Source organism: Eleutherodactylus coqui, chromosome 6, assembly GCF_035609145.1.
Source record: "Eleutherodactylus coqui strain aEleCoq1 chromosome 6, aEleCoq1.hap1, whole genome shotgun sequence".
Taxonomy (NCBI): Eukaryota; Metazoa; Chordata; class Amphibia; order Anura; family Eleutherodactylidae; genus Eleutherodactylus; species Eleutherodactylus coqui.
In genome coordinates, this window is record NC_089842.1 from 79187912 (window position 1) to 79260000 (window position 72089).

Here is a 72089-nt window from a genome sequence, read left to right on the forward strand (position 1 = left end):
AAGAGCTCTGTTTTACTGCAAATATCCGGTGAGCGGTTTGTGTATGCAGTCCACATGTACTTATACTATTGCTCTTGGAGAAAAGTAGAATTTAAGAGGCTCTCGGAACTTGGGACTATGAACCATACAGCCCCCCCGCCATCATATTCATGATAGTTGTTTGAAACTTCACATCTCCCCGCTGGAAGTTTCCTGGAGGTCACAGAAAAGTCATTGCTGAGATAAATCCTAATCCATTATGATGGGCAAAGAATCCCTTCTGTAGAAACTCCCGGTACTTCATCCTTTCTTCCCCTGATCCTACACTTCAGCCAGAATCCAAGTGTCAGTACTGCCATGATGTGTCACCCGGGGTCGTGCTTAGAGCTTTCTCTCAATGTCTTCTCTGCTTCGATCCCCGCAGCAGCTGTTTTTTTTGTCTGTGTCTTGTTTATTTTTGATGTCACCCTTCGTGTGTTCTGAGTCGTGCTGTTATTCTGAGACTTGGTGGGTGCCGGTATGATGAGACGTATTAGCACACAATGTGCCGTATATGAAATCACGTCCAAACTCCCCCGCATCGTCCTGCAGAATAACATCCAGCTATACCATTTCTTTTGTCTGCAAGAGTTAAGCATTTCGATAATGAGATTCTGTATATTTTTATGTATTAAAATAGCACTGTAGAGAATTAGGATTAACCGTTAAACAGACCAAAATCTTTGGTTTCAACTTAAAGTTCAGTCAAGGGATTCTGGTAGAATAAAATAGTGCATCATGCAGTGCTATTTTTACAATACAACAGAAACGCGATCGAACCCATTATAGTCAATGGGGCCCATTGAGTATTGTTGGTGTCTGTCATATGACACCTGCACTGCACTATTTTCATTGTTCTGTTACTATAGAGTGTCATGGAAACGAGACCAACATCACCAACTTGTGACATATGGACTGATTGCCTACAAGAAGGTGTTTGCCCTAACCATCCAATCAGCATAAAGGAATGTTATTTATTTCGGGCCCGCCTCTAAATTGGTGCCAGTTATTGTCCTGCCTGGAGTGTTTGGTGAGGCAGCGGACTCCTGTCAGCTTAGTACTTGTGGTTATGTATTCTGTATGGGGCTGACTCACTTTTACCTTATTCTGTGTGCTATACATTGCTCTTTCCATCTGCAGTAACCATCTTCTTTATCCCCCATCTAGTGACAGATTAGGCACCCTAGATTCCTGACACGAGGCTGCCCCTATCAGGGCAATTGCCCTACTTCTAGGCACGTTCTGCCACACCAAAGTTGGTTAGAGACAGAGTTCCCATCCCTGTATTTCTGTTACCATTATTTGCCCTGTTTTGCTTTCTCTGTGTTTTTTTTATATAATCTATGTATATATTTGTCAATTGTATACCTTAATTACGTCTTGATTTGACATGTTGCTGACGTTTGTGAGAGGTACCATACTTGCACCTTGCACAAATGTACAAGTTCCCAATTTGTATTATAGCATTATAGATATGATAAAACCCCATTTTCACCCCTTAAAGGGATATTCCCTCCACAGCGAGTTATTCAATATCGACAGGTCTGACCCCCACCGATTCTAAGAATTCAGCCTAGAGCTACCTGAAGTATGGGTGGTGGAGGATGAGCATGTGCACCTCCACTCCATTAACTTCAATGGGACCGCTGCAGATAGCTGAGCCCCTAAATTCTCAGGATCAGTGGGAGTCTCAAAGGCCGGACCCACAAATATCAGCAAGTAAATATACATCCTGATTTTTGTGCCATTTTGCAGAACTGCCACGTATTTGCGTACATTCTCCTGCTGATTTGTCCCCCACACCACTATCTTACTAACAACCTCTGGTCCCATCATCGGGAATACATTGGCTCTTGTCCCAATCTAGTGATCAACATGCCAACCAATCTTGGAACATACAGCTAAATTATGTTGTAACCACTAATTTGGGTATTGTGCCATCAGACACATGAAGGCGGGACGGGATATTTCACAACAGCATTGCAGAATAGGCCGTCCTGGAATTCAGCACCAAAATCCACACGGTTAACTGTGAATTGCTGGATGGAGAATTGCAGAATTGCTGGCAGTGTAGTGGCCCAGTGGGTCCTACAGACCACTCATGTTACACTTGCCCTGTCTCACCTGTCTGGATACCGTCCTTGGATCCAGAAGGTGCCGTCTGTAGGAGAGACCCTGTGTCTCACCTTCTGCTCTGATCAATAAAGCTCAACCCTGATGTCAGCTGGTCTCTCATTGGCTGACAGTCAGGTTTAATCTTACTGGTTCAGAGCCCAAGGGCGGGAAGCAAAGATACAGGCCCCTATGTAAGAGTGCGGGAGAGAGAGATTCTATATAAGGAAGAAACGCAGAGCAGTTAGGCAAACTCAGCCAAGAGTGAGTGAAGAGAGGTTGCAGTTCCGTAGTCAACGAGGAGGAGTATTTCAGCAGTTATCGTTTCCCAAGGTAGAGTGTGGTGATCAACCTGCTCCCTTGGCATCCTACAGCAGAGAACACAGAAGATCCTTTTAGAGGTCCATCTTCATCTAACAGTGAGTTATAGCTACCCGGTGAAGTTAAAGCCAGGATTAGCCATACAGCCACTTGTCCCTCTGCTTCATAACATCCTACAACTAAATCTAACTAAATTGTTTCATCTGGTGGGGAAATTGTCTAGTAGACCAATCTTCAGTAAAATAAGAGAGAGAGAGAGCGTTGAAGTTAAAGTTTCATCAATTCAACATTACTATATCTTACTTGTCTATTACTGCATTCTTGAATACCTACTCTAAATACAGAATTTTAAAGTGTAATCTGTTGTTGGCAAATACCAAAGTTAGTAAATCTGCTCACTCTCAGATTACTAAACTAACTGGACTGGTCTCCGTTGCAAGAGTCAGTAAAAAGTCTGTGCCTCTGATTTTACTAAAGCTCGGTGGTCTGGACTCCTTATTTCACTGTTGCACCATACTCAGAGGCACTGGCGTCACATTGAACATGTACCATTTGCTGTCACCAATCACCCTTGTGAAAATCCGCCTACCACACAAGTCATCGTTCCACGCAGAGTAGCTGCCACAGTGACTAGGCCTGAGTTAGAACACTCACTCGTTATTTCTGCGTCATCATACGGAGGGTCCAATTAGAGTGTGGCATCACCGTGACAAAGTTTAGGCCTCCGGCCATCCCTACAGTAAGTTCATTGGGGCGTTACAGCAGGATTCTGCTATTTTCAATTTCACATCAGGATCTGCACATTTTGATGCCGAATATTCTGCGAGAGGGCATATTCTGTAAAGCTTTTCCGGAATATTCCATCCCATGTGAAAGTTCCTTTACACAGCATACATATTCATTTGAGTGAAATTAATTAGTCTTTAACCCTTTCTGCCTGCCTCACATAAATGAATGGGATAATCACCCACAGTACCATCAGCTGCTTTGGGAAGTCATGACAGATCAATCCTGTACTGTGAAATTTCCTCGTCTGCAAAACTCCCGGAGAAAGGACTCATCAACTAAAATGCAGGCCTTGTGCTTGTAGGGCTATATTGGCAACATATGTTAGAATTAGGGGATTGATTTTTTGGGTTAAATCTTACAGATTGAACCAATTACATTAGAAAAGAACATGAAGATAATGAGAAAAAAGTATTATTCCCTGCTTCTGCCTATTTATCACTACACAAGACCTACCAAACACAATGTCCACTCCAATTTGTAAGCATTAGAAAGCTCTATGTTCTGCAATAAAATCTCCAAAAATATTTAGTTACACAAAGAAACAAACTTAGGAATTGTCTTTAAAATGAATTTCCTTCCAAACTACCTTGGTCATGAAAGGCTTAAACCACTCTTCACCATGGAGGATGCAGTGAGGGGGAAAGGGGAACCCCGTTTTCATGACCGTCAGCTTCAGTTTCACATCACCATGTTCTCCTTGCTCTTCGGAAGTTTCTGTAGCGAGTGCAGATGATGTACATACTGATGGAGACCCCTCAGCAGAAACCGTTTCTTCTACTGTCACATAACTTCTTTCTATCTCCAGCAGCAGTCACAGATAAGTCCTGCATGGATGTCTGGAACAAAAGACATTATGCTAGGCGAGAATAAAAGGGAGATTGAAGAAGCAACAGGAAGGTAGAAACATAAGCAAGAGTTAGTGGAAAGACTGAAAATGACTTGAACAAGAGAAAAGAACACAACCACCTCAACCATCTGATGATCACCAGACTCCAACTGTTCGAATGAAACAGGAAATTGTCCAAGTTAAAGGTATGCAACGAGCTGAAGTGAGCAGAAGTAACTCAAGTGGGTGTTCTAACTAAGGCCTAGTCACGGTGGTTGCTACTCTGCGTGGAACGATGACTCGCGCGGTAAGCGGATTTTCACAAGGGTGATTTAGTGATAGCAAATGGTACAAGTTGAATGTGACGCCAGTGCCTCTGAGTATGGTGCCACGGTGAAATAAAGAGTCCAGACCAACGAGCTTTAGTAAAACCGGAGGCACAGAATTTTTACTGACTCTTGCAAGATGACAGATTAGGAATAGAGATGAGCGAACGTACTCGTTAAGGGCAATTTCGCAATCGAGCATCGCTTTTTTCAAGTAACTGCCTACTCGGGCGAAAAGATTCGGGGGTCGCCGAGGGGCGGCTAGGTGGAGCGGGGGGTAGCAGTGGGGAACAGGGGGGAGCTCTCTCTCTCTCCCCCCCGCTCACGCCCGGCGCCCCCTGAATCTTTTCACCCAAAAAAAGCGATGTTCAATTGCAAAATTGCCCTTAACAAGTACGTTCGCTCATCACTAGTTAGGAATCATTTAACAGTTCCAGCAGGCAGTAGAAACTTTAACAGTTCTTCTCTCACACATGAAACTACAGATTATGTGTCTTGAACGCTCTCTTGGATGATAAAACTGCCAGACTAAGTTATAAGGTTGCTGTGTTGAGCGGTTATTCGTGGAGGAATAGAGGGATTAGCATGACTTCCACTCACGGCTTGAATTACACTCACAGCTGAGCTGACCACTCTCTGGACTCCGCTCCTGTGCCGGGTGCTATCGGCTTAGGGTGCTGCGCTCCTGCACTACTCAATGCTCTCCAGCTCCTCTCTCAGCTTTCTCTTCTCTTGCTCTCCATCCTCTAACTCCCCACTTCCTCTAGTTTCCCACACTTTCTCCTCTCCTCCTGACTCACTTCTGCCCCTCCTAGCTCACTTTCCCAGGCTTCATTCAACTTCTCCCTGCCACCAAACAAAAAATTAGCTGCCAGCAGCCAATCAGATAATTAGCTGTTACTATTCAGACTAGTGTTAATCTGTGGCTCAGGGAGAGGCAGTGTCTTTCTCCAGCAGGGTGCCTCCTATGTCCCCCTAAGGGCCCATAGCGAGGTCCCGAGGACTTATTAACCTTTTGACCACCCTGTTGGACCCTCCGGGTCACTACAGTTATTATACACCAGGCGCCTACTGGAAACGGCAAATTCAGGTGATAGTCATCTCATGAACATGCTCCCGCCAATAGGTGAGCGATTTCTCGCTAAGTGCCTTCAGAGTTAAAAACCAAGTGACTATCGGGCCATGTAAACTGGAGCCGCTCAATATTTCAGTGACTCCTCTTTACAGTGAATGGAGGCAGGTGGGCTGGAACGATCCCCGGCCCACTCTGTCTCCATTCGCTTGAATGACTATGGCTGCAGTATAAGCAGAATTGCAATAGTCTGGTGGCAGTCCGTGGGACAGCTATCAGCGGCTTATGTGCCCAATAGTCATCCCATGTGCGAAGACCTTTACTTATGATTTCAGCAGAGGTACAGAAACCTTAAATAGAAGTGCCATAGTAAAGCAAGAAGGTATTTTAGAATGCACACTTCCTCAAGGCTAATGGAATGAAAATGAATGGCGCACCTGAAGCTCAGTTGTTTTTTTTTTTGCAATCAACAGACTGAGCATGCAGAAGACAATACATCAGCCATAGTGCACTTACCAACAACCATCGGGTACCCAGCAGGATCTTTGAGGGACACTTATTGGAGGGCTCTTTCTACAATGCAAGAAGCTTCCTCGGCCAGTGCACAGGGCTGCTCCTTGCCAAGCCTTCATCATTGAGCTCAAGATCAGCTATTCAACTAAAGCAATGTAATATTTTATCTATAGTCATATTTCCCAATATGGAAGCATTTCCAGATATGAAGCAGTCGGACTTCAGAGAGGAGGAACCTTTGAGAGGCTCTCAGATTTTTTTATACACAATTTAGATTGTCAGGATCAGCTGATGTGGGTCCACTGAGCCACAGTCTGATTTGGTCGATACTTGACATACCCCAGTCTTCACCCTTTATCCCCACAAATCAGGATGTGGGCTTTGCTGTGGGGCCTCTAGACCGTAACTCAGGGTCTCTATTACTATATAGATTCGCAGGGGGGCTCTATTACTATAAAGGGGTTATCTGAGTTAAATTTAAAAAATGGCACTCCCTATATACAAAAATATTAATCCTGTACCCCCCTTTCCCGCCTCCTCCGTAGCTCCAGCACCGCATCCTCCGGTCTGTCCTATGACACTGTATTGACAACTTGCAGCAGCCTATATACAGAATGCCACAGATCCCAGTGTTCGAGCACTGACATCTGTGATTGGCAGCAACAGGTAACTGTGAGCTGTCAAAACAAACCCGCTGCAGAGAAAGCTACGAAGAGCCGGGAGAGAGGAGTATATTATTATTATTTTTATACAGGGAAAACAGGAATTTAAAAAAAAATTACTACATGATCCCTTTTAGGGGCCACTAAGGGACCACTATTACTGTGTGAGCATTGAAGGTATTATTACTTTTCTAGAGTACAAAGTGGGCATTATTACTTTGTTAAGGCACAGAGGGGAACTATTACTATGTGGGGGCACAAAGTAGGCCCTACTTCTTGTAGTGGTTACTACTCAGGAATTATTATGTGTGGAAACAGTATACTTTTTGGGTACAAGAGGAAGCACTTTTACTGTGACAAGCACTGAGGGCATTGGGGGTAGTGCCAGGATGAGGGTACAGAGAGGAGTTGTAGCTTTAAGAAATCTTTATGAAAAGAGAAAGTGGATAACGCCAGTCAGAGAAGATGTCACTTGTGATCACTGGAGGTAACTGCACTGTAATTACTATTACTGTGTAGAGCTAATAGCTATTATATGGTTATGGTGACTGCAGTATACAGAGGTTACTAGAGCTGGGCCACTATATCTAAGCTATTGTGTTATACAAAAAATCACCGCTGAAGCCTGTGAGTGGTCCCCGCTGCCTCTTCTGGGCTCTGTGCGGCGGGCACGGGGCTACAGCATCGAACCAGGAGTGCTAGGATAGGTGATAGGTGAGTATTCATTTTTAAGACCTTTTAACTTGTTTTATGTCCTGGAAAATCCATTTTGGATTACAAACCGCACTTTTCAGCATTTTTACTGCCAAAAACTTGTCAGTTCAGTAGACTGCATCAAAAAGACAGTAGTAAAAGGTGTTAAGACTGCTGGAATAAACGGCTGCCAAATTAGAGACCAATCCACCCCAAAGCAGAATAACATTTAGTAGAATGTGAATGGTGTCGCATACTGAGTGTCCTAAAGAATTCTTTATTTATCATCATGTGAGACATTAGAGGTTTTTAGCAGTGAGTTGACCAAGAGGACAAGCATATTTTACCATCTTTATTTAGTTATGTAAATAGTCTGAAAGATAAGGAAATCTTGTAAAAATAAAGAATGAACTCATTTTACCCATAAAAATAGGATTTAATGAATATTATAAACCATGTATTTCGCAATTCTGTGAACTCTACTACTAGAGGATAAAGTTAAAATGTTATTAAGGGCTTATTCACACGGGCGTATATCGACCAGGTTTTCACGCCCGCCCGATATACGCTGCCCCTCTGATACATTGGCTTACAATGCATCAGTGCACAGGGGCGTATTTCCATGGTGTAAAAGCGCCCGACTCGGGCGCTCGCGCGGCGGCTGCTGCATAGATTCCTTAGGAAGCCTATGCTAGCTTCCGGAGAAGGGGAGCGGGAGGGTGTAGTGGCCCAGCGGGTCCTACAGAACACTAGCAGCACACGTTTCCTATCAAACCTGTCCGCATGCCATCCATGGATGTAGAAGGTGACATCTGTTGGAGAGACCCTGTGTCTCCCCTTCTGCTCTTAAACATTGAGCTCAACACTGGTCTCTCATTGGCTGACAATCAGGTTTAATCTCACTGGTGCAGAGCCCCAAGGGCGGGAAGCAAACATACAAGTCCCTATGCAAAAGTGGAAGGAGTCCAGTGAGTGCAGGAAGTAAAGGGAGATAATAAAAGGGAGTGAGAGTGAGCAGTTGGTCAGACTCAGCCAGGTGTGAGTAAGGAGAGGTTGCAGTTCAGTTGTCAGACAGGAGGAATCAGTTTCAACATGTTTGTCACCCAAGGTAGAGTGAGGTGAAAAACCTACTCCCTTGAAACACCTTGCAGCAGAGTAAAAGAAGAACCTTTCTGAGGTCCATCTTCAACAAACAGTGAGTTATAGCTACCCGGTGAAATCAAAGCCAGGATTAGCATACAACCACTTGTCCCTCTGCTTCACAAATCCTTCAGTCAAAACCAACTCAATTATTCATCTAAATCCACTAGTGGGGAAATTGTCTAATTAAGCAATATTCAGTAAAAAGTGAGAGAGCGTTAAAGTTAAAGTATCTTCAGTTCAATACTGCTGCATCTTCGTGTTGTATTCAAATTGCCTGCTTGCTGTTGCATCTTAGTGTAGTCATTTCCAATACGTTTTACAGAGAACTGTGTACTCAATTTGTTGCTGCAACTTTTAAAGTTAGTAAATGTGCACACTCTCAGATTACTAAACTACCACTGGACTCGTCTCTGTTATTTCTGCGGCATATCATCCTGAGTGTCCAGTTAGAGTGTTGGCGTCACGTGACAAGGACTAGGCCTTCGGCAATATGGACAGTAAGTTCATTGGAGTGTTACAAGGGAGGGTGACTGCTAAACTCCCTCCCCCTTCTCTTTTCCTCCCCACCCCTAGCCGTTGTTTGCAGTGGGAGGGGCAGAGCTAAGCTGGAGTCAGTGCCTGCTTCTAAAAAAAAAAATCATTACTCACCTCCCCCGGCGTTCTGCGGCGCTGCTGCAGGCTGTCGCTCCCTCCTGGTCCCCGGCAGAGCATTGCTTTTTGAATGCGGGGATTGAAATCCCCGCCTCCAGAAAGCTAATACTGTGATTGGCTAACACACGCCGTCAGCCAATCATTGAATGGCTGTGATTGGCTGAAGGCGCACGAGTGTTAGTCAATCACAGCCATTCAATGATGTCATTGAATGGCTGTGATTGGCTGAAGGCACGTGTGTTTTAGCCAATCACAGCCATTCAATGATGTCATTGAATGGCTGTGATTGGCTGACGGCGTGTGTTAGCTAATCACAGTATTAGCTTTCTGGAGGCGGGGATTTCAAGCCCCGCGTCCAGAAAGCAATGCTCTGCCGGGGACCAGGAGGGAGCGACATCCTGCAGCAGCGCCGCAGAACGCCGGGGGAGGTGAGTAATGATGTTTTTTTTTGCTCCGCTGTATTCCCGGCGTATAAGGTGACAGTTCGGGGGTCGTCTTATACGCCCCGTCGCCTTATACGCCGGAATATACGGTATGTAAATTACACGTTATGCGGTTGCAGTGCTCTTTTTTCAAGCTTCCTTAGAAAATAATGAGAATCACCCAGAAATAGGACATGCAGCAACTTTTCAAACTCAGAAAATTGTTCAGAGAGAAAAATTGCTTGTGTGAATTAACCCATTCAAATTAATGGATTCCTTCCTGCATGAATTCTACCCATCGTGAACAGAACTTGGGTGGAAAATTCATTTGTGTGAATGTACCCATACTTGACCCTCAATCCATCTTTAATGCTTAGGGCTCAAGCACAAGTGGAGTATTGCATATGTAATGCATGGTGAGAAAAGCCCATTGATTTCTATTGGGCCACTCACTTTGCATTTTTTTTCCCACATGCATGTTAGGTATCTGAAAATAAAAACACAACATTGTCAGGAATTAACCCTTTCCAATCCACTGTCTGACCTCTGAAGACATTATGATTTAAGGCTGTACAGCTCCGATGTTGGAGGATGTTTGTCGGGGTTCTCTTACTGTATATTGCCAGCCTCTCTGCTGTTGGAGCCTATCCATCGTGTCACCTCATGCAGTACTGGCTTTAGCCAGCATATAGCGCTGTTGTATAACGGCAGAAAAATAGTAAGCCCCCTAGGAAAACCAGGATACTAATTGGATTGCAAAGGGTTAAGCTACACACCAAATCTGCTCATGTGAGTGAACCCTTAGAGCTCCTTCATACAGACGTATGGGGGTGGTGTATCGCATGCGTAATACATGTTACACAGTTAAATACACATGCTAGGGCTTATTCCCACAAGCATGGGCGCAACCACATTCAGCGGCACGGAGCGTAGTTGTGGCTGAACAAGGGGAATCCCTCTTCCTTCGTCGACTTTTCAAACTCTGTGCCAGAGCTCAAAAGTTTGAAAATAACCGTGGGAAGGCAGGTGCCGCCCGATCTCCCCTGTACGCAGTATTCACAACGCGTGGGAAACATAGGGCAAGTCCTATCTGTTCTCATCCGTACCATTAACAGGCGAGAATCCAGATAGTGAAAACGAAACCACTGAAATCCATTTATATCAGTGGTTTCGTTTTGTCCCGTCACATAGCCATGATTATAACGACCACATAAAGGGGGAAAAAAAACTACGCTCGCCTGAATTGCCCTAAGGCACGCGCAAATAAGCTTACGCTCGTGTAATGCCAGCCTAAGGGCTCACTCATAGTTGCGTATGGATACCATATTTCCTGGGCAATTCTGCAATGTTTCAAGCATCTCCTTGAATATTGCATGTACAGGACTCGAACGTGTCAAAAAGTCATGCGTGCGTATATACGCTGCGTACGGGAGAACATAAAAACGCATGCGGATGTGCGAAGGAGCCCTCAGGGTGGTCTCATACGGGCGAGAAAATCGCGTGATTTTCGCCTGCTGCAATAGTCAGTAAACAGCTGATTATGAAACCAATGATTTTCAATAGTTTCCTTCCCATCAGTGATGTTTTCACTCATGTGATGTTAAGAGAACAAAAAAATCGCGGCATGCTCTATTTTTCAGCGATGTGCGATTTTCTGTTTAATCTCCCATGCTTCCCTATGACACGTGTTGCGATGCAATTTTAGCATTTGAAAGTCCCATGGACTTTTGCAATAAAACATTTTGCAGCAAAATCGCGATCGCCATGTGAAACTAGCTTTAGGGTGACGTCACTTTCTTTCCCATGTATTACGGCTCAGTGTAGACTGGACCCATTCCCAGCCTTAGGCTCCCCCTTGTGGAGGAAGTGAGTACTCCGCTTGGCAGCAGAACAGTTTCTCTGGTAACAGAGTGACATCTGACTGTGGCCCCTTATAGAAGCTACGATGAGCCTCAGCAACATCTGTAGACAGAACTATACATTGTCTCTATGGTTACAGAGGTGATCGCACTGATACAAGGGCAGCCCTGCATTCAACACTAGATCTGATTTCACAAATAAGGTTTTATAGCATCGAATGAAGATTCAGAAGCAGCGTGAAGTCTCGGCTCGAGGACCAGCCTGCTCTTCACATTGCAGATTGGAAAAACTACCTTGACCGAATGTATGAGCGCAGAATAACAAGCGCCTGTTCCCGTGAGTCATGTGCATACATCATGACTGTACCCATCCCACAGTCACAGAAGTAGAAGAGCGACAGATGACGCGGCTCATGACAAACGAGCTGATACATTGTAGCCCCCTCCGTCCTACATATTAATGTCACGAACAGCAGATGTCCAGCTGTGGCGAGCGCGTCACCTCTCCTCCGCTGCCTCTACAGTCTGGAGAGGAAAGAGTTACAGCGCTCTAATAAGGTCAGTTCCCACATGCAGCAGCAGTGACGTCATTTAAAGGGGTATTCTGGCAATGGGACTTTTTTCCATTTTTCACCCACTGGATGGGTGAGAACTGATAGATCAGGGAAGATCCAACGGCTTGGACCACCCCAATCCCGTATCCCCCGATTTTGCAGTTCCCATGTCTGTAGTGTAGTGGGGAATGCAGGTGTTGGTCGCAGTTGTACAGCAGCGGCTCCATTTCAGATAGATGAGCGTTGTACTCGGCGATCCATCTGCCCCACTGAGAGGTGCCGCTCCATCTCCACGGAGATATCCACAAACACAGGACCCCCGTTCTTGGGGTTAGTGGGGTTCCTAGAGGTTGGCCTTAGGGCAATGTCAGCTTTCATTTAGTTGATATGTGAAAACTGAAAAGAAATGTCCCATCGCCGGAATATCCCTTTAAGCTTGGCTAACTTAGGGCCCTTTCAGACAGAACGATTATTCGTTCTAATTAGCAAAAGTGAACGACAATCATTCAGTATAAACGCAGCCAACAGCCGACCGATGAATGATAATCTTCGCTTTTGTCCGTCTTCCATTTTCTGCAGGCATAAAGATCACCGTTGGCTCATTCACTTTCGGTTGGATCATTCGGTTTAATCAGCGCTCGTTCCGTCGTTCTCAGTCACTTATGTAGCCTATATAATCGACTGAACGATTTCTCGTTTGAACGACCAACAATGTATCTGCTGTATAAACAGGCCGCCGGAGCGAACTCTGATATCATTCTATAGTTCAAACGATAAATCTGCTCGTCTAAACGGATCCTTATTCACTTCGATTGCCCCAATTCACCACACCTACCTTCCGAGAAACCCGCCACCCAATACATCGCTGTCATTACCTTCCACTCTTTTTTTTTAAATTGCATATTGTAAATGTGTGTAAATCCAGAACAAGCAGTAAGCAACCCAATTTTTCAATCCCTTTTTTAAAAAATGTGTATGGAACAAATAGTACTAAATTCCCCAGTTGAACCCCCTTCATCTCCATGGGACTTCCCTTCACTGGAGAGAGATGAAGGGAAGCCCAACAGTTGGGGGTTCCCCTCTATCCCCACTGCAGGGGAACCCCTCCATCCCTGCTGTAGGTAAATCTTTTTACCTCCCTTTACCGGACCCTTTGCATAGTCTCCCATAGGAGTCTTCTGCGATTTTCTGCCAAAAGATAAGTCAAGACCTATTTTTTCACGCAGCAGGGAATTTCAGTCATGTGTTAATATGACGTGTGATAAAGCTTCCTGCTTTTTTTTTATTACCCGCATGCAATAGCATGAAATTTGAACAGTAAAAAAAAATTTTTTGAGTGGTTCATGCGCTAACACGCTCCATAGCAGCGAGCGTATTTACGCATGTGCCCATATGTTTAAGCCTTCAGGGCTTATTCAGACGACCGCATATCGGCCGGGTATTTACGGCCGGACGATATACGGCGTCCCTCTCTGCAGGGGGAGGAGGCGGGCCGGGAGCAGTGCTCTGAGCTCATTCACATGAGTGTATTTGTATGGCATATATTTCCGCAAATTTTGCACGTGCAGTATGCAGTGAGTAGAGCTCATTAATTTCAACTAGATCCTTTGTATGAGCGTAAACCTTCACGTGATGTGCGTGAAAAAAAATGCAGCATGACCTATGTTTGTGCGCCAGACAAGAGCCCATTAAAATCAATGGATGTGCGTAAACGCATAAAACCTGCATAGTTGCTACACATGTATGCGCAAAATCAATGTGATTTCGTACATATTTCATGCATACACAAATACGCGGTGCGAAATATGCAGGCGTAAGTACATTTTGGTTGCGCAGACACACGTCGTATTTGCGAGGCCAAAATGTGCTTACGCCCATGGGAACAAGCCCTGAGAGTGTGTAAAAAAATACGCATCTATGTTCACTGCGGTTTTTGCACATCCCATCTTCTGTGAGTGTGACAAAACTATAGCACTTGGCGTTCTTGTGTTTTTGGTTTTTTTGCATGCGTGAATAACAGATTAAACACAAATGTAAAAAAGCACACATGCGCCAAATATGAACATAAATGTGCGTTGAAAACGGTGCGTTTTTCATTGACCAAAATGGCATACAGCCGTGTGAATAAGCCATTCGTGTGAGACGAACACTAATATATGGAGAACTGCATAGATAAGCACCCTCTGTCAATGGAAACAGGTACACCAAGCGGGTACACACAATAACCAGTAGGAGGACAGCGATGATTGACAGGACCCTCCAATGGCAGCGCCACTGCGTAAATGAGTACACCCCTTCCAAATTGTTACAGTGGAGTGAAAAAATACTTTGTTTAACAAATAACTAAAAACTGAAACATTGTGACTGCATACATTGTGGATTCACACACTCTTGCTATAAAATCCCTAAATAAGGTCTGGCACAGCCAATTAACTCAGAAGTCATGTAATTAGTTGATTAAGTCACATGATGTCAGTATAAATATACCTGCTCTGAAAGACCCCTGAAACTGCAAAACCACTAAGCAAGCAATATGAAGAGCACGGAGCTCTCCAAGCTACTCCAGAGACAAAGATGTGTCAAAGTGTAGATCAGGGTTGGGTTTATAAAGAAATGGAACATCCCGCAGCGCAGCATTACAGCATGAAGGTAAGAATATGGCACAACTACAAACTGGCGAGAAGACCGTGCACTAAAACTCACAGACCAGGCAAGGAGGGCATTAAAAAGACTCAGCAAGGACACCAACGATGACTCTTAAGGAGCTCCAAAGATCTACAGAGGAGATGGACGTAGAGAAGCCGTACGCTCCACGGAGTGGAAGAACACCCAGAAAACCCATTGCCTAAAGAAAAACAAGGTAATACATTCGGAGTTCGCTGGACAGCATGGGGCTGACTACCTGACACCTGTGATGGCTGTGATTGGCTCTCGAGTGCCGCGCTCAGCCAATCAGGGCCAGCGCTCAATGAACCAATTAGATCAATCTCTTGCTGGAGGCGGGGTTTTCAACCCGGTTACCAGCAAGAGATGGTCTGTCGAAGGCTGACAACTTCCACGAAGTCTGCAGGAAAACCAGAAAATAGACCCGGACGGCGCATGCTAGGTGAGTATTCCTTTTCTTTTAATTTCAGGTAGTGTAGCTAGGGCATTTAGTGCTGTCCAAAATGCAGCACCAAGTTGTGCCGCGTTTTCAGCAGCGCTGCCTACTGACTTCAATGGGCGATGAACAGCGTTTAAAAATGTTGAAACGCCCAAAAATAGAACATGCACCACTCGAAAATCATGGCGCCGCGCTGCGATCAAGCAGCTGTCTGCGCCTGTGTGAGTGGTCTCATTGAAAACAATGGGAGTGTTGTACCGCGATTAGCGCAGTGAGGTAAGGGCTGCTCTAATTGCGGTAAAAAGCGCCGGTGTGAGCGATGCCTCATGCTCATGAAAATACTCCACTTTCTTCTTTACTATTGCTTGTGTCACAGTTAAAAATATCTTGCACTTTCAAAGTGGTCGGCATGTTGTGTAAATCAAATGGTACAAACCTCCCCAAAGGTCAATTTCAATTGCAGGTTGTCACGTTACAAAAACCAGCAAGGAGTGGGGGTGAATATTTTTGAAAAGCGCCGTCCTAAACCTCATCCTAGACTAGTGGCAGGATTTATGTGAGGCGCTGCACAGGTGAATGGGAGGATGTGGGTGAAGCCTCCGCAGCTCTGGACAGTCTCTATGTAGTGCAAAAAAGGCATTAGACAGCACATCCAAACAGAAATAAATCCATGCAGGTGGCTGCAACGCTGAAAGCAGACATACCAACGGTGTAACCGGACACTATAAGCGCCAAGAAGTATGCCAGCATTGAATATATGAATTTTGTATTACAATGCCGTTATATTTACTATGTATAGAAATTTCAGGTTCTCTGCATACATTTTTGTGAGAGCCCATCGGCAAGCGATTTCTTCAGATGGCACCCTATACTTTCGTAAATCACAGAAAGGACTCACAGTTAAAACATAACCTTTAATAATCCCTTTAAAAAAAACTGCCATCAGGGCAGATCCTCAGGGGAGGTCCTAAGGAGTCTGGGGATGTGCTTTGTTCTCAGTCCTAAAACTCCAAAGCGGGAAAATGATGTATCCAAATGTCTAAATAAAATCAGCCTTGGACAAATAGGTGTCAGGTTGTGCTGCTGGGATCTGTTGTTCTATATGTGTTTCCAGCAGTACAGCTCCATAGGTGAGGGTTAAATGAGCTGGGTGGGTGTGGATTTCTCCAGCGATGCCAATCCCCTAGGTCTGATGCTCATATATGCCAGCCCCTCTGCCAGAGGAGGCTGGTTTTCCCTTCACCATAGGGTTTTGCTCGCATGTTTGTGTTGTGTGTGAACAGTGATGTGTTCATTGGGTCTGTGCAAGTGCCAGACGTGTATGAACAGTTCTGATCTGTCTTGCATGCAAATTCCTGGCGTGTTGGTGTGAGCTACATGCTGTGGATCATTTGCCATGTAGGGTGAGGTAGGTCCCAAGGTTCCAGTGTGGGGCCATCCCTGTTGGATTGATCGCCCTGCATGCAGGCAGGTTTCATTGATCATAGCATTTGATTAATCGCCCTGCATGCAGGAGCCGCCGCCGGGGAGCAGGAGCCAGCTGACAGATCTCCGCAGTGAGCCTATCTGACAGATAGGCAGGAGCCAGCTGACGGATCTCCGCTGTGAGCCTATCTGTCAGATAGGTAGGAGCCAGCTGACGGATCTCCGCTGTGAGCCTATCTGTCAGATAGGTAGGAGCCAGCTGACGGATCTCCGCAGTGAGCCTATCTGACAGATAGGCAGGAGCCAGCTGACGGATCTCCGCTGTGAGCCTATCTGTCAGATAGGTAGGAGCCAGCTGACGGATCTCCGCAGTGAGCCTATCTGACAGATAGGCAGGAGCCAGCTGACGGTTCTCCGCTGTGAGCCTATCTGTCAGATAGGTAGGAGCCAGCTGACGGATCTCCGCTGTGAGCCTATCTGTCAGATAGGTAGGAGCCAGCTGACGGATCTCCGCTGTGAGCCTATCTGTCAGATAGGTAGGAGCCAGCTGACGGATCTCCTCGGTGAGCCTATCTGACAGATAGGTAGGAGCCAGCTGACTGATCTCCGCGGTGAGCCTATCTGACAGATAGGTAGGAGCCAGCTGACTGATCTCCGCGGTGAGCCTATCTGACAGATAGGTAGGAGCCAGCTGACTGATCTCCGCGGTGAGCCTATCTGACAGATAGGTAGGAGCCAGCTGACTGATCTCCGCGGTGAGCCTATCTGACAGATAGGTAGGAGCCAGCTGACTAATCTCCGCGGTGAGCCTATCTGACAGATAGGTAAGAGCCAGCTGTCTGATCTCCGCGGTGAGCCTATCTGACAGATAGGTAGGAGCCAGCTGACTAATCTCCGTGGTGAGCCTATCTGACAGATAGGTAGGAGCCAGCTGACTGATCTCCGCGGTGAGCCTATCTGACAGATAGGCTCACCGTGGAGAATCATGGCAATTCGCGGCATGCTGCGATTATGGCTCTAGGAATGTGATGATGAAAAAAAACAGAAGAATGGGCTGTTTAGATACAAGGTAACATTAACAGAATAATAAAGCTACCTGAAAATAGTCCTTTACCACAATGGGGAAGTGTGAGGCTTACCTCCGCCGTCCGCACCATAACCACCAGCATTCTCAGCACATCACCACTGGCTTCCTCCTCCCGCCACATCCTCATTATCACCACAATCCAGGGTCGTACACATGAATTTTTCATTTTTCTGGACAACTTATTCAAAAATTACGGGCAGCGACTATTTTTCACCGACACATTGGAAAACCACCATGAATTATAAAGAATACAAGAGCTAGGTGTCTACAGAACCTGCTATTATCTCATTACCAGCATATCCTCTGAGCTGTAATTACAGCCTTAGGGCTTATTCACAGCCACCATCTGAGCTGTCTTCCCCCTTCCCCTCCCGGCTCTCTGCCTCTCTTCTCCCCTCATGCTGTTTGCAACGGGAGGGGGTGGAGCTAAGCTCTGCTCCCATTGTTGGCTGAGGACAAGGGGAGGGGACAGGAGCTTACCTCCACCCTGCCCCGCCCCTTCCATTGCAAACAGCCAGAGGGGAGAAGAGAGGCAGAGAGACAGTGAGGGGGAGGTAAGGGGGAAGAGAGCTCGGATGGTAGTGTATATCGGACGTCCGTGAAAATAGCGAGCAATATACATTCCTATGAATAAGCCCTCCATAACCTGCCTGAAGTACCTCCAGCTTCAGAAAAATTATGGATGCATTTCGTTTTTTCACGGACACTGGAAAGTACCGCTATATTTTTTAGCACCCCACCACATCGTGGTCAGGAGGTACATTGACACATAAGTGGTTTCCTTACTCCGGCAACACGAGGAGAAGTCCCAGTGGAAACCAGAGAGCCCCCCACTATTGTAAGGATCAGAAGAGAAGAACTGGGTGGAGCTACTTCTGCGAGGTTTTTTCTTCTCCGTACAGAGAAGAAAAGGGAAGGGAGGTGCTGCCTGCCAGCTCTTTGCCAACCATGTAAACGGGGTGTGGTAGTTCAGTCTGTGAGGAGGTAAACCACGTGGGCACATTTAGTCGATAAATGATCTGTGACTCTTCTTCACATGGTGGCGGTAGACTCCTCTGCATACGCCTCCCGCACTCTTACAGCCATTTCTGAGTTTACGTCCTGGTCATGGGGTACTTATTGCAACAGGACGTAAACATACATCCTGTGGATGGCGCGGGGTCAGAAGTGAGCCCACACCATCCCGCAGCGGGAGCCAGCTATTACTAATAGCCAGCCTCTTGCTGCAACAGCGGGGAGAGATGAGAACAGAGATCCCCGTTGTTAACTCCTACATGCCGCAATCTATGTAGATTGTGGCATGTGAAGGGTTCACAGAGGAAGCGCATCATCGGCCCTGCCGGCCCCCCGCCGGCCCCTGAATCTTTAGAGGCGAGTGGGGAGATACTCGGCTAAGGCACTACTTGCTCGAGTAATGTGCCTTAGCGAGTATACTCGCTCATCTCTTGTAAAAACTTAAAAAAATAATAATTTTGGAGTCGTCGTAATCATACCGACTTGCAGAAAAAAAATGTATCATGTCATTTAGGGCTTATTCACACGAGTGCATATTGGCCGGCTGATATACGATACCATGTGATGCATTGGATTCCAATGCATCAGCTCACACAGGCATATTCCCACGGCGTAAAAGCTTTTATGCCGGACAGGAAAGATAGTCCTGGAACTATCTTCCTGGCCGGATTATGGCCGCTGCCATAGACTCCTATGGGAGCCAATGGCAGTGGCTGGAGAAGGGAGGTGGGAGGGAGTTTAGCAGCGTGTTTGCAATGGGAGGGGGCGGAGCAGACAAGGCGTGGGACCTTAGATTAGCTCTGGTCACACCCCCTCCCATTGCAAACAGCCAGAGGGGAGGCAGGAGAAGGCGAGCCGGTGAGGGGGAGGAAAGAGGGAGACAGCTTAGCAAAGTTAAACTGTCTCCCGGCCGATATACGGTCGTCTGAATAAGCCCTTATGCTGTATTATTAATGCTGTAAAAAAAACAAAAAAAACCACCAAATTAATGTTTTCAGCTTTAAAAAAATATATAAAAGTTTTACAATACATTATATGTACCCAAAAATGGTACCAATAAAAACTACAGCTCGAGGTGCAAAAAACAAGCCCCCATACGGCCACGTGGAGGGAAAAATAAAAAGTGATGGCTTTTATAAAGTGGAGGTGAAAGTCATAGCTTTGCCCTTTGGGCCAAAATAGGCCATGTCCTTAAGGGGTTAATGAAGAAGAAGCGGGTAATCCCCTCGCCCTTCATCTATGAGCCAGAAGCCCACTCTCCACTTTTGTACGCCGCCAGTCCGGGACACACAGGGAGCAGCTCCACAGCGGCCGCACAAGCCGAGTGCAGTACATACAAACGTTGGGCAGGTGGCGCTGTGGGACACTCAGCAGCGTGAGAAGATTTGCGTGGGGCGTGGCTAGACGGGGACCGTTATGCGGGCGGATCAATCAGGAGGAGGGGGCGGGGCGGAGAGCGGCGGTGAGCCTGGCGGGGCTCCGGTCCTCACATCCCTGTTCCCGAGGTAACAAGATGGCGGCGCCGAAGCGGACGGTACCGGGACTACTCATCCTCCTGTACGGTGAGTGACGGGCAGCAGGGCGCTGAGAGCCTAACGTATACACCGCGTGCACAGAGGGACGTACCGTGTGTACAGCGGCCACCAACTACAGGACCTCCCCTGTAGGACTCCATGTAAACAACGTAACCTATAGACCTCAGTGTGTGTAGAGTAGTCCCTGTAGGATATACAATGTAAACAACGCCCCCTGTAGACCACAGCGTGTATAACACCCCCTATAGGACACCATGTAAACAATGATCTGTGTATAGAGCAGTCACTATAAGATATACAGTGTAAACAGCGCCCCCTATAGACCTCTGTATAGCCTATAGGGGCTGCTCTATACACAGAAGTCTATAGGGGACATTGTTTGCATTGTATATACTATAGGAACTGCTCTATTCCCAATGTAAACAGCGCCCCCCATAGACTTCACAGCATGTGTAGAAGAGCTCCTATAGGACACATCATGTAAACAGTGCCTCCTATAGACCTCTGTGTATAGAGCAGCCCATATAGGATATACAATGTAAACAGTGCCCCTATAGACTTCACAGCGTGTGTATAACACCCCCTATAGGACACACCATGTAAACAATGCCCCCTGTAGACCTCAGTGTGTGTATAGAGTATTCTCTATAGGACACCATGTAAACAACATCCCCTATAGACCGAACAGCGCATATAGAGCAACATCTATAAAACACACTATGTAAATAGCACCCCTATAGACCACACAGAATGTATAGAGTAGTCCCTATAGGTCAAACCATGTAAACGGCACCCCCTGTAGACCAGTGTGTATAGAGTAGTCCCTATAGGACCCACCATGTAAACAATGTCCCCTATAGATCTGTGAATAGAGCAGTCACTATAAGATATACAATGTAAACAGCGACCTCCATAGACCTCTGTATATCCTATAGGGGCTGCTCTATACACAGAAGTCTATGGGGGGTGGGGCGCATTGTATATTCTATAGGGGCTGCTCTATACACAGAAGTCTATAGGGGGCATTGTTAACCCTATAGGGATTGCTCTATTCACAATGTAATCAATGTCCCCTATAGACTTCACAGCTTGTGTAGAACAGCCCCCTGTAGGGCACATCACGTAAACAGTCCCTCCTATAGACCTCTGTGTATAGAACAGTCGCCATAGGATATACAATGTAAACAGTGCCCCTATAGACTTCATAGCATGTGTATAACAGTGCGTCCTATAGGGGCTATGTAAACAATGTCCCCTGTAGACCTCAGTGTGTACAGAGCAGTCCCTATAGGATATACACTGTAAACAATGCCCCCTGTAGACCTCAGTGTGTACAGAGCAGTCCCTATAGGATATACAATGTAAACAATGCCCCCTGTAGACCTCAGTGTGTGTATAGAGCATTCCCTATAGGACACCATGTAAACAACATCCCCTAAAGACCGAACAGCGCGTACAGAGCAATATATATAAAACACGCCATGTAAACAGCGCCCCCTATAGACCACACAGTGTGTATAGAGCAGTCCCTATAGGACACACCATGTAAATAATGCCCACCCTATAGAACTAATTGAGTATAGAGCAGTCCCTACAGGACACATTATGTAAATGCCCCCCTATACCCCTACCTGTAGGGGGGCCTAAAAAACAACCCCTTTAGGACACATCTAAAAATGCCCCTATAGGGTGCACATCATATATAAAACTTCCTGGTATAGAGCAGACAATGTGTTTAGAATGGCCCCTATAGATCATACATTGTGTATAGAACAACCCCTATAGAACACGCAGACATGTTTAAAGTGCCCCCTGGTGGACACATTCTTTAAACAACGGCTACCATAGTACACACATCAAGGGTGTATAGAACGGTCCCATATGGGGCGCACATTGTGCATAGAGTAGTCTTGCTGTATACAACAGTCCCTATAGAGTGCACAGCGTGTAGGGCCGCCCCGTGGACAGTATGTTCTCCTATAGAACATCCTGGAAGGAGGCCGCCCTCAAACTAGAACAAAACATAAGGGTCTTTATACATAGTGTGATGGGTCCGGCTCTCGCTGCCGGTGGCTGAACCGCCAGAGATAATGTGTCCGCTGATCAGTCCAGTGCGGGCGGGAGAATCGGGCGACGATCGCCCCGTGTAAACAGGTAAGGGTTCTTCTATGGACGATGGCCTGAGTGTGGCTGGACGCGGTCGCCAACAGGCTCCGCCTCCATCCACTGAGCCACCACATGGGTGGTAAGCGCGCCGTGTCACCTGCCACCCCTGTGTCCCACAGCGGAGGGGACTGTCAAGCAATCTGTAATGTTCTGATCCTGGCGCTTCGCCTTCCTCTCCGCTGTTGGCCGTTCTGTGACGGACCCGTGTTATATACGTGCCGACCCATGGTAGTACATCCGAGACCTGCATGGAGGTGTCTTATGGCACGGAGGCCTACATGTTCTCATCGATGGCGTAGAAGTAATAGGACGGTCTTGCGGTCTCTGCCCGGCGTCTACAAGACCTGGAGGTCAGACACCTTCTCGTCTGCAGACTCTTCTGCTGCCGTTGCCATGACATCCGCTTCTTTCCTCCCTGTGAGCCATTACACCGGTGTCTGATGGGTATTTAGATCCCAGGGCCATCCGTGGGCACAAGTAGAGCGCCCCCCGGGGATGGACAGAATGCTGGGTTTGCTTTGTGCTCCGTCATGCTTGGGATTACATAGAGGAAGCCGTCCTTCTCCGGTGATACGAGGGAGCGGCTGTATCTCTGCTCCGCAGGCACTTCCTGCCCGTCATCCGGTGGCCACTGCTAGTAAATCCTCCCGACACATATTTATATCACTCGTGTAGTGCCATGACCGGGATGGGAACACTGCCGTCGTCCGTGTCCCCAAGAGCTGTCACTCTAACCTTCCTGCCATACACACAACGTCTCGCTCTCCTCATCCTTGTCCCGGGGCTTACAATCCAATCCCCGTCTCGCACAATGTAAAGACATTGCATCTCACAGGGCTGCAAGGGATTCTCACACACGTCACAAATCACATTGTGCTCGAGTGACGCTCGCATGAATTATGGCGCTCACAGGCCGGGGTCCGAGGAATCGGGGGATGTCAACCGGCTTCTCATTTCTGCGCTGTCACCGTGGACGTCGGCGCCGGGGACTGATCTCCATAGGAGTGCGCAGCCTGCAGAGAGGAGTTTGCTGGCGCCGACTCACATGGGTGACAGCATGGAAACGGGGAGTCGGGCGCACACAACCGTAGTAGCCGTATAGCCTTCACAAGGGACTAACCGAGCCCCACGTTTACAAGGGAGAGGGTAATCCTCCGTCTCGGAGGGTAGGGCAGCGTACCCCACGTTGGCGCCCCATTTCTGGCTGTAGGCTGTACCATGTGCATTGTTTTTTTCCCGCTGTGGGCATAAAGTGTCGCTTCTTGCCGTACATTCCTGGATACGTTGGCAATTGGGTGGGAAGGTGACATAGCAATCGGCTGCCGCAGTCCTACACCCCCATAAGTAGTAGTTGGCGCCCCGTGTTCCTCGCCCAGAACCATAACTCGGTCTTCCGGAGACTCAACAAAATCTCCCTAATATTTCCACTTGCTGCCATTGTTCCCAACGCCCATCTAATCCGCAAACTGAACTTCTGAACCTTTTTTTTTTCCTTTGCTTCCCAGCCAGCTTCAGATTTCCACATTGTTGTTTAACCCCTTAAGGACCAGACACTACATAGGGATTTTACCCATGTGGCGGTTTTACTGCCCTATCTTTTTTTTCCTGCAGTTAGGGCTTATTTTCAGGGTAGGGCTTATATTTTGCCCCACTGAAAATCCTTGCATGTGGTGCTGCAAAGTCGTGTGACTTTAGTGCTACAAAATTGCGGTATTGCCGTGAGCCGCCGCCGCACGGAGCAGAGATGCGATATCGCTGCGATTTTTCTCGCGGCAGTGTCGTGTCGCTCGTGTGAAGCAGGCCTAAAGCCCAGGGCCAAGTGCCATAAATTTATGGTGCTGGGTCCCTAAGGGGTTTAAATGGCCACTGGCCAGTTACTGACAAGCGCACATTCACAGCTGTTATCATTACAGATTGTGAAGGCACTGAGCATGCCCGACCAGTAAACAGCGGGGGGTACAGGACGTAGCCGTTGGATACCGATGGACCGCTAAGTGGGGGAGGGGGCGCAGGTTTAGTAATATCTCTGCAGCTTTGTACAACTAGTTATAACGTCCTACTGAGGAATTACATGTCATCGTCTCATGCAGCACATAACTTTCACCCTGACTCGCCGGGGTGCCCCTTTACCATATTCAGTCCTGTTTATAGTTGGCTCGTGCTGCCAGTTCACATTATGCCCAGGCAGGCGGGTGCCAGGAATCTGCTGGCAGAGCGAGGAGCCGTTGGGGGCTACACCAAACAAAGGCCTTTCCTCCCCCACGAGGTTTGTCGTCTTTAATTGCTGTGCCTTCCCTTGCAGACAGGATGTTGTGCTGCGGGGCTCGTGGGAAGTTATTGTGGACTGTAATGGGGACGGCAGAGGGATCCGACGGCCAACTCCCCAGGCCGTGGTGCCCTGCGCTCCCTTGGGGGGCTCAGACCTAACCCAGACCACCTGCCCCTGTGAGCTGCGCCAGGCTCTGTGTGTACTGCGTGTGACGTGTAATACACAATGACAACACACCGGTAGTGAGCCCTTAGGCTGTATTCACATGGGTGCGTATGAATTTGGGCCAGTGGAAAATAGTTTTCTGTGTTTCCAGGCACTTGTCATCCCCGACAGAGCATCCCTTGATGGTAACAGGGTTTAAAGACCCCGCCTCCAGCAACAGATTGCTCTGATTGGCTGAGCCACGGTTCAGCCAGATCAGAGCCAGCGCCGGATGCACCAATGACAGCCTTTTATTTGCCGTTCTGCGCCATTAATGAACTAGACCTGTGCTCGCTGCAGAAGTGTGTTGGAAGACCCTACGGCCACACTCCCACGTAGGGGATTTGGGGCAGATTTTGACATGAATCCCCAGCAGGCTTCACCTCTTCAAGGATGAAATCTGCTGCGGATCTTCGTCAAACTTCACAGCCGTGAAGCAGATTGTGGTGCGAATGCACGAACACGCCGTATAGTCAAATGCTGCGGACATGTCAAGGCAAAACTGCAGCATTTTGACACGATTTTTCTATGGGGATGTCAAAAAATTGCACCATGACCTCCACTTCTGAATAGACCCTTCGTGAGACCATTGTAACCCGTCCCCTGAACACATCAACAGAAGAAAAACACGCAGTTTTGCTGATACGGTTTTTATTGCATTCGGTATGAACAAATAGAGATTTTTTTTTTAACAATTTCTGTGTTTTGCTTATTATTTGGCACAAACGCCCTGCGGCCAGATGTCCGCGTTGTAGATGAATATGAAAATGACCTAAGCTGCAAACACTGCGAGAGATTTTTTTTAACATAATTTTTTTTGCATTAGTTGTGTTTTTTTTGCACTCGGGCTCTGAGAATAAAAACATACCAGAAAACGCATTTTTTTTCTTTTTTTGAGCAAAAAATGTCCAGGATCTGTTTTCGAGGCTCCAGTAGTCGGCGTTCTGGGATGAGTGCAGGGCTGTATTCACTGCTCTTGCATGTTGGGAGATCTTTTTAGTGCACATTTGTTACCTTTTTATGCTTTGGTTTTTTTTATTATTTTTTACGGTTATTAGAAAAATGAGGATTTGCTACAATTAGGAAAATCACCATAAAAAATGACTGCTGTAAATACACCCTGAAGGGGCTTGTAGGAGTTTGAAGTCTGTCAATTTGGGCTTAGAATTACAAATAAAACCTCTCAGCTGCCCCTTAGGATTTCCCGGATCTGTGCCTGTCGGTACAGCTGACCCCCACCTGTTGGGCAGCTCACACTTCAGAGAGGGGCAGTTGTCAGCAGCTGCTGGTTCAGGCAAATCAAACACATCCTGGGAGATGGAAAGTGCAGCAGCTGATTGGGATTTGAGGTGGGCATGCGGCACGTCAAGGGGTCCTGCCTGCTGCTACCGGCTGGCCACATACAGAGTTAGGCCGGCTCCATACAGCCATATCTACACACACATTAGAGAATAGAACACAGTGATTTCAATGGATTCGGTCACATTTCTGTATTTTGTGCATATTTAAAAAATCTAAATAAAAAAAAAAAAAGGGTCATGTTCTGCTTTTCTGCGTACTTGCGCCCCAGAGATCCTCATAGAAGTCAATAGGGGGGGTGGGGGGGTGGAAATGTGTGAAACATTGCATGATTGCACAGGAGAAAGAACACGTGGAACTCATTAGGACTAATTAGCCATTCCAATTGGTGTGTCTTTGTCTGACACGCGCAAATGAATCTGCCTTGTGTGTGCAAAAAGTACAGTAAAATACGCCTAGGTGTGTGCAAAAACGCTGCTCATGTGAAGTTGGCCTAAGGGTGCATGCACACGGGGGGAGTTACTGCTAATTTCCCACATGTGTCACATGCCGATTTTGTCACTGATTTCACCCTATGTACTGCAAAGCATGGAATCCACATAACCGGCCTATTGGTTCATGTAACATGGTGTGTAAGGCTGAAAAGACATACATCCAGTAAAGCCTGTTCTCCTGCCGTGTTGATCCAGTGGAAGGCAAAAAAAAAAGTTTTAGAAGCCAGTTTATCTCATTTTAGGGGAAAAAAAGTTCTTCTCAACTCCAAATCTGGCAATCACTATATCTCTCTGTATCAACAACCCTTCTGAAGTAAGCAGTGACTACATCAGGCTATTTACATGTGAAGGTTTACGCTTGGACAAAAGATCTGTGTGAAGAGAATCACAGCATGTCCTATTTTGGTTAAATTCCCGGCCGAGAATAGAACCAGCGCTGTCCACTGTTCTGGGCAGCAGAAGGTCGGGGTGTCCGTGCGAGTTGTGTCCAAGGATCTTGGCTGCAACCTGCACACGGCTGCCTGAATGTGGCCTAACTTGTAATATTGTTATACTCCAGAAAGGAGTCCAGGAAGTCTTATCGAATTTGCCATCACCACGTCCTCAGGCAGAACGTTCCATAGTCTCACTGCTCTTACAGTAAAGAACCCCCTTCTATGGTGTGTAGAAACCTTTTTTCCTCTAGACATAGAGGGCGCCCCCTTGTTACAGTCCTGGGTATAAACAGATGATGTGAGAGATCTCTGTCTTGTCCCCTCATGTATTTATACATAGCTATTAGGTCGCCCCTCAGCCAGCTTTTTTTTTTTATAAACTAAATAGTCCTAAAACAGATTTTCTGCCTGGAAAAAACAATGTCTCCACCTTTTGTGACTACGCCAGTAGTGGTGTGCGGCAGGTAGGTTTGCCAGGTGGTGCCCTTGCCCCGCTGCCTCTCTTGTGAAGGGCTCTGTACTCTTTGTGTTGCGGCCGCGGATGTAGCAGTATTGCTTTTAATTGAGTAAACGGATGTCATCCGGACGGGAAGGAAGAACAAATCTCTGCTCGGCGGTCACTTCCTTGTGTAAGCTACACGCTGACACAGATTGTCAGGCTCTCACAGTTTATAGAGAGGAGAACGTATCTTTTGTGGCTAGCTGTTCAGCCCGTCTGTGTTGGCGCCACAGAGATGTAAATGCGTAAAATACACGATTGTAGCAAACTTTAAGTTGACACAATGTAAAGCATCCAGCTAAAGTTTACTGCAGCTGGACATTTAATGCAATGAGTGTCAGGTTAATGTTTGTTTCACCTGGTATGATGAAATACGTGATCCCAAAACCATAGTCAGGGCCTTCTGGAGTCCATAGAGGCCCAAGGAGTCTTCATCTCTGTCCATCCAGGCCATCGGTTCCCACGTGTCTGCTCTCTGTTCATCCCATTCGTGGTGCTCCAAACGATTGACTTGTGCGAAAATGAACCATGGGCATTTAATGTCAACATGACCAACAATTGAACGATCTCATTTTACTTATCCAATTCACCTATTGTGTGTTGGTGGTATGCCAGCATACAAATCATGTGTAAGTTGTTGTGTACAAAAGGCAATCGTTCAGTCATTCGCAGACCGTTCCAGACTCCTCTGACAGACCAACGGGGGGCCTGAACAGAAAATGACCCCAAAATGTCACCTATTATCTGTGCGTGGACCTAATTTGAAACCCAACAGCTTGTTCTAACGATTAACAGATCCATGTGAAAGGACCTAGAGTGTGTGAGTGGAGATTTCCAATCCTTGCCCGTCCACGGTGGCCAACGGCCATACAAATTGCAGTGACAATCGTGCAGCTATTGGCTGCCGCAGACGGGTATGGTTGGGCTGTGTGTAGCCTGCGGCATCGTGTGTTTCCACCCTGTAGAAGACATGGCTGAGCCTCACCCCATAATCTGAGTCTACCACCCGATACTCCTGCGGAGGTTGACGATTTATTTTGAATTATGCGGCGAAGTTCCGCTTTCGTTGCCGTACGTTTTTCTGTAACTTTCATCCCAGCTTTCACACAGGAGAGATGATCGCTCAGTGATGGAGGCGGAGCGGCTTGGAGGTCACTTCCGTCTGTTCACCTCTATTCACAGTAAGGCTGGGTTTCCACGGGACGGAAATGCAGCGGAACCGCACGGAAATTCTACAAGATTTCCGTAGCGGAAAGGCTGATTCAAAACATTTGGCGCAGGTTTGAAACGTTTTTTTTTTTTTCAGCCTGTATTCCACTGCAGAAATCTCTCCCCATAGAAGAAAGCCCGCAGCGGAAACGGTGATACAATTAACATGTCGCGGGTTTGAATTCCGCGCCACATGTCAGTTTCCGTGCCGCTTGTCCGCAGAGGATGGACAGCAGCGTGTGAACGAGATTTTTGCAAGTCTCCTTGATTTAGGTATAAAACGTCTGCACGGAAGTTCCATCACAATTCCGCCCCGTGTAAACGGATAAATGATTGTCGTTTATACAAGCCGATCGTCGTTTGCTTTTTATGCCTGCCTAAACTAACCAACTAATAAGTGAACAAATCATCGTTAGTCGTTGGCAGCATTTACACTGAATGACTAGCGTTTAGATTTGCGCAATCCAGCGATAATCTGAACCATAATGGTTGCATGTAAAAGGGCCCTTGGGTGATTTGCTTGTCTTCGGCGTGATTTGGGTTTCCGCGGTGTGTTGGTGGTGGGCACGAGGCAATGGCAGTTATATGGATGTATACCCAGTGATGTTCCAGGAGCCGTACATCAGATACCGGAGCAGTTACACATTCCTGCGGGTGTTTTGTCCTCCGTTTCCGGGGTTTGTTCTGCTGTGATTTATGTTTCCTCTTCACGCAGGATGATGTTTTCATTCTCTGTTATGATTTGCACTCTTCCTGTTAGCGTAGATTCATTATTTACCACTGAGGTGGAGAATGACGTCTCTGGATCTCCAGGCTCCGACCTTCAGGTCGTTCCTATAAAAGCTCTTTAAAAGGATCCTTTGTGATCAGAAGCCCCTTAGATGCATATCTGCTGGCAGCTCTGATACACGGTGATGGGCATAGTGTCTCTCACAGATTACCAGTGGCTGTCATTGTTCCATATTGTAGCCACTCGGGGGACCAGACATCCATACAAATCTGAATGTAGCGATGGTTGTAGCAGTTTATCAGTCTGTCTCCCATTGACTTTGGTCATCCTGCTATCATGGCTGATGAGACCTCCAGAAATGGACTGGATGGCGCGGTGACACAATGTTACATTTAACACACCTATTAACACTCGTTCTTGAATGACTTGTGAACAAACTTGCATGGAGATCCCCTCTACAAACCATTTATGCTGCGGAGTCGGCCCCTGAAGTATAGCGGATCCACCAGTGTAACTATGCCACGTGTGAGGTGGCACCTGGCACTGGCTGGTAATACTTGTATATAAACAAGAGTAAAGTATCTAACCTCACATAATGTCCTTGTTGTTTTTAGCTTATTTATTTGTCTTTACAGAACTGTATTTTGTGGATAATGTAAGCGGTGGCCATTCACATCCCGCTGTCACTCTGTCCCCGGCGGGCCGCTTGGCACCTCTGCTGGATGAGTCTCTGCGCTGGGGGGTTGGGAATTACAAGGGATTTGCAGACTTGTTCATCTGTCTCCCATTCTGGCTGATTACACTGAAACAAAACCCTTTCTGCACAGAGTGACCTCATTGTGATCTCCCTGCCTGGTACCTCCGCCATGAGGTCATTGTCAGCAGGCTTCATGTATGCTTCCTATCTTCTCCGCTGTCTGACATGATCATTTTTTCTCCCCTCAGATTAGGACGTGTTCATCGCTAACACGGGTGGAGGGGCACGGCACGCTGCTCTGGAGGAAAAGGCTTGCAGTTTGGCTGTTATGTAGCTTATGTTTATTCGCTTTATAATAAACATTCCATCAACCTTCTAAAAGAGACTGAAGGGGAGGGAATTTACCGGGGGTTTACAAAGTGCACCAAAGTGAAGGGATTGCATGCCCCACCGTACATTTGGCACATCTTTAGCCAGTCCATGCTCCAGAATGTGGAATCTTTGCCCACTATAAGCTGATGGAGATTTCTGCTATAATTTACAGCTGTAAACTTTAGAAAATCCCCTGGGCCGCATGAAGCCATCACCCTTGTGCTAACCTCCATCCCTTTAATTAAGGTAGTGAGCATGGCGTAAACATGAAAAAATGCTGCAAATTTGTGTAAATGCAGTGGGAGCTGAAATTTGTAACTTGCAGACCAACCAAAGATATGCACGTTTATTATAACAGGCGCGCCCTGCTGCTGAAGATTGAATTAAAGGGGATGTCCAGACTTTTACTATTGGTTGCCTTCAGGACAGGTCATCAATAGTTGATCATCGGGGATCAACGATGATTCCTGGTGCCGGTGTAAAATGCAGTTAGCATCGAAAGCAGATCAATATTGCAGCTTCCCGATGTCGGGCTGCTGCAATACAGACGGCGCTCTTTGCTTCCAGGTCTGCCCACGATGACAGTAATGCTGCGAATCAGCTGATTGGCAGCGAACCTGAAGAGCGGATCCTCGCTAATCAACTATTGATACCCTCACCTGAGGATAGGTCATTGATAATAAAAGTCTTGACAATCGTGTTAGAATCGCAAGTCTTTAGTAAATTCCCCTCAAAATCTATTACATTTAATTATGATTAACCTCTTCATGACCAAGGCCTTGGATGATGCCTAAATGTCCACCTTTTTATATTCGCTAAGCAATACATTCTAAGAGTTAATATGTTTGAAATGATACTTCATTTTTTTGTGGCATAGATTGAGCTTTTATATGGTACCAGGACCAGGCTGGTGTCTTTTCACTTTTCCTTTTTTTTTTTTTAAATTTAGAAAAGTGGGAAGAAATGGTATAACATTGAAATCTTTACTTGTTCTATTTTTAATTGGATGTGATAAATTTGAAAAAACTAAATTAGTTTAAAAAAAAGGAATAATCTTGGACTTCTGTGTATTACAATACTAAGTATGTGAACTTTACTTACTGGCAGAGCATCATACACTGAGATTTGGCACCAAAGTGAAGTGTGTGTGCGCGTGCGTGCGTGCGTGTGTGGTGTCCCAGCTAGACGATACATGAACTATTAGATTATATATACACACACATACAGAGGGCAGACATGGCAGGGTTAAGCTGTACTTGCACCTTTAAAGAGGACTTGACATGGGATAAATTCAGCGGGCCTGGCTGCAATGCTCTGCAGCAGCCCTGGCACTGGCCATGTTTTTCATCCTTGCCTCCACTCGCCCAGATGGAATTTTCTTAGTTTCACATCCCAGTGCTGTTAATGTGTCCAGGGGGTAGTCCCCACCACTCATTCTCAGTGGTTGATGTTGGACTTTAGGGGGGTTATCCAGGCAGCGCCCGCCCAGGATTCATTGGGGTCAGAGCAGAAGTGCTGCTCTGACCCCTGTGTAGTGGCTGGTGCTTGTAATTGCAAGTGCAGTTCTCATAGAAATCAATGGGAGCTGTGCTTGTAATTGCAGGCTGGGGTCCCATTGATTTCAGTGACAGCTGCACTTACAATTACAGGCGCTGCCCATTACACAGGGGTCAGAGCAGCTTCCTCTTTAACCGCAGTCTATCCCGGCGGGCACTACCTGGATAACCCCGAGAATAGAGTTGGCAGGCCACGACTATGCAGCCAGCCCCACTGACTTTATCCCATAACGGGCCTTATTTGAAGGGGTTGTACAGGATTAGAAAAACATGGCTGCTTACTTTCAGGACTAGTGCCACTCCTGTCAACAGGTTGTGTTTGGTATTGCACATCAGCCCCATTTGCTTCAATAACGCACACAATTTATGAACGGCTGTGACACTGTTGCTGGAAGAAAGCAGCCATGATTTTCTAATCCTGTACAACCCCTTTAACCCTTTCTGAATCAGGTATTTTTCATTTTCTTTTTCCATTAATGTGGGATTGCGCAAGAGAGTTCGAGACTTTTCCTTTAATAGGCTTGTCTGGGGAGATAAACTTCCCTGAATCCAGCCTGGATCAAGTGGTTCTGGCACCTCTACTTCACGGGGTCCCAGAATATAGGGCTTCCTCCCCGTTCCCGTAGTCGGTGATGAGTTTGTGGGGAGCTCACTGACGGCTCCTCTAACTAAACCAGTCGCCTTCTGTCTCTACATCAGCCATTACAGAGAAGTGGTCTGGATTGGGGTCTATTCAGACATCGCTGATTTGTTGAGGATTTTACATGAGATTTCACTCCTTCAGTTTAAAGTGTGAAATCTGCTGCAAATCACCTCCAAAATCTGCAGTAAATCAGTGATGTGTGAACACACCCTAAGTTATTGAAATGAGTCGGTTAGCCGGGCCCCTGCAAGACCTCGCCGACCACAGGCAGAGGGAGGAAGCTCTGTAACACACGACCCAGCCAGGAGTGGGGACACCAGAGAGACCTTTTTCTTGTTCCATAGGCTACATTCGCACAGGTGAGCGCGATATTGGACCAAGAAACTCCGTCCGATATGACGCTTACCAATGATGCAAATTGTTCTTCATTCGAAAATTTCCGGCATCACTTTGAAATTTGCGATCTTCAGGCACGTGATTCTCACCGTCGGAGGCATCTGACTCTTTCCCATTGTTTTCATTGCAAAAAATGATACCGCATGGCATGCAACGTTTAAGGGTCCCACTGAAAGTAATGGGCGAGGCATTCCAAGAGAACACCAAAAAGTAGGACGTGCAGCCATTACTTATTCAAGTTTATTTATTTTTTTGCAGCCTCGCTGTAAAAGGAAAAGAAAATTGTTCATATGAATAACTCCAAAAGAATGGATTTCCTATTCTTGCGGTTTTGTGCTAGCGCTCGTGTGGGTGTAGCCTGAAGGAGAGCTAATGTGCATACCCGAGAAACAAGTAACGCAACGTGCCACAATCGGACAGAAGGAAACTGGAGGCTTGTGGACGTACAGCAGAGATACTTTATGGCTCCGTATGGTATATAAGTGTAGCATAGCCGTCTGCATGAGGCCTTCGGGATATTCCTGAAGATGGTGGATATGGGCTTTATTAGAATCTGTGTATATCTGCAGGAAATAGGTGTGAGCACGTTGTGTGTCTGCAGTCTGAGCGAGGAGGGTGGGGAATGGATAAGTCTGTAAGAGGATGAGATGAGGAGCAAAGTGATAAGACGCTGATTAATAGAGAATAAGGCCGTGCATCATCCCTGTGTTCAGGGGACGGCTCATTAATCCCCAGATCAAAAGGTGGTCTCAACGCTTAAGCCATAACGCTTAAGCCATAACCTATGTGATATATACACTCTTAAAAAAAAAATGCAAGTCAAGCACCTAGAAGAAGTTGTCACTTCGTATTACATCTTGTATCCAAGCTAGAGGTGGTACAACAGGGTACTGGAGCCTCCATGCCCGCCCGTATCACGTGTTATATTAAAACTAGAGGTGGTACAACAGAGTACTGGAGCCTCCATGCCCGCCCGTATCACGTGTTATATTAAAACTAGAGGTGGTACAACAGGGTACTGGAGCCTCCATGCCCACCCTTATCACATCTTGTATCCAATCTAGAGGCGGCACAACATGTTACTAGAGCCTCCATGCCCGCCCGAGTCACATCTTACATCCAAGCTAGAGGTGGTACAACAGGGTACTAGAGCCTCCATGCCCGCCCGAGTCACATCTTACATCCAAGCTAGAGGTGGTACAACAGGGTACTAGTGCCTCCATGCCCGCCCGTTTCACATCTTGTACCCAAGCTAGAGGCGATACAACAGGGTACTAGAGCCTCCATGCCTGTCAGTATCACATCTTGTATCCAAGCTACAGGGAGTGCTATAGGGTACTAGAGCCTCCATGTCTGCCCGTATCACATCTTACATCCAAGCTAGAGGCGGTGCAAAAGGGTACTAGAGCCTCCATGCCGCCCGTATCACTTCTTGTATCCAAGCTAGAGGTTTTACAACAGGGTACTAGAGCCTCCATGCCCGCCTGTATCATATCTTGTATCCAAGCTAAAGGCAGTACAATAAGGTACTGGAGCCTCCATGCCTGCCCGTATCACATCTTGTATCCAAGCTGGAGGCGGTACAACAGGGATTATCGCCATGGAGAACACAGTGAATCACCCGTGGACAGGAGAGCTTACTTATATCAACGTTACAATCACTCATAGGAAGTTTTATTTGATTCCAACAAGTTCTTCTAGAGGAGGGATATTTATTTGTGTCTTGTTGATAATCCGTGTACGTATTTATACTGCCCTGTTGGAAAAGGAGCATGCCTAATAAATAACCACTTTTAGGGCCTTGGGCCTCCTGCACACGGGCAGGTCGGACCCTTAATGCGGGATTCCCGCAGCGGAGTTTGACCGGGTGCCTGGCCGGTGACCCCAGCTTACCTGTCCGGCGGCTTCTGCACACGCTGAGGATGTGCCGTCCGGCACTCCGTCGCCGCGCATGCGCAGTAGTTACCGGCGCTGGGGGGGGTGATGCGTATTCCCTGATACTTTTGCAGTGCTCACAGCGGAAGGGCTGCGGGACGGATGGCTTTCATTGACTTCAATGGAAACCAGCCATGCATAACCCGTTCAAAATTGCAGCTTGCTGCGATTTATTCTCTGCGAGTGGAAAATCTCAATCTGTTTCCGCTCATGGAGATGAAATGGCGTTTTGCCATTGAATACTATGGGCCGTATTTGCTGCGGAGTCCGGAGGCGGACACCACAATGTCAATACGCCTGCGTGCAGGAGGCCTAAGGTAGCAGCATGATTCATCTCATCACTCCACAACTCTCATCATTCTCTGAGATGTAACTGCATGCCGAGTGTTACAGCACAACGACTCCTAGATGCTGAATGCTCATTGCATGGCGGCTGCAGAACATCTTTGTGGTGTGTTTGATTTTGTGCACGTAGATGTGAATCCCCTCTGCTGCTGTTTTATGGCATGGGATTTATTATTGAATGGCGGGATCTCCGGTGAATAGGATGCACGGCTGACTGCTCTCGCCACTTATTTCATCACAATGGCGTCTGGACATGACGAGTGTGAGCGGTCCTGGCTGAGGTTTCCCATATTATTTACACTCTTGATACTATATATTGAGAGCCTATATCTTTCCGGGTCCCCTCTTGGCCCAGTCCCAGGTCTCAGTGGGGTCTTCTAGTGAGGATACTAGGATGTGATGTCAGCTCACTCGTGTCCCGAGGAATCCTGGAGCTTTGGATTTCTAGGACTGTTGGGAAGTTCTTTGCGGGTTTGGACTCTTCTTTCTTTCTTATTACACTCCCTTTGGTATTTGCCAGGACTTTCATGTAGTGAATGCGAGCTGTTGGAGCAGGATCACAGCTCCCCGGGAAGCACGGCTGATATTTCCAGACATGAATGTGTTCATTATCGCCCTGTACAATAATGGCCGGTCAGTAAGACAGATGAGGGATTCCTGCTCTACATCAGAGCGGACAGCTGGCAGGACCCCCTCCTTCAGGCTGATGCCCTGTACGTCTCGGGAGCTGGCAGGTACTGCAGCGCTCGGGGTGTGCAGACTCCTGCTGCGGTGTAGGACTTCTTGCTGCTGCCACCTAACATTGCCGGCTGTTTTCTTCCTACAACTATGAAAGTTCATAATTCTGAGACACTAAAGATGTGAAATTGCCCCCTTTGGTCTACAATGTTAACCCTTCACATCTCGTAAGGGGTCAGTATGGTCACCATGAACTAAGAAGGTTACTGTATTGCGGTAAGGACAATTAGCCGGTGATGAGTATACCCTACATGTTCCAAAGTTAGGGCTCCTGCGCACTAGCATTCATGATATCGCCGCGTCAAAATCGTGACTTTTTTTTCCCCGGGATTGTTGAACGTCAGCGCTGCTTTTTCTCACAAAAACATCGCTGCCACCTGCGGTTTTCTCGTGTTTTTTTTTCTAGTGCTATTCTGTGCGCCATTTTTTTTTTTTTTTAAGCTCAAAGTTGAATAGGACTTTCTAATGTTAAAAACGCATCACACAAAAATCGCAAGTTTGTGCTTTACAAAGGAGGCTCTATAGGGAAACATCGGTGATAAACGCAGAAAGATAGAAGAAAAAAACAAAACGCAGCATGTCCTATTTAATTTTTTTTCCCTCTCGCAACCTTGCATGAGTAAAAACACTGCAAATGTGAAGGAAACCATTGAAAAGCATTGGTTTCATAATTCTGCGTTTTCACTCACTCTCGCGTCACATGAAAATCGTGCTATTTTTATTGCCACTGCGAAGGCGTCCTTAAGGTTAGCTTCTTGAATTAGTTTTACTTTAGACAGTGCAAGTTTACTGCATTCAAGGCTGTCTTTTTACACGCACATACTTTCACCCCCCCCCCCCCCCCAAAAAAAAAACTTTTCGGAAATGGGTTGTGCTAGAATTACAAGTTAAAAAATAACTTGCTGATCAGCGGGGATCTCGCCACTAAGACCCCTGCCAGTCTCGAACGGGGGATCCCTGGCACCCCTCTTCATTACCGCGGGCTTACTGCACCGCCTTCCTGCAGGCAGGAGGAGACTGAATGCAGCACTGGTCGCATGAAGTTTTACTAGCATTGCAGAGATGGATGAGCGGCAGGCACTTGAGTATTTCTGCCAGCCACATTGTGATAAATGGAACACCGATCGCACGTGCTCGGCCAACGCTGCATTCATTTTGGTGTCCCTGTAGTGGGAGAAGTGACAAGCAGAGGGGGACACAGAACCCTCTTTCTCGAGAATGCTGGGGGTCTCGGCTGTGAGACCCGAACCGGCTAGCAAGTTATCCCCCGTCCTTTTGATAGGTGATATCTTGTAATCTTGGTACAGCCCCTTTTAAACCAAACATAAGACTTAAAACCGTACCGTATAAAGAGCGTAGATGCAGAAGAGCCCACTTCAAATAGCTGCACCCAATATTTTGCCAGCTGACCATGCCTTTGTTATTGGGTCAGTATGAAGCCAGCCCTTACGAGGACCAGCTACAAAGTCCTGTCCTGCCCCACTGACACTTGGCTAGCAGCACGACCATGCAGGAGCCCTCCTGAAGCCTAGCAGGAGCCCTGCCATTCATGGGTGAAGTGCCACGAGTCAGCTTCATAACTTAAACAATTTGACCATTAAATCATACAAGATCAAAAGCCGAAATCATCCTGACATTGCCCTCTAACTTATTTACCAGGGAGGGAGAGTGGGTGATTCCAGGGCAGTGTCCCGGGCGCTGCGGCCGGACGGTGGAGTTGTGACCCGGGCTTCAGGATTTTGCATTGATCCCAGTTCTTTATAATCATTCTAATAATGGCCTCGAGGTCTAAAGAAAAAGTAATGCTGAATGGAGCGGCGTCCCACTTGTTACCTACCTGTTTATTGTTGCCGTCAATGGGTGTTATTCAACAGATGGCGGTTCTGCACAGCACAATTAGCCTGGCGCTCGGCTGCACAGGAATGCGTTCTGGACGTGAACATTGAGTAACGAGCCTTTTCTACAGCGGCATGAGGGTAACTAGCTGATTACTAGCAGGAATATTGCTGCTTTCCTTGTGGGGGCTGCTACCAGAAAGTCATTGCTGTGCTGTTCATCGAAACCTTTCAAGGTCAAAGATTTAGTTTTTCGCTCTTTTTGTCATCTCTGCCTTCCAACCAAGAGCCATAACTGTTTTTTCCCATTGACAGCCATATGAGGGCTTGTTTTTTGTGGGGCAAGTTGTATTTTTTAATGCCATTCGATGTACTGAAAAATTCAATAAAAATATATTAAATTTTATAAAATAAAAATAAGAAAAAACCCTCAAAATTCCTATGGTTGTGTAAAGAAAAAAAAAATCTGTGAACTTGCATGCCATTCTATTTGTGCACAAGTGCAATGTGGTGTTTTTTGTGTGTGGGGTTTTTTTTTTTTTCATTTTAAGTATTAGAACAACTTGGTTTATGAGTGCAATATGGGTTTATTGCCCTCACCTGTGGAAATACATCCCCAGTGGGTTAAAATGGGGGGAGAAAGAGCAATAGCTACTAAAAAAAAGTTTGAAAAATGTCTTTTTTTTAAATTATTTTTTTTGTTTTGTTGCCATATTCTGACAGGGATAACTTAGTTATTCAGTTGATGGGGCCGTCACTGAGGTGTTAGTTATTTCAGTGATGGCCGTGTGAGGGCTTGTTAGTCACAAAGTAAGTATAATTTGTATTGGCAGCCTTTTCATAGATCCATCCTTGAAAGGCGCAGTAATACCGATTATGTTACGGTAACCCATAATGTCCCCCAACCGGCCCGGGGTGCGGGCAGCAGGGTATAGTGACACACTGATCTCAGTGGTCTCCCACTGAGGACTCATTCACACGGGTGTATTCCCCTTCGGTCCGTGAAATATGCAGCATTTTTATGGACCGAAATTGTGTGTATTCCTTGCAAATAGTGTGTGTTTTTTTGCACATGTATTTATTGTGTTTTTCACATGCGCAAACTGCAAGAAGGCCCCATTGATTTAATACATAAATACGAAGGGAATACACATGTAACCTACGTATTTATTTGATCTCACTGAATTGAATGGGACATTTCGGTCTGTAATCTAGACGAAAATGGGAAATGTTGCTTTTTTTCTTTTTTTTTGCATGTTAATACATCTGTGAGAAATGCATGTCTGAATGATGATGATTACCCATTCAGTCATTGACTACTCTGAGTCACGCTAAGGATCAATTGCGATTTTTCCACTTGCAGGTGAAATAAATCGCAGCATGCTCAAGTCAATGGAAGCCGTCCGAACTGCGGCCCTTCCGCAATGTGCAGCATTATCTGTACTACGCATGTGTGCCGTCCAGCATATCCGCAGTACAGAAATGAATAATCTGGACAAGTACGCGGGGGGCACTCGCCGGGCAACAGGTGGGGTCTGCTACAGGATCCCAGGCGGCTTTATATACACTGCATAGCTTTTACTGGCAGCGACCTCCTAGTATAAATACCGGTAAGATCAGTAGTTTACCGGCCTGTTGACAACCCTAGTGAAAGGGTTAAACTGTGTGACCCGAGTCTTGTCTCTGGACCCCATACACTCACAGCTTAGCAGATTGATATCGTCCTTTCAGAATGTGTCCCCAACTCAGAGGACGTTTTCTGCACAACCAGGAAAGGATTCAAAAAGCAAGAGTTGCAAATCTTCCCTTTTCTACCTTTTTCTCTGGAGCTTCCATTTCCTTTTGGCTTACAGATCACTGAAGCAAAATACCTGTCAGAATCTGGACCTGTGAAAGTGCCTGACTCTGTATGTATGGACTCGGCACGGTGCCTCTTCTTCTGTCCTGCATTTGTCCTATGGTTAGCCCTGTGATTTTGCAGAAGCTTCCACCACCGGGGGTTTGATAAGATGCAACAGGTTGAGAGGAAAGGGCAAGAGCGGCCGCTTTGGCAACATCCTTGGCCCCTTGTTCAGATTTTGCGGTGGTATGCAGACATTGTTTAGAATGAATGACATACTTTCCTATGATCCAACAACTAACCTGTTTCTTGCTTTTACCTGCAGGGTGCGCAGTGATGGCAGTGGACTTATATTCCGTCAATTTAAATCCAGTCGTCCAAGAATATCAGAGTAAGAATCCAACTCCTGATCCAGTGCAAAGCTCCTTACAAAGCTCCCAGCACTGTCCCCATAGATTAGTCTGCATACAGCTCTGTTCACGCTGGAGCTATGTCTCCGTACTGGTCTGCCCTAGCGTTAGATCCCTCTCGTCTAGGTGTGCACTCGCTGGAGCGTGGCCTGCTCATTGGTCATTTCAGTAGTCATCTGTCCTTTGATTTCCTCCCAGGGAGTTAATGGAATGTCTATAGAAGTACTGTAAAACTAATAGAAGCCACTCCTCATGAAGGGCTTTGGGGGTTTGCTGCATATGATGATCTGTTCCCAAATGTCCATCTTTCCCCAGGGGTGGAGCTGTCATGTGTGATCAGACACACAAACACGAATAATCCACGCATCGAGTGGAAGAAGATCAGGAATGGTGACACCTCCTACGTCTATTTTGAAACTCTGATTCTAGGTTTGTGTCTGTACAGCTCATCCGTTTTCCACATTTCTGTCTCTGAGGGTCTTTTCCATTTTTACGAAATCCTTGATTGTAATGGTGGATTCAGACATGGTGTAATTTTATTTCACAAGAACGTTCATCACACAATTTGCATGCCGTACGTGCTGATGTGGATTTGTGGCAGATGTGCGGAGGGTTTCACAGTTTGCAATTCAAAGGGTGAAATTTACAAAAATTCTGTGGAACGTCTGCATCAAATGTAAGGCATGCAATCCAACCTATGGGTGCGCTCACACTTAGCTGATTTGCTGTGGATTTTCCACAGCTGAATGAATCTGCAGTAAATCCACAATATTTGGTGCGGATCTGCAGCTTTATTTAAATTCAATTGAAGAGATGAAATCCACAACAAATTTCACATGTAATGTGGTTATCCAGGAAGCGCCTATTGGGATACAGCAGAGTCGGAGTGGAAGCGCTGCTCCAACCCCTGTGTAGTGGTCGATGCTTGTAACTGCAAGCGCAGCTCTCATTGAAATCAATGACATATGCCACTGTACAGGGCTCAGAGCAGCACTTCCGCTCCAAACCTGGTGTATCCCAATGGGGGCTTCCTCGATGACCCCTTTTAATGATGTGGATTTGCTGCAGATTTTTTTTCAGCTGTGTGCGAATGCACTCTTAAAGGCCCACTGTCAATGTGGACAGCACTAGAAGGCGATGGCGCTGTCCACATGGCAGCAGCCCAGGTTGGTACAGCTCCCAGTGAATTCAGTGGAAGCTGTGCCTGCATTATGAAACCAGGCTGCTGCGATGTTGACAGCACTGTCTGCACTGACAGCAGGCTGGGTGGTCAGCTGATCAGCAGGCATCTTGAGCAACAGCTCGTCGCCACCCAACTATTTGTGATCTATTTTGAAGATGGGTTATCAATAATTAATACAATGGCTTTAGCACGGCAAGAACATGGGTTTTCCCATAAACACTTGCAGCATTAACATGCTAACATTTTTCTTTTTATTAGGAGACTTGAAGAATCGGGCTGAGATCAAGGGTGGAAGTTCCCTGGTTATTCACAATACCAGCCGGACAGACAATGGCCGGTATCGCTGTGAGGTTGCTGCACCTGAAGATCCAAAGAGGTTTGCAGAAATCACAGTCAACCTAACAGTGACAGGTAAAGACCCCTATACATGACAGCCTAGACCTAATTCTGTCCTAAAATGTGGTTCTTGTGTGGCAGTCAGATGATCTGGCTGTATGAAACCTGCGTTAGGCTACATTCACACGTAGCCGAAATGCTGTGGATTTTTTTGTTCCCATTTGTGGTTGGAAAATTCCCAGCAGATTACATCTCAATGCATTACATACTTACGCTTTGGCAAAGTATGCGTAAATTGAGGTAGTGCAGATTTAATCTGTCCCGTGTGGACTTACCCTTTGGGTACATTCACATATGGCGGATTTGCTGTGGATTTTCTACAGCAAAAAAACCTCACAGCATATCCACAGCAACATCTATTGTCAAAATCCGCACTGTACAGATTTTTATCCCCAGGATAGGTCATCAGTAATTAATTGGCTGTTGTCCACCGCTCAGTACCCCAGTTGATCAGGTGCCTGCTGTCAGAGCCACAATACACAGGGGTCGGAGCGAAAGCTGTTAGCTCCGACTCCTTATTAGTTGCTGATGCTCGTAATTGCTGGCACAGCTGTCATTGATTTTATTGAGAGATGAGCCTGCAATTACCATCGTTGGCCACTACACAGAGGTCGGAGCTAACTGCTTCTGTTCCGGACACCTGTATATTGTGGCTTGACAGCGGGCACATGATCAGCTTATCGGCTGGGGTCCTGAGCGGTGGACCCCAGCCGATCAACTATTCATCACCTATACTGAGGATAGGTCATCAATAGTATTTGTCTAGAAAACCCCTTTAATGACTACTCTTGGATCATTCTTATGGCGCAGTTAAGAGAATAAAGGCTAAAATTTACATTGTGGTATCCTATTAAAGTGCAAAGTCTTATCTTTCATACACCACCAGTATTCTAGGTCAGGTCCCATATTCGAGAAGTAACACTCATTTGAAGATAGTTACATGAAAAGTTTTACTACTTTGTTCTGTGTGTTGGTATAAGGGAGGGGGCAGAGCTGCAAGTGACATCAAGAAGGAAGATCGCAGCCTGTTGCTTTATAGACAGCGCAGCTCGTGTGTGTGCTTTATGGACGCCGCAATGAATGCAAAAACATTGAGCTGTAATGTATTAGTACTAGTCTTCAGGAGATAAGTACAGCTTCTCACCTAGGGACCAGGTATTGGCAGGGAAGCTGCGTGTATAGTGTTACCCTCTTGCCTTACCTAGCTTTCCAGCAGTACTATAGAGCCGTGACTGAATGTTGATCAGAAGAAAAATGTCATAAAAGCCAGATTTAATGTCATTTTCTACTGATGCATTTTGCATTACTACAGGGAGAGGGTGGTACTAGACACTCCATATTTGGTATCTTGGAAGCTCTCCAGCTTAGTGTGTGAGCGCTGACGGGACATTTGTTAGTCCTGCTATAGTTTATGCATGGCTGTTTTGTCCTGCAGCTTTTACATCTGCAACATTATAATGAATTAGTGTCTTTGTTCAATTCCATAGTGAAACCTATAGTTCCCCAGTGCAGAGTGCCCAAGTCTGTGCCTGTGGGGAAATCTGCTGTTTTGCATTGCCAAGAAAGCGAAGGGTACCCCAGTTCTGTTTATCGCTGGTACCGTAACAGTGACGCACTGCCTGAAGACTCCAAAGCCAACCCGAAGTTCCTGAATTCCTCGTTCACGCTCAATATTAGTACTGGGACCTTGGTGAGTGACTACCTGCTCATGGTCTTGTGAGCCTGGGACCCATGACACACGTTGACCCTTATTTCCTCTTTTCTTCCCATCAGGCATTTGCAGCCGTGAACAAAGGGGACATGGGACCGTATTACTGTATTGCCAGCAATGCAGCGGGTTCTGCCCGGTGTGAAGCACAGCTTCTAGAAGTGTGTAGGTTCTCATTCTTATTCCTCTCGGTCTCTTCTATAAATACATTCTTTAGTTGGTAAGATTTCCTTACAACCTTTCATGCTGTGAAGTCCAGAAATACTGCAGCCCAGGGGTTATACAGGTATGGGTGCAAGCTTTCAAAAGAACGTGATCCACAGCTCTAAGGGATCCAGAAAACCAAAAGATGGAGAGAACGGCACATCTAATGTGAATGACCCCTTTATTTGACCTTTTGGAGTGTTTCAGTTCTTAAGAATGTTTTGAGAAAGTTTCTGAGGACATGAAACAATGTAAGAGGTGAAATAAAGAGGTAATTCGCATTGGATAGCGGTCCTCTCCATATTTTGGGTTTGATACAGAGTAACATGAACAGAGCTTTTCTCATGTGAGAGATTGTCCCATTAGACTGGGATTAGAGATGAGCGAGTATACTCGCTAAGGCACATTACTCGAGCGAGTAGTGCCTTAGCCGAGTATCTCCCCGCTCGTCTCTAAAGATTCGGGGGCTGGCGGTGGGTGGGGAGCGGCAGGAAAGAGCGGGGAGGAACGAAGGGGAGATCTCTCTCTCCCCGCTGCAACTCACCTGTCACCGGCCCCCGAATTTTTAGAGACGAGCGGGGAGATACTCGGCTAAGGCACTACTTGCTCGAGTAATGTGCCTTGGCGAGTATACTCGCTCATCTCTAACTGGGATTTTTCAACAGAGGTACATGTGAGATAACTTTGTTTTCTCCATGACTTTGATTTTGTTTCTTTTTAGGCCTTTTCACTAGAATAATAAATAGTCTTGGTAATTTAAATGTTTCCTGTCTCCTCAGATGACTTGAATATTGCAGGCATTATCGGAGGAATCCTTGTCGTGGTACTGGTGCTTGTCCTCATTACTGTCGGCATTTGCTGTGCCTATCGGAAAGGTTACTTTGCAAACAGCAGGCCCAATGGTCAAAGGTTTGAAGCAGCTTATTAACTATTTCTTGACTTAAAAAAAAATTTTAATTTTTTATTTTAAGACATGCCCTAAATGCAGAGATTAGTACCAGGCTTCCGAAAGTGAGGATCATGGAACAGTGTAGACTCTGCTGTCCAGGAGAGTATTTGTAACCAATTAACCTGCAAAGCTTGACCACAGAAGTGAGTCTACTGATGTGAAAGATTTTTTGTAAATGTTCAAGTACATTTAACTCTCTAATCTTGGGTGATGCATTTTTACACTTTTCAAGTAGCCCCCTCCAAAGAGTCATTGTGTGTTATGCACACTGAATGGCCACGTAGTTAGAGACTTCTATCTAATAGTGTGTTGTACCTCTTTTGGACTTCATAGAATGGTACAGTTGGCAGGGATCTCCAGGCTCATAGGGTCCAAGCCCCTGCTTAATGCAGGATCACTAAATCATCCCAGACAGATGTCTGTCCAGCTTATGTTTAAAGACTTCTATTGAAAGAGAACTCACCACCTCCCACGATAACCTGTTCCATTCACTGTTAGAAAGTTTTTCTTCTAATATCTAATCTGTGTCTCCTCCCTTTTAGTTTTATCCCATTGCTTCTAATATTGTGAACATGAGAATAGGGCTGATCCCTCTGCACTGTGACAGCCCTTCAGATATTTGTAGACATCTATTAAGGCTCCTCTTAGCCTTCTTTTTTGCAAGCTAAACATTCCCAGATTCCTTAACCGTTCCTCATAGGACATAATTTGCAGACCCAGCAACATCCCGGTAGCCCTTCTCTGAACTAATTTGTCGATGTCCTTTTTTTTTTTTTTTTTTTTAAATTGAGGTGCCCGAAACTGGACACAGTATTCCAGATGAGGTCTGACTGAGGAAGAGTAGAGGGAGATAATTACCTCACGTGATCCAGACTCAATGCTTCTCTTAATATATCCCAGAATTATGTTTGCTTTTTTGCTGCTGCATCACATTGTTGACTCATGTTTAGTTTTTGATCTACTAGTATACCCAAGTCTTTTTCACATGTGCTGCTGCCTAGCCCAATTCCTCCCATTCTTTGTGTGGTTGTTTTTTTTTTTTTTTTTTTTTTTTCATTTTTCTTGCCCAGATGTAGGACTTTGCATTACTCACTGTTAAGTACCATTCTGTTAGTTGAAGCTCACTGTTCATGCTTCTCTGGATCTTTTTGAAACATTTCTTCTCTAGTGTTCGCTATCCGTCCCAGCTTTGTATCATCAGCAAATTTGATCAGTTTCCCCTCAATTCCCTCATCTAGATCATTTACAATAATGTGTGAACAACACTGGGCCTAGGACAGAGCCTTGTGATACCCCACTTGAGACATTCTTCCAGTTAAATGTGCAGCCATTTATGACCACTCTTTGAGTACAATCACTCAACCAGTTGTGAATCCACCTAACAGTTGGTTTGTCAATCCCATATTTAGTCATTTTTTTCAATAAGTATAGTATGAGATACTTTGCCAAATGCTTTATTAAAGTCAAGATATACTATATCCACTGCATTTTCCTGATCAACCCAGTAGTGATTCTGTCATAGAAAGAAATTAGATTTGTCTGGCATGACTTGTTTGTTACAAACCCATGCTGGCTCTGGTTAATTACTCCATTCTCATCCAAGTACTTTGTATACATGCTGTTCAATAATTTGTTCAAAGATCTTTCCTGGTATAGAAGTCAGGCTCACAGGCCTGTAGTTTCCTGGGTCCACCTTATTCCTTTTTTTAAGATGGGGACAACATTTGCTCTTCAATCTTCTGGGACTTCCCCTGATTTCCAGGAATTTTCAAAGATTACAGCAAGTGGTTCAGCAATTGCCTCTGCTGCTTCCTTCAGTATCCTAGGATGTAGTTCATCTGGATCTGGAAAAAATTAATTTAAGTTATCTAAGCGTTCCCTCGTCATCTTTCTGCTTATACATTGCCTGCATTATTTTATTTCTTCAATGGCACAGGGAAGATCAGTTAATGTTATATTTACTTTCTGAAAGAAAACTGATACAAAATAGAAATTTAAAAGATCGTCCTTCTTAACATCATTCTTAATCAATTCACCACTTTTATTCTGGAGGCAGTTTTTGAAAACACAACTCGTGGGATGGCGCATCAGTCCTTGAAGTATAGATCCCGAAAAAAAAAACAAGATGGTCACGCCACATTCGTGGCATTGACCTATCAGAGCAGGATTTAGTGTCTTCGACTTCCAATATACTGTGTGCATCAGATAGTCAGAGAAACTGGCCGGCCATCTTGGTCTGTCCAGGACCGGAAGGTCACTTTAGGATTGCAACTTTTGTAAAATCTTTTCTTATACGAATATGAAGTTTTATATCATGTCTTTTACACCAGTCACCTCCAGAGCTGTAGTCCTCATTTCCCTGTTTTCCTGATGGCTGTGTTGGAGATGTAAATCATGTGTTGTAGCATAGCAAGATATAAGGGGGAAAAAACTGGTTATGAAAAAGTAATTAATTGCACAAAGAACAGCTAAGCTCATAAAAGTGTGCTGTAACTCCTGATGAGAGCAAACTAGGCCACACGTGCGTACGGTCGTTGAAATTATGTGCGAATGTGACCTGAAGAACAAGAAAACTAATATGAGCAAGTTCAGAATATTCTCCAGAATTAGACCACAATGTGAAAATGTTGGGTCACCTGCATATCCCTGCTGCTTTGTGCTATTCCAGTAGGGGGGAAGATTCACCCATCACTGCCGCATTTAGTTGTTTGAGTGTTAAGTAAAAGGCCCTTTTACACAGCAAGATAAATTGGAACGAGCATGCAACCAGCGGTGAAGTAGTCATCATAAACTATTTGCTTGGCATGTGTTTACACTGAATAATTGGGTAGTTTAGATTGTTCATTGGGTCAGAAGCAATGTCGTGTCTCTTTAAGGAGAGCACCTAAAAAGTGTGTAGGGACACCTAGGGGGTGAGTGGATCAAGGGATGGTATAGTTTCTCCCCAAGGAGAGCAACCAGAAGGGGTGTGGGGACACCTAAAAGCTAAGTAAGAAGACTTATAAGACAATGCTCCTCCTGGAAAATTTATGCAAATCAGAAAGATGGGAAAAATACCTCTACAGCGCCATCTATTGGATTGCAACATTCCTTTAATTCAAAGTGACCTCCTACAAAAAAAAGTCTACAATGATTGGGGTTTTTAAAACAAGCATGGTTTTTGGCTTGGTTTAAAAAATCCCGATCATTATAGACTTTTTTTTTTTTTTTTTTATAAGGTCACTTTGAATTAAAGGAATAGTGCCATCCAATAGATGGCGCTGTAGTTTTCCATCTTTCTGATTTGCAGATCGTTCATTGCAACATACCTGCCTCTAGTCGGTCCTTCTGCTGTCTTTTCAGTAAATCGTTGCAACACTGGTTTGCACCAATAATGATTTTTTTTTTTTAAGGCCCACAAGTAAGACCCAATCAGTGATATTCTAACAATTTATTGCTGATCCTCTGTTGCTGCACACATTTTACACCTAACAGTTGTGCAAACCACTTGATCTAACGATGATCTTCACAATAACAGAGCTGTGTAAAGGGGCCCTAACTGTCTTGAAGTTGTAGCCTGCCCTTTGTGTCTTGGCCTGTATTGAAGCAGCATAGATGCACATACAGTATATGATTTTAAAAGCTTTGAATTTATAGTATGTGTGGGGGTTTTATTACTGACCCTTTTTCTTTTCATCCCTTAGTTACAAGAACCATTCAAAATCAGATGGTGTAAACTACCTACGGACAAGTGATGAGGTGACTACATACAACTTACTGCAAAGCCGTTCTGTGCATATATTTTTTTAGCAAATTTCTACCTTTTTTATCACTGTGTATTTTCTAGGTCCAACAATGTGTACTGATTTGTCTCCTAATACCGGGTATAGTCAAAAAGACTGTGTCCTTTATTGAAATAATAGTAGCACACTTAAATAGGAAGTTGTGGATTCGCTACACGATGCCTCTGGGAGTCCCGGAACATGGACTTCAGTTTTGTGTTGTGACCCCTGTAAGAGACAGGAACACCCAGTTGCAGAGTTGAAGAATAGCATGTGAAGCAGAAATCCATTTCCTCAATTCTTTAAGTCCTTTGGAATCGCTACTATGACTGAAGTAAGGAAAGCGGGCTCAAAGTGGCTTATTTCTGCAACAATACATGCATGAAGGGTTTGACAGTGCAATCTGGGGTTGATGCTATCCTTGCGAGACCGTGTTAGTGAACGGCGCAGCTCTTAATTCAGTGCAGATGCAATGAAAACTACTAGTAGGAACATGACCCAATCAGAAGACACTGCAAATTTCAGCATGAGCATGTGGGTTGGAATTTAGCGCAATCCCTTCTTTGGACCTGTGTTCATTCTAAGGTATCTCAACTTGGATCTGTAGCTGAATCTGCAGACTGCGGTGGATGACTTCCTGAATGATCTGCCCCTATTGTAGCAGAAAGCGGAAACTTTGAGTACGCTTTACTTGTGTCATAACAGCGATCCCACTGGACTTTAGGAGATGGGGTCACATGACGTCTGGTACTCCAGAAAGGATAAGTTAGTATGTGGCTCTGTCTACTGTAGTTTATGGGAGTTATGAAATGCTAGGCTATTACCACAACCTCTATAATTTACAATAGATAGAGCCACATCCATATGTGAGAGTGTTGATTGGAGGAGAAGGGGGCCCATTGTTCTGACTGATTCGAGTCTTGGAAGTGGGACCTGAACCTATTGGACATTATACTTTGAATATACCAGAAATGTCTCAGATGGGAATACCCCTGTAGGTTTTATTGAGTGCTCCTATATGACTGTCGCCTTCTGGTCACAGCAGGTTGTGCACCAGTGGTATGCAGCAGACTAGCTCCCTCTAGTGGTGTCTTCAGATGCTCCCTCTAGTGGTGGTGCAGCATGTTATCTTTTAACGGTGTTTTTACAAGGGATTTGGAGCTCTATTTACAGTACAAGCCGACTGGATGAGAGTTAAAAATCATGCCCACAGGCAGCAGACAAATTCTGTGTGGAATTCGCAGTATATTTGTAATACACTGTGGGTTTTGACTGTGGATTTGAACTTTTGAAATACAGAGATTAAAATCTGCAGCAAATCCATACCATTACGGTGCGGATTTGTTCCCTGCGACTTTGCTGCGTATTCACTGCCAATTTTTCCACTGTGGAAAATAAGCGGCTAATATGTCCTTTTGTGAAGGCACCCTTAAGCTTAAAATAAGTGGCTTTAAAAAGTGTACATCAACTTTAAGCAGACAGCTGTGACCATTCAAGTAAGGGCTTTTCCTCCCTGGAAATTACTATCTTGACATGTTAAAGGGGTTCGGACATGAAAAAGAAAAAAAAATTTACTCACCTTGCCTGGCCAGGACCGATCGCCAGGCATGTCCCCTCCATCCGGCATCATCTTCTGTGGCTTCTAGAAGCAGAGCAGGAGTGATCAAAATGACTGCTTCCTGCTCTGCTCTGTCCGTCAGCCACTTCCGAGGTAAATGGACGGGCCCCCCACAGCAAGCATGTCACAAGCAGTGCATGTTGTGGGCGGCCCGACCGTCCTGGCTGAACTCCGAGATTCTGTGCGTACGCAGTGGAGACGTAGCCCGTCCTGACTCCTGCCAGAGGGCACCTCTCCACTGCGCATGCGCGCAATACCGGAGGGGGGCGGACAGTCCTTGGCTCGTCGAAGGAAGAAGACTGCCTGCTGGGAGATGACCCCCTGATGACAACAACAGAACACAAGGTAAGTATTATGTTTTTATGCTTTAACAGCCACAAATCGTGGGTTCCCTGTGTCCATTAGGCAGACCAGGGAACAATGGCTGTTAAAGCATAAAAACATTATTCGTGTCAGAATCCCTTTAACAGCATATGATCTTTAAAGGGATTCTGTCACCAGGTACATACTGCCTAAGCCATAGTCGGCATGAACCCAGGACAAGTAAACTCATTACCCCCGTGTATGTTTTATTACTGAACACTGTAGCACTTCAGAATAAACACACTTTGAAGTTTGACTGTGAGCTGAGCTCTGAGTCAGAGGCGGACCGCGCTGGCTTCTCCCTACTCGCAGCATGCACACTGACAGCTCTGTCCCTAGACACCAAAGTGGAGAGAGCTGTCGCTCTGCATGATGCAGGCGCTGGGAGAGGTTGGCACAACCCGCTTCTGTAACTCTGAGTTCGCAGTCATACTTCAAAGTCTGTTTATTTTGAAACCCTGCAGAGTTTCAGTGTAAAATATACACAGAGGTAATGAGCAGATTTATGCCGGGTTACATGGGCAGCATGAACCTGGGGACAGAATGCTTTTACACGTTACATCCAGTCAAATTGGAGCCTGTCTCATGAAGTGATTGTCACCCATAAATGTGCCCATTAAAGACCGTTTCATGAAAGCAGGATATATAAGGAGTAAATCTATTGCAATGTTGAAATGACTGAAGTCTGAGGGAAGATTTGTATTACCGTATATACTCAAGTATTAGACGACCTGAGTATAAGCCGAGTCAATAAGTTTTACCACAAAAAACTGGGAAAACGTATTGACGCGAGTATAAGCCAAACCATACTCGGGTATATACTGAGTAAAAAAAACCAAAAGCTCCATACTCCCCTCCCAGCCGGCGTCTGCGGCAACCTGCCTGAATTCTCCCAGCTGTCATCCCCACCGTCCTCTCTGCTCGGCTCTGTCAGCGCTGTGATTGGATTGAACGCCAGCCAATCACAGCCGGCACTCAATCCAATCACAGCGCTTACACAGCGCTGACGGCGGGGGATTTGAAAGCCGAGCAGGGAGATGACAGCGGGGAGAATTCTAAAGCAGCTTGCGATTAGCTGTGAATGATCGAGCGCTGTCTGTAATTGGCTGGCGCTCGATCCAATCACAGCGTTGACGCCAGGGGATGACAGAGGGGACGGCGGGGAATGACAGCGGGGAGATTTCCAGCAGTTTGCCACATCGCCGCTGGGAACACAGGAATTCACGCAGCCTGCCGCACCACCGCCAGGGAGGTGAGTATGTTTTTTTTTTTTTAACCCTTCCCTGACTCGAGTATAAGCCGAGGGGGGCTTTTTCAGCACAAAAAAATGTGCTGAAAAACTAGGCTTATACTTGAGTGTATATGATACTTGTATTTGTGAGTAGAGTTAATGATCTGTCTTATTTTATCTCTTCTTCGTCCACAGGGAGATTTCAGACACAAGTCGTCATTTGTTATTTGAACATATCTATATTTAAGAGTCTTTGGGGAAAGGCACTGAAACATTGCACTGCAAAGGGTGAAGACCACACATCACTTATATGTACCCTTTCAACTTTGCCAAAGTATAACCTGTCTACCCTCAGCTGAAAAAGTAACATCCTCGACTTCTTTAGTGCGGGAACCTTTGTGGCGGCGAGATGTAAAACATGGAGTCAGAATGTTGAACAGTTAAAGGCCCGGCATCCAAGTCACAGTATTAATACCAACACTGCCAAATATTTTAAACGTTCTATTTTTTTGAAGATTACAGAAAATCCAATGAACCGCGCTGGAGACGTTTTTATAACTTTTTTCTTTTTGTTTATCTGGGATGAACAGAGATTTCTCTGTTTTTGTTTTGTTTTTGTTTTTTAACTTTCTCTTTTGGAATCCAAAGCACAGAAGTTTCAGCACTGAACAAACCGTTTTTAATGTGTTTAATTTCACCTGTTTTGGGCAAGAAATGAAATGGAGCTTTTGCTGCTCCTCTCCAGCACAGAAAGGTGGTCGATGTATTTTGGGTTTAGGGACAATAGATGTTTGTATTTGAATGTAAATATGTTTCTAATTGGTTTACAGTTAGACGACTGCAGGTTGAGGATTAAAGGGGTATTCCAGAGACTGGGTGACCTTTTCAAAGTTTCCTTAAAGTTTCCACTTATTGCCATTATTCCAAGTGCCCATCTAAATTGTAAAACTGGGCTCCAATACGTTTTTTTGCTGACCTGTGCCACCGCTGCTTTCATGTCAGCTTCAGCTATCCACGTTACAAATTGGAAGGGCAAAAACTACATCTCCCACAATGCTCCATGGCTAGTTACTGATGACTGCATAAACTGTCGTTCTTACAGAATGTGAAGGCACTGAGCATGCCTGACCAGTAAGACAGCAGAGCCTACAGGTCGTAACCATTGGATGCAATGGAGAACTAAGCAAGGGGAGACCACAGGTAAAGCGATATCTCTGCAGCTTTGTAAAACAAGTTATAACATTATATGGAACAATGACACGTTATCGCCTTATGTAGCACAGAACTTTCACTTGGAATACCCCTTTAAGCTCGGCGCGTACTCAAGATTGTTTGTTTAGACCTGAAGTGAAGTATGGCACAGCATACTGCCCTCTAGGAGAGCTCCGCAGTGTGTCAGGCTAAACCTCCTCCTGCTACATGTTTGGCTACACGAGGTTGGCCGCAGGGTGGAATCACTATTGGTTAGGAGAACTATTTTATATACTTTTTTAGTCATGCAGTATTTGAACATAGCAGGTGTCAGTGTGGTGTGTACGCTTCGTACCCAGATCAGACAACGCCGAATAGTTGTTGTTGTGGTCGTTGGAAGGTTTGCTCATCACATCAGCATTATTGTCATTGTTCTCTGCTCACATTGTAAAAATAAGAAACTTTCTTCTGTTTATAGAAAAGCAGCTTCATCCTTCTGGTTTCAAGTCCCTGAAAACAATATTTTGCCTTTTAAAAATGCCAATGCAGCGTTAAACAATTCTTTAAAGGATTGTACAGAATTAGCCAAACATGGCTGCCTTCTTCCAAAAACGGTTCAACACCTGGCTACAGCTTGTTTATGGTATTGCAGCACACAGGCATTAGAAGAAAGCAGCCATGTCTCCTAATCTTTTTAACCCCCTTAGTACCACCAGCTGTATATTTACAGAGCTGGTTCTAGGTAGTTAACGCCACTTGTCATGGCACAGGGATTGGCGAATCGGCTCCGAACCAGAGCCATCCACAGTGGTTGTCAGCTATATATGACAGTTGTCATTCCCGCATAATAATCAGGTTCAGAGATGACTCTGGTTCTGACATTTGAACCCCTTTGATGCTGCAGTTGTTGTTGACAGCATTACCTGGAACGTTCTAAAGAGGGAAGGGGTTCAATCAGTCACTCCATCAGCGCTGCCGTGACACTAGCACCGGGATACTAATGAGTTTTCCCTGGCAGATTGAGGAAATAATGAAAGCCCCCCCCTATGTTTGCCATCTCTCTACTCCTATTAGGCCCTTCCAGAAGCTTCTAGAATTGGAGCATAATAGAATGCCTGTCAGTTTTTCACTGACAAGCATAATACACTGCAATACAGAAGTATCGCAGTACATATCGTTGATTAGGGGCTCATAGAGAAGTATGTGTATGGAGGAAAGTTAAATAAAATGTTCAAAAATATGAAAAAAATCTATTTTCTCCTGCCTACGAAATGCTTTATGTTAGAAAATAAATATATACAAAGTAGATATAACTGTTATTACTCCAACTGTAACGAACTATAATATAAAACCAACACACTTGTTTATCCTGCGTAGTGAAAGCAGTTAAATTCAATTCTAGCCAATTTTTTTTTGTTAGATCACCTTAGAAAACGTTAACTATAAAGTGATCAAAAAGTTGTTTCTACCACAAAATAGCACCGTTAACACTTCAGCTCCATCTACTATAGAAACCTACAAGAAATCCCATACAATTTTTTTTATTGCATTAACTATGCAGCGTTTCCTGTTTGTTACCTGCCCATTTACGCAAGCCCATTGATTTCAGCGGCCATTTCCATGGGTAATGATTTTTTTTCATGCAACCAAAAATCAAGTGAAAAATACACAGCAGTGAATGAACCCATTGGAAACAAGGGATTATATTTACGCCCATGAAATGCTGTGTGATTAAGTCCTTTAAATGGCTGGAAAGAAGAAGGGGCCTTCTGTCATCCATATGCCTCTGACATCACAGGATGCTGTTCGGTAGCCCGGGGCAGGGCTTAATAGGAAAATGTTAAATGCACTATATACTGTAGTGATCACAAGATGGCAAGCTCGCAATTGGGATTAAATAACAAGAGTGCAAAATAAAAATATATTTTTTTTTTAATTACAGCAAATTAAAAAATAAGTTTAAACCCTCCCTTCTCTTCTTTTTAACATAAGTGCGATCTATTAAAATAATGCTAGTTTTCTAGAGATACTACGTCTGTGCCACACCTGGATTCGGCGCATGCACAGTCTCTGAAGCATACGGCAATCTTCAGCATGATGTGTGTGTTTTCAAGGAAAGAGTCCAGAGGAATTTACAGTTGAACGGCCCATCGGACGGTTTAAGAGCAGTTTGCTTTTTGGCGCCGCACGCTGATATTACCGGGATTGGACTAACTGAGGAGGTAGTTAGATTTACCTAATAATCTTACATTTTATGGAAGGATTAGTTGGGAATGCTGAAGCGAGGTGATAGACTTCCTTCAAAAACTATAGCTCAATGAAAAAAAACAGTCCAACTATTTGTTGAAGGAAAAGAGAAAATAAAAGCTGCAGCGCTCAGAAGATAGTGAAACAAAAACCGTTTAATAAAACCGTTTATTTTATACAACTTTTGTACAATAAAAGTAAACTCTCAGTCTGGTATCGTGGTAATTGTATGGACCTGCAGAATGAAATCAATGTCATTTATATCACATAGCGAATGACGTAAAAATGAAATTCGGAAAATGAACTCATGTATGGAGTTGCTGTCTTTTTACCACCTGCATAGGAAAAACATATCTCCCCCCCCCCCAATACATAATATTTTCCTGTAATTGGTGCTATTGAAAAATGCCACAAAAAAAGAAGCCCTCGTCTGGCTACATTGAAGGAAAAATGTAAAATTTAGGGCTCTTGGAACGCAGTGAAAAAAAATTGGTCGCCTCTGTGCCCAAAAATAACTGCGCCAAAAGGGGTTAAAGAATTGTTTAATGCAAACTTTACAAGCCCTTTAAAAGTTATGGACATCTTTGACATAGAAAAGGGATTTTTACATGTGTTAGCAGGTACCTTGAATTAAAAAAGCTGCAATAAGTCTCAGGTTGTAATCGTATTTCTTTATTCAGATCAACTAATACAGTTTACAACTTACTCCAACTTTCAGACTTTTCTGACAGTTCACCACCCTGGATTTTTCGCATTGAGATGCTCCGCCCCAAAGTGGGTGAGCGGGATGGGATGGGGTGTGGGGGGTCAGTGCATCCCAAAAAGCAAACATTCCGAAATTAAGACCGGCTAGCAGCTGTGTGAGGATTGCACGTCCTTCTCAAACAGCTGCCGGGTGGGATCGGATCTATAGCAGGGGAGGAGAGCCACCCGTACTAATAGCTGATTGGTGAAGGTGGGGGGAGCAGCAGCGGTTTCCTCCAGCACTCAATAATCAGCTGTTTGCAGGGGTGTGTCTCCTCCCCTGCTATGTGGTAAGGATCACATGTCCATAGCAGCCGCCCATATGAACTGATGATTAATGAGCTAGGGGGATCTGCTTCTGCTTCCCCACTAATCAGCTGTAGGTACAGGCAGCTCTCCTCCACTCCTTATCACACAGCTGTCGGCTCCTTAGCAGGGGAGGACAGCTGCGGCTAGGTACAGCTGATTGGTGTCTAGTTGTGCTGAAATGTATACCCCATACCTCACCATAATGAGACATGCCATGCAGGACTCCTGGAAAGTTGGATGACAACTAATGGAAACCTCATTACATTGTCACTCAGCTCTTCCAGGATCCTGAATGCCAACTGCAGAGTTATGCAAGCATTTATACCACATAGGTTAAAGTCCCCCGGTGTAAACACCGAGTCATCACTGACTCCCATTCATCTTTGTACCCCCCCCCCCTTCCCCTTGCCCCCAGCAAGCTGGTTACTCATTTTAGCGATCTTGGAAGGATGGGAAGGCTGAGTCAACTTTGAGCCGGCTACCTGCACCACACGGGGATTGAACCTACAACTTTCAGGTCGTTAGTAAGAGCTTAGGACCGCATTTTTGCTGCCTCAACACTCATCGCTATAACTAGTCAAACATGGCATTCAGGGCTCCTGGAAAGCTGGGCGACAAGTAATAAGACCACCATTACATTTACACTCAGTTTTCCTGGATCCTGAATGGCAGGTTGACCTAGTGGTATGTATTTCATTCTGAAGTGGTACCATTGCTTTTTTCCTCCTGTGATACCTCCCTCACTGCCTGGTCTCGGTGAGTTAAAAATATTTTTTTACGATTTTCCTCCTCTAAATCCTAGGTGCGTTTTTTATTATCAAGTGTGTCTTATAAAAGCGAAAAATATGGTATATTCACTAATTGAGAGGTTTTCATACAAACATTCATTCTTGCCCTCTGGTTATATGAGAGAGTGTCACACGCGGCAGATTTTGGTGCGGATCCTCACACAAATCCACAGCATATTTTTAGACTCTTGATTGAAAGGGTTATCTGCTGCAGATAGATATCAAAATCCACCCCATACCAGGGGTGCTGGATGTGATACAGATTGTCCGCTGCTTCGTGTGAACGCACCCTTATTGCTGGCAGCACATTCCCTATTTGTAGAAGGTGCGGTGCGCCATCAAATGTGGTGTTTAGTTTTAAATGTCCAAATATGAAAGGTGTGCTGAATGAATTAAGAGTGACCTGAGTACACAGGGTAATGCTCAAGAACACACATCCATATGTATAATTACCCCATGTAAAAGGCCCTTAACAATAAAAAAGGGAGGAGAAGACCAGAAAGAGTCGACAAATCCAGGACCGTGTTCAACAGGCTTTACAACATCAAAATTGTAGACCTTTTTAATGAATACTATTTAGAAAGTTGGTTAAAGACACACTGTACTTATTACAAACTTTGCATACAGATGTGTCCACCCTTACCTTAGCTCAAATATGGTTGAACGCTTCAATTTCTCATGAAACCAACCCAATACAAAATCATGTCATGCTGGCAAAACCCAGGACAGGCTGCAATTGATAACACAACCACACAGATGTGTATAGGATAGACCTTTCATGATAATATTGTGAGATGTTGGTATATGTTGAGCAAAGAATAGAGAGGCAAGGCAGGACACATCTAAATCACTAACAGAAGACCATATGAAAAACATCAAAATATGTATTAAGTTACCCTTTCCAATCCATTTTGTATCCCAATTTTCCTAGGGGGCTTACTCTTTTTCTGCCATTTAACAAGGGTGCTATCTGCTGGCTAAAGCCAGTACTGCATGAGGTGACACGTTGGATAGACTCCGACAGCATAGAGGCTGGCAATATACAGTAAGAGAACCCCGACGGACGTCTTCCAACATCGGAGCTGTACAGCCTTAAATCATAATGTCTTCAAACGTCAGACAGTGGATTGGAAAGGGTTAACGAAAAATGCATTTCTCCTCTTATGAGCCACTTCTCCCCTTGCCCTCTGACCAGACCGATTTTATCAATTCACTGAGGGATCTGGTTATTATTTCCCCTTTCTCTAGAGGCTGAATGTAGTGAGGCAGAGAGAGACTCCAGCACTAAAGGCTCTACTGTATTATCTCACCCTAGTGCAGGATCTCCTCTTTTGGCACTAGTCTGGTCAGTATTTGCATTAGTATTTGTAAGCCAAACAAAAAACAGAATGGAACTTAAAGAGAAAAGTATAATGGAAAGAATTGTATCGCTTCGGACTTTTGAGCATTCTACTGGTTTTGGCTTACAGATTGGGAAACAATACCTGCTACCTTGGCCCACAAATACCACTGTATATAGTTAATTGCTGTATTAGATCACTGAAGACTTCCAGAAGCGCACAGAACAAAAGAACATACAGCAGTATATGTTCATATGCAATTTCATAAAAGCATAAGGCAAAACCTAGTCATGCTAGAAACCACTGGAGCAACAAAGGTTGCATTTGTGCATTCTAGATAAATGGCTGTGATCATAGAGTATAGTATTATAAATGTGCTGCTCTGAGAATAATGTATCATACTTAGAAATGTAACAAAACGGAGGTTACTAGGAGAATACTGAAGGGAGGTGTACAGAACACTGTCCGATGTATATGTGATGGAGTATACAAATCCTCAGTCGTATGCTCCGACACGTGCACTATGTATTTATGCAACTGATAATTTCTTACACCCGCTCCTGCGGGTTTCTGTGTCTGCAAATACACTGTATTTGTGGATGCAAAAAATAAGCAGAAGGGCCCACGTATTTGCGGCCCAAATATGCGGTGAATATGCAGGTTTCCTGTTTGCTTGCACCGACCCATTTTCTGCAATGGCCTATTGCGGTGTATAGTACGCATCAAAATAGGACATACCACTTATTTTTGCACGTGATCAAACATCACATGAAAAAATACGCCTTTGTGCATGAACCCTTTGAAATCCATGGGTTCTATTCACTGCGTATTTCGTGCACAAAAATTGCATGTTTAATACACTGCGCAAATACGCTCGTATGAACGAGTCCTAAGGGGGGGGGGGGGGGGTCATGAGTAGATATTCACAATGTCCGTAACACTATCTAAGGCCTCATGTCCACAGGGAAAATCAGGCCCGCCGTGGGTTCTTCATACCGAATCCTGCAGCGGGTCCCTCCTTTCCCGCGGACATGAGGCCTAAAAAGATTTACTTTCCTGTCCGGACGCTGCGGATCTTCCCTCCGTCGCGGCCGGATCTTCCTTCTTCGGCCCGGCGGATGTGCTTGGCACGCCGGCCGCGTGCACGCGCCGTGCCCTTTTTTTTTCTTTTTTTTTTTTTTAAACTCCTGCTCTCCCGCGCTACCGTGCCGGGGAGCAGGAATTCAGCTGCAGATCCGGACGGCTTCTATCGGCTTCAATATAAGCCTGCGGGAGCCCCGCATTGAAATGGAGCATGCTGCGGGTGTTTTCCCGCACACGCAATCCGCACCTCAAGGGAAAATGACATCCACAGGTATTTAATTACCTGCGGGTGTCCAATGCATCCCTATGGGGCGCGGATCACGTGTGCGGGACACCTGCTGCGGATCTGTCCCTGTGGACATGAGGTCTAAATCCTATTTTCTATTCACCACCTGCTTTAATATGAACCCAATTATATGCATCTTGAAGGTCTAATTTAGTGAAAATTGTAACTTGACTAACTCTTTAGCAATTTCAGGAATTGCTAGCTGCGGGTAATGTGTGTGTTTTTTTTGTTTTTTTTTAATTTTCTATAATCAACTCAAGGTCTAAAAGTACCTTCTTAACAAAGAAAATAGGTGCTGGTGCCGATTATGGGCGAATAAACCCTTTTACCTAAATTTTCATCTATATATTCCTTAAGGGCTTCCAGCTCTGTTAATGTATAAATGCCTCCATAAGGTCCGAGTGCACCAGGTAACAGATCCCCAGAGCAATCCTATTTGTCAGGGTTTATTTTTTTCTTCTCAAATCTGTTTTTATTGGTTTTACATATAGCAGCACTTAATAGGGGACATCATATCCAATTTCTACAGTTGTGTCAACAGTGTCACACCGGACGCTTTTTACCGTGATTAGCGCAACGTTCTTAAGGCCGCGCTAATCGCAGTATTGATTTCAGTGGGGCCTCTCAGACCTGCCGCTATTTTTGACTTCTGTCTGTTCTATCTTGGAGTGTTTTTGCACTTTTTAATGCCCCTCATCACCCATCACAATGATGGGATGTGTTAAAAAAAACGCTGTTAAATGCTGTGACGTGCGTTCAAAATTGCAGCTCAAAATCGCGACAAAATACCGTAATTTGTGAATAAATGTGTGAGAGTGGCCTAAAGATTAGAGATGAGCGAGCACCAAAATGCTCGGGTGCTCGTTACTCGGGACGAAATTATCGCGATGCTCGAGGGTTCGTTTTGAGTAACGAACCCCATTGAAGTCAATGGGCGACCCGAGCATTTTTGTATTTCGCCGATGCTCGCTAAGGTTTTCATGTGTGAAAATCTGGGCAATTCAAGAAAGTGATGGGAACGACACAGCAACGGATAGGGCAGGCGAGGGGCTACATGTTGGGCTGCATCTCAAGTTCACAGGTCCCACTATTAAGCCACAATACCGGCAAGAGTGCCCCCCCCCCCCCAACAACTTTTACTTCTGAAAAGCCCTAATTAGCAATGGATACCTTAGCTAAGCACCACACTACCTCCAACAAAGCACAATCACTGCCTGCATGACACTCCGCTGCCACTTCTCCTGGGTTACATGCTGCCCAACCCCCCCTGCACGACCCAGTGTCCACAGCGCACACAAAAGTGTCCCTGCGCAGCCTTCAGCTGCCCTCATGCCACACCACCCTCATGTCTATTTATAAGTGCGTCTGCCATGACGAGGAACCGCAGGCACACACTGCAGAGGGTTGGCACGGCTAGGCAGCAACCCTCTTTAAAAGGGGCAGGGCGATAGCCCACAATGCTGTACAGAAGCAATGAGAAATAGAATCCTGTGCCACCGCCATCAGGAGCTGCACACGTGGGCATAGCAATGGGGAACCTATGTGCCACACACTATTCATTCTGTCAAGGTGTCTGCATGCCCCAGTCAGACCGCGGTTTTTAATTCATAGACACAGGCAGGTACAACTCCCTATTGTGAAGTCCCTGTGGACCGACAGCATGGGTGGCTCCCTGGAACCCACCGGCGGTACATAAAAATATCCCATTGCATTGCCCAACACAGCTGGGGTAGTAATGTCGTGCTTAATGTAGGTGGGCTTCGGCCCACACTGCATGCCCCAGTCAGACTGGGGTTCTTTAGAAGTGGAAACAGATGCATTTATAATTCTCTGTGGACCCACAGCATGGGTGGGTGCCAGGAAGCCACCGGCGGTACATAAAAATATCCCATTGCATTGCCCAACACAGCTGAGGTAGTAATGTTGTGCTTAATGCAGGTGGGCTTTGGCCCACACTGCATGCCCCAGTCAGACTGGGGTTCTTTAGAAGTGGAAACAGATGCATTTATAATTCTCTGTGGACCCACAGCATGGGTGGGTGCCAGGAAGCCACCGGCGGTACATAAATATATCCCATTGCATTGCCCAACACAGCGGATGTAACGTCAGCTGTAATGCAGGTGGGCTAAAAATTCATTTGATTACACTGTAGGCGAGGGCCCACAAAAATTGCTGTATCAACAGTACTAATGTACATCCAAAAAATTGGCCATGGCCAACCAAAAGGGCAGGTGAAACCCATTAATCGCTTTGGTTAATGTGGCTTAAGTGGTAACTAGGCCTGGAGGCAGCCCAGTTTAACGAAAAATTGGTTCAAGTTAAAGTTTCAACGCTTTTAAGAGCATTGAAACGTATAAAAATTGTTTAGAAAAATTATATGACTGAGCCTTGTGGCCCTAAGAAAAATTGCCCGTTCGGCGTGATTACGTGAGGTTTCAGGAGGAGGAGGAGGAGGAGGAATATTATACACACATTGATGAAGCAGAAATGTCCCCGTTTTGGATGGTGAGAGAGAACGATGCTTCCATCCGCGGGTGCAGCCTACGTATTGCTTAGGTATCGCTGCTGTCCGCTGGTGGAGAAGAGAAGTCTGGGGAAATCCAGGCTTTGCTCATCTTGATGAGTGTTAGCCTGTCGGCACTGTCGGTTGACAGGTGGGTACGCTTTTCCGTGATGATTCCTCCAGCCACACTAAACACACTCTCTGACAAGACGCTAGCCGCAGGACAAGCAAGCACCTCCAGGGCATACAGCGCGAGTTCAGGCCACGTGTCCAGCTTCAACACCCAGTAGTTGTAGGGGGCAGAGGCATCACCGAGGACGGTGCTGCAATCGGCTACGTACTCCCTCACCATCCTTTTACAGTGCTCCCGCCAACTCAGCCTTGACTGGGGACCGGTGACACAGTCTTGCTGGGGAGCCATAAAGCTGTCAAAGGCCTTAGAGAGTGTTCCCCCGCCTGCGCTGTACATGCTGCCTGATCTCTGCGCCTCCCCTGCTACCTGGGCCGCGGAAATGCGCCTTCGGCCTCTAGCGCTGTCGGATGGGAAGTTTACCATCAGTTTGTCCACCTGCGCCCTGTGGTATAGCATCATTCTCGAACCCCTTTCCTCTTTGGGAATGAGAGTGCAAAGGCTCTCCTTATACCGTGGATCGAGCAGTGTGTACACCCAGTAATCCGTAGTGGCCAGAATGCGTGTAACGCGAGGGTCACGAGAAAGGCATCCTAACATGAAGTCAGCCATGTGTGCCAGGGTACCTGTACGCAACACATGGCTGTCTTCACTAGGAAGATCACTTTCAGGATCCTCCTCCTCCTCCTCTTCCTCAGGCCATACACGCTGAAAGGATGACAGGCAAGCAGCATGGGTACCGTCAGCAGTGGGCCAAGCTGTCTCTTCCCCCTCCTCATGCTCCTCCTCCTCCTCCTGAACGCGCTGAGATATAGACAGGAGGGTGCTCTGTTTATCCAGCGACATACTGTCTTCCCCTGGCTCTGTTTCCGAGCGCAAAGCGTCTGCCTTTATGCTTTGCAGGGAACTTCTCAAGATGCATAGCAGAGGAATGGTGACGCTAATGATTGCAGCATCACCGCTCACCACCTGGGTAGACTCCTCAAATTTTCCAAGGACCTGGCAGATGGCTGCCAACCAGGCCCACTCTTCTGTAAATAATTGAGGAGGCTGACTCCCACTGTGCCGCGCAAGTTGTAGTTGGTATTCCACTATAGCTCTACGCTGCTCATAGAGTCTGGCCAACATGTGGAGCGTAGAGTTCCACTGTGTGGGCACGTCGCACAGCAGTCGGTGCACTGGCAGATTAAACCGATGTTGCAGGGTCCGCAGGGTGGCAGCGTGCGTGTGTGATTTGCGGAAATGTGCGCAGATCCGGCGCACCTTTCGCAGCAGGTATGACAAGTGGGGGTAGCTTTTCAGAAAGCGCTGAACCACCAAATTAAACACATGGGCCAGGCATGGCACGTGCGTGAGGCTGCCGAGCTGCAGAGCCGCCACCAGCTTACGGCCGTTGTCACACATGACCATGCCCGGTTGGAGGCTCAGCGGCGCAAGCCAGCGGTCGGTCTGCTCTGTCAGACCCTGAAGCAGTTCGTGGGCCGTGTGCCTCTTCTCTCCTAAGCTGAGTAGTTTCAGCACGGCCTGCTGACGCTTGCCCACCGCTGTGCTGCCACGGCGCGTGACACCGACTGCTGGCGACGTGCTGCTGCTGACACATCTTGATTGCGAGACAGAGGTTGCGTTGGAGGAGGAGGAGGGTGGTTTAGTGGAGGAAGCATACACCCCCGCAGATACCACCACCGAGCTGGGGCACGCTATTCTGGGGGTGGGTAGGATGTGAGCGGTCCCAGGCTCTGACTCTGTCCCAGCCTCCACTAAATTCACCCAATGTGCCGTCAGGGAGATATAGTGGCCCTGCCCGCCTGTGCTTGTCCACGTGTCTGTTGTTAAGTGGACCTTGGCAGTAACCGCGTTGGTGAGGGCGCGTACAATGTTGCGGGAGACGTGGTCGTGCAGGCTTGGGATGGCACATCGGGAAAAGTAGTGGCGACTGGGAACCGAGTAGCGCGGGGCCGCCGCCGCCATCATGCTTCTGAAAGCCTCCGTTTCCACAAGCCTATACGGCAGCATCTCTAGGCTGATCAATTTTGCAATGTGCACGTTTAACGCTTGAGCGTGCATATGTGTGGCGTCGTACTTGCGCTTGCGCTCAAACTGTGGCGCTAGCGACGTCTGGACGCTACGCTGAGAAACATTGCTGGATGGGGCCGAGGACAGCGGAGGTGAGGGTGTGGGTGCAGGCCAGGAGACGGTAGTGCCTGTGTCCTCAGAGGGGGGTTGGATCTCAGTGGCAGGTTGGGGCACAGGGGGAGAGGCAGTGGTGCAAACCGGAGGCGGTGAATGGGCATCGTCCCACCTTGTGGGGTGCTTGGCCATCATATGCCTGCGCATGCTGTTGGTGGTGCCTCCCCAGCTGATCTTGGCGCGACAAAGGTTGCACACCACTGTTCGTCGGTCGTCAGGCGTCTCTGTGAAAAACTGCCACACCGTAGAGCACCTTGACCTGTGCAGGGTGGCATGGCGCGAGGGGGCGCTTTGGGAAACAGTTGGTGGATTATTCGGTCTGGCCCTGCCTCTACCCCTGGCCACTGCACTGGCTCGGCCTGTGCCCACACCCTGACTTGGGCCTCCGCGTCCTCGCCCGCGTCCACGTCCTATAGGCCTACCCCTACCCCTCAGCATGGTGTATTACCAGTGATTTGATTTCCCAGGCAGGAAATAAATTGGCGCAAGCCTGCTGTTAAACGTAGCTGGCTGCGTATGAATTTTTTACTATCTCCACCCACCACACACGTACACAGAACGCTGAGGACTGACAGAGGCAGGGCACATAGAATTTTTCCCTTTTTTTTTAAAAGAAAAGGCCCACTGACTATATTCAATCAGATAAGAAATCTGTTCCACAGAAATGCAGTTATATGAAGTGCAGCAGAGCGGTGATTTTTCCCAGGAAGGCAGGAAATAAATTGGCGCAAGCCTGCTGTTAAACGTAGCTGGCTGCGTATGAATTTTTTACTATCTCCACCCACCACACACGTACACAGAACGCTGAGGACTGACAGAGGCAGGGCACATAGAATTTTTCCCTTTTTTTTAAAAGAAAAGGCCCACTGACTATATTCAATCAGATAAGAAATCTGTTCCACAGAAATGCAGTTATATGAAGTGCAGCAGAGCGGTGATTTTTCCCAGGAAGGCAGGAAATAAATTGGCGCAAGCCTTCTGTTAAACGTAGCTGGCTGCGTATGAATTTTTTACTATCTCCACCCACCACACACGTACACAGAACGCTGAGGACTGACAGAGGCAGGGCACATAGAATTTTTCCCTTTTTTTTTAAAAGAAAAGGCCCACTGACTATATTCAATCAATAATATATGTCTTCTGGCCCTGCCTACACAATTCTGTCCCTGTAGTATTACTGCAGGGCGCAATGCTCTGCACAGCCGATTTTGAAAAAAAATAATACGCAACACTGCTAACAGCAGCCTGCACAGTACTGCACACGGTTAAATGTGGCCCTAAGAAGGACCGTTGGGGTTCTTGAAGCCTACACTCACTCCTAACACTCTCCCTGCCTAACCACCACTTCTGTCCCTGGACTATTACTGCAGGGCGCAATGCTCTGCAGACAGCCGATTTTGGAAAAAAAAAAATTGTGCAACACTGCTAACAGCACCCTCCACAGTACTGCACACGGATAGATGTGGCCCTGAGAAGGACCGTTGGGGTTCTTGAAGCCTACACTCACTCCTAACACTCTCCCTACAGCAGCACCAGCAGCAGCACTGTCCCTCAGCTAACTCACAAGGCATCTGAGGCGAGCCGCGGGAGGGGCCGACTTTTATACTCAGGTGACATCTGATCTCCCCAGCCACTCACAGCAGGGGGGTGGTATAGGGCTTGAACGTCACAGGGGGAAGTTGTAATGCCTTCCCTGTCTTTCAATTGGCCAGAAAAGCGTGCTAACGTCTCAGAGAGGAAACTGAAAGTAACCGGAACATCGCGTGGTACTCGTTACGAGTAACGAGCATCCCGAACACGCTAATATTCGCCCGAGCATCAAGCTCGGACGAGTACGTTCGCTCATCTCTACTAAAGATATAAAAATTATAACCTCAACGAGAAATAAAAAAATATTTGTGTAACATATGCTGACTGAGTAAATGGATCAAAGGAACTCCGTGCCAACTGGGCACCAAAAGAAGACCCAAAACACAAATAAAAACATAAACCTACAGCCACGCTGGATGAAAATATAAGTTTGTAGAGGTTTGTTTAGGTGTCGATAAATGGTGGAGCAGATGGCTACGCCTAGAAGAGTATTAAAAAGTAGGGTCCTAGGGAGTAGTTGTTATTTGGAAGTCCAACTAGAGCATGTGCCTGAAAAGTGACCACATGCTTCATGGAGTCAGGAATCTGTCTATTGTAGTATTTTATCGTACCAGAAGCTCTTTAAATCTATGTAATTTGTTCAATTCTGTCCAAATTTGATGTATATTGGGGACGACTGTAAGTGCCAGTTGAGGGGAATCGTCAGTCTCTTATCTAGAGGGTTTAAAGTCATAAGACCTTAACCAAAGTAATATGAGATCTGGAGGGAGCCTGATTTTCTTTATTATTTAACCCGATGCCAGAAATCATTAGGTTTAGGACATAAATGGGATAAAGTGCCTGCGGTTAACTGATATCTCCAGCAAGTATCTGAAGAGGTGAGATACACTCTTTTGAAGAAGACAGGGGTCTTATATCACCTTGTTAAAAACTTAAAATAATTCTCCTGGAGAAGGCATACGAGTGTGTAACAATATATTTCATTTCTGCATCTTTGAATTTTTTTGTCTATCGGGGCTTAATATTAATTGGTTTCTGTGGCACAATGTTTTCTACACTTTATCAAAACAAACCAAGCACCGTGAAGAAGTTGTCATTTTGCTGCAAAACCCGGAATGCAGTGACATCTCATGCAGATGTGCAAATGATTAGAGTTGTGAAGTGATTAGATGAACGGTCTTGTCACCTTAGGCCCCAAAAGTGGGTCCATCCCTGGTTTATAAAAAAGGCTCTGAGGCTACTTATGTGTAGTGGACCTATTTTTCCACTTGTGTGGAGCTTGTTGACCACTAGATATGCCTCCATGATGAAATCGAAGAGATTTCGCCCAGTTTGAGAGAGGGCACATTGTTGGAAGGGAGTAGCTGAATGGTTGTATCAACGAATTGCCTGCTACTTGGGATGTTCTGACTAGACTGATAGGGTTTGGGACCAGTGGATATGTGAGGGCACACATAGAAGGTGACTGGGCTCAAGATGCCCTCAACCAGGGGCGTAGCTAGAGGCTCATGGGCCCGGGTGCAAAAGTTTAGCTTGGGGCCCCCTTCCAGACCCGTCCACCCACCACTTCTTTTCACAGCTACTCCTTGTATATCACTTTTAGCTACATTACTGTTTTTTTTTAATGACCCATCAATGGATCATTAGTAATCAGGGGTTTTAGATTTTTAAAACATCCAGAACACAAGCCTCAAGGCACGCTCTGCTTCCCCAAGAAAGAAAAAAATAATGATATATACACATACATACAGGCACACATACATTGGAGACAGCATGAGCTAACTTTTATAACATGTTAGGGCTCATGTCCACGACCAGGTTTTCACCACGTATTATGCACACGTGGTAATCCCAGCATGCTCTCTTTCTCTGCGTACCACGTAACGTGAGCCCTGTACACTTGTATGATACGCTGCCCATACACATTACATTGTTTCCATACGTATTGTCACTCTAAACAGAGTGGGGAATTACAATAAGAATCCCCCTGTGCATGTGCAGTGCTACACAAGGCCATATGTGGTTCCTGCCGGCAGCGTGCATGGCTGGGAAATGTGTGAGATGCTGGTGGTCCCCCACAGTGTTGTAGGCTTACGGCTGTGGCATTGAGCCCTTAGTCACCAATACAGCGGCTCGGTTCTAGCATACCTCTAATAGTGAAGTCAGGTGCCGGCTCGCAGAACCCCCCTCACTCACCCCCACTCCCCATCACACAGAACCCCCCTCACTCACCCCCACTCCCCATCACACAGAACCCCCTCACTCACCCCCACTCCCCATCACACAGAACCCCCTCACTCACCCCCACTCCCCATCACACAGAACCCCCCTCACTCACCCCCACTCCCCATCACACATCACACAGAACCCCCCTCACTCACCCCCACTCCCCATCACACAGAACCCCCCTCACTCACCCCCACTCCCCATCACACAGAACCCCCCTCACTCACCCCCACTCCCCATCACACAGAACACCCCTCACTCACCCCCCATCCCCATCACACAGAACACCCCTCACTCACCCCCACTCCCCATCACACAGAACCCCCCTCACTCACCCCCACTCCCTATCACACAGAACACCCCTCGTTTCCCCCACTCACCATCACACACAGAACACCCCTCACTCACCCCCTCCCCCTTCTTAATCATACCGAGGAGGTTCCCTCTCACTGACTGCACTTACTTTCACTATGGTCTCTGCGCAGGCAGGCACATCGGTGCACATATCCGGGCACATCGGTGCTTCCTCCCGGACCTCCGCTCAGACTCCTCCCCTCTGATGATCTCTGTGCTGGAGAACCAGATGGGGGAGGGGTCTGAGCGGAGGTCCTGGGAGGAGCGCCGATGTGCAGGAGAGCCTGCCTGCCTGCGCAGAGACCATAGTGAAAGTAAGTGCAGTCAGTCAGTGCCGCCTGACTGACTGCAAAGTAAGCCCCGTGGGCCCCCTGGGGCTCAGGGGCCGGGTCGCAACCGCACCCCCAGCACCCCCTATATGTACGCCAGTGCCCTCAACAGACCAGAACAGGATTGTCTGATTGACAAGCCCGAGCAGCTATCCAAAGGCAGATGGCACCATCGTTACAGGCTTTTCTGTCTGATAAAACTATTTTCAGACACTTGCCTCAAGGACATATGGTCTCGTGGCACCCATTACATGTACTGCCTTTGACGCTTACTCCCTTTCGCCTCTATTTACAGTGGTGTCATGCACAACAAAACTGGACTGCTATGGAATAAAACCAGATTGTCTTCACCTATGAATTCAGGTTTAATTTGGGCACTAATTCTGGCTGTGTTCGTGTCTGGAGACCTAAAGGTGAGCGCCTCAATCCTGCCTTCGCTGTGGAGTAGCACACTGCCTCCACTGCTGGTGTGGTGCTCTAGGGGGCCATTGCATATGACAGTCGGCCACCCCCAATAGTGGTATGAGGGACAATGACAGCTCAGCGATACGTTCTGACACCCTGCAAGCACGTGTTCCTCTCATGGTGGCTTCTTAGAGGCATTTTCCAGGAGGATAATGCTCGGCTGCACCCAGCAAGGATGTCACAGGAATATCTTCACAAAATTGCCACGTTTCTGTGGCCTTCACGGTTGCCAAATTTATCACTAATAGAACATGTTTGAGACCATCTGAGGTGCCAACTGCGACAGTCTACAAGTTTTTATGATCTAGAGCAGTGATGGGCAACCTTTTGAGCTCGGTGTGTCAAAATTCGCCAAAAAAACGAGCATACCTCGGGTGGTGTGTCACTTCGAGAAAAAATCCATAAATTCGCGATATTAATAGTTTAAATAACAAAAATGTATAATTGTAATGTATAACTGCATTTAATAAACCCAAAACACCCATAGCACAGGCCCTCACCTCTCGCTGCCTCCCCATCACTTATCTCAGTAATGATGAGCCCCCAGAGCGGCCACCCAGCAGCGAAAGCACCACCCAAAGCGGCCCCCCAGCAGCGACAGCACCACCCAGAGCGGCCCCTCCAGCAGCGACAGCACCACCCAGAGAGGCCCCCCAGCAGCGACAGCACCACCCACAGCGGCCCCCCCAGCAGTATCTGCCCCCCACAGCGCCCCACCTAGCAGTATCTGCCCCCCACAGCGCCCCCCCAGCAGTATCTGCCTCCCTTACAGCAGCCCTCCCAGCAGTATCTGCCCCCCACAGCGCCCCCCCCAGCAGTATCTGCCTCCCTTACAGCAGCCCTCCCAGCAGTATCTGCCCCTCTTACAGCAGCCCTCCCAGCAGTATCTGCCCCCCTTAAAGCGCCCCCCACAGCGGCCCCCCCAGCAGTATCTGCCCCCCACAGCGCCCCACCTAGCAGAATCTGCCCTCCACAGTGCCCCCCCAGCAGTATCTGCCCCCCCCAGCGCCCCCCCCCAGCAGTATCTGCCCCCCCACAGCACCCCCCCCCAGCAGTATCTGCCTCACTTACAGCAGCCCTCCCAGCAGTATCTGCCCCTCTTACAGCAGCCCTCCCAGCAGTATCTGCCCCCCTTAAAGCGCCCCCCAGCAGTATCTGCCCCCCCTTACAGCGGCTCCCTCAGCATTACCTGCCCCCCTTACAGCGGCCCCCCAGCGTGGATGTTCCGCTCCTCCTATGCCCGACACGCCGCCAGCAGCGATGATCTCCGGCGCACACTGTGACATCAGTGTGTTGCAGGACGCCTCTTCCCCCGGACGTTCCCGCGGAACCAACAGGTAAGAGACGTCGGGGGACGGGGGGAGGAGGATCCTGGCTGCACACTGACATCACAGTGTGCGCCGGGATCAGCGCTATTAGTAGTGCTGGTTAGTGAATACCAGCAGGGGAGTCACGGCCCCTGCCGGTATTCATTAACGTTGTCAGCGACTATGGCTACGCGTGTCAGCGACTATGGCTACGCGCGTCAGTGTTGACACGCGTGCCATAGGTTCGCCATCACGGATCTAGAGGCTCAGCAAATGTGGACTTGTATGTCACAGGATACCATACGGGACCTGTGTGCCTCCAAGCCCGCCCGTATCACATTTTGTAGCCAAGCTAGAGGCAGTATAATAGGGTACTAGAGCCTCCCTTTAAATGTTCAGTTTTCCAGAATAAATTCTCCTTTTGCTCTGATAGTGTAATCACTTATATCAACATTACATTCACACAGAGAAAGTTTCATTTGATTACAACTCCTTCTAGGGGAGCGATTTTTTTTATTTTTTGTTGATGAGTGTACATATTTATACTGCCCTGTTGAAAAAATAGCATGCCTAATAAATAACCACTTTTAGAGCCGTAGGTAGCAACATCATTCATCTAATCACGCCACAACTCTAATCATTAACGTTACAATCATAAATTCTATATCCATTAGTTGACTGCCGCTAAACACTGCACGTAGGGTTTGTCCTCCAGACAGCTCCAAGGCTGGGAAACTTCCAAAAGTCTCTTGTAAAAATGAGGGAGATAAACATAGCAGGGTTTCTGGTGAAGGAGATATCTAGGTGACTTAGCGCGATTGTATAAACCTCCAGATGCTTAGCGTTCCCCTCAGGATTTCACTAATACTCTATGGGTCTGTTGGAGGGCTGCTAGGAGCCCATAACCAGAATGGAATATTTAAGCTCAACAGAAATCTTTCTATGTGTGTGGAGCGCATTATGACGTCAAAGAAAACTAGTGTTAGAAATGATTTGCTCTGTGATATCAGGCAAAAATAATCCCTTGTTGCCTTTAGGCCTCATGTCCACGAGTAAAATAACATTTAAAATCCGGAGCGGATCACCCGCACTCGTCATCCGCTCCCCATAGGGATGCATTGGACACCCGCAGGTAATTAAATACCTGCGGATGTCATTTTCCCCTGAGGCGCGGATTGCGTGTGCGGGAAAACACCCACAGCATGCTCCATTTTAGTGCGGGTCTCCTGCGGGGACGGCTCCCGCAGGCTTCTATTGAAGCCTATGGAAGCCGTCCAGATCCGCGGCACACAAGCCGCTGAATTCCTGCTCTGCGCTGCCGGCGCACCGAGCACATCGGCCGGGCCGAAGAAAGAAGATCCGGCCACGACGGAGGGCAGATCTGCAGCGTCCGGACAGGTA

The 72089-nt window shown here is 46.4% G+C and overlaps 1 protein-coding gene across 2 annotated transcripts; it reads left to right on the plus strand.

Annotated features, from left to right (window-relative positions):
- The first annotated feature begins 20025 nt into the window (after positions 1-20025).
- JAM3 (junctional adhesion molecule 3) lies at positions 20026-55696 on the plus strand. 2 transcript variants are annotated; one of them, XM_066607042.1, is made up of 9 exons: positions 20026-20152; positions 40112-40177; positions 40512-40625; positions 41638-41790; positions 43263-43465; positions 43549-43648; positions 44467-44596; positions 48320-48374; positions 51805-55696. In XM_066607042.1, the coding sequence occupies exons 1-9, from the start codon at positions 20104-20106 to the stop codon at positions 51838-51840; spliced, it is 906 nt and encodes a 301-aa protein (XP_066463139.1). In that variant the 5' UTR covers positions 20026-20103; the 3' UTR covers positions 51841-55696. The 2 variants fall into 2 exon arrangements, with proteins under 2 accessions (XP_066463139.1, XP_066463138.1); XM_066607041.1 differs by lacking the exon at positions 20026-20152 and having other exon boundaries at positions 40057-40177.
- The last annotated feature ends 16393 nt before the right edge of the window (positions 55697-72089 follow it).

Bases quoted from the DNA above. Each gene is read 5' to 3' on its own strand.
- JAM3 (XM_066607041.1), top strand. From the start codon at position 40,057: ATGACATACTTTCCTATGATCCAACAACTAACCTGTTTCTTGCTTTTA. The intron at 41,791-43,262 runs GTAAAGACCCCT...TCAATTCCATAG, and splicing joins AGTCAACCTAACAGTGACAG to TGAAACCTATAGTTCCCCAG. The intron at 43,466-43,548 runs GTGAGTGACTAC...TCTTCCCATCAG, and splicing joins ATATTAGTACTGGGACCTTG to GCATTTGCAGCCGTGAACAA.